This window comes from Microtus oregoni, unplaced genomic scaffold (genome assembly GCF_018167655.1).
Source record: "Microtus oregoni isolate MIOR12 unplaced genomic scaffold, Mior012 000080F_ref0000499, whole genome shotgun sequence".
NCBI classification, from domain to species: domain Eukaryota; kingdom Metazoa; phylum Chordata; class Mammalia; order Rodentia; family Cricetidae; genus Microtus; species Microtus oregoni.
In genome coordinates this window covers 3,012,988-3,085,076 of record NW_024544538.1, presented here as the reverse complement: position 1 = coordinate 3,085,076, position 72,089 = coordinate 3,012,988, and the positions used below count along the sequence as shown (strand labels likewise).

Sequence of the window (72,089 nt, the reverse complement as noted above, 5' to 3'; positions counted from 1 at the left end):
AATAAGAACACACAAACTGTATTCATTTAAACACTGCTTGGTCCATTATATCTAGCCTCTTGTCAGCTAACTCTCGAACCTGGACTAGCCCATTTCTAATAATGTGTGTAGCACCCCAAGGTGTGATTACCAGGACGATTCTAGCCTATGTCCATCCTGGGTCAGAGCTTCATTGATCGCGTCTGGCCCCGAGAGGGGAAGCATAGCGTCTGTCTGAGGCGTTTTACCTCACTTCCTCTTCTTCCCAGCGTTCTTTTCTGTTGACTCCACCCACCTATGTTTTAACCTATGAGGGCCAAGCAGTTTCTTTATTTTTTAACCAATGACCTTCCCCCATCATTTCCCCTTTTTCTGTTTAAACAAAAAAGAAGGCTTTAACTTTAACATAGCAAAATTACATATAACAAAACAGTAATCAAGCAAGAATTACAGTTACAATATTTACATCTACTTTATCTTTTATCATAACAAAGGAAAACAACTATAACTATCTATCTTTTCTTCAACTCCAAACACTCCAGAAGGATATAATATCACCTAAGTAAATGGGAAGAAAGCAACTTACAAAACTCTAGAAATCACAAAGACATCTCGCTGCCCGGACAGTCACCCATAGTTCTTCTGTACTGTTGGGGCACCCATCTTCGGCCTACAGGCCCACAGTTTCCAGCAGACATTTCAATGAAGCAGAAAATTTCAAAGGCAGTTCAGTCACTATCTGCTGTGTCCTGCAGAATGTCTCGCAGACTCTTTCATGAATCAGGAACCCGGAAAGATCATCTCACCTTTAGGTAAGTTCAGTAGTCCTCTCTCTGCGGGTTCTCTGTGTCCAGTTTATGCAATAGTCCAGGCAAGAGCAGTTTTCTTGCCCAAATGGCTATCAAACTCCATAAGGATCCTCTTCACTGCCCATCTTCTTCCTGAAGTAGATTGGTGCTGCCAGGAGCAGAATGTCTCACTGGCATGAAAAACCCTAAGTTATTAAAACATTAAATGCCATATTCTGCAGTCTTTGAAAGATATGAGAAATGCCTATCTGAAATATATCCATGCACATCTAGAAAATCTTAACTAACATGACTACAAACTTGACTATTATGGTTATCTTTTAACAACCTATATATGTTACATTTTTACATAAACTACACAATCACAATACCTTAATCAAGAGCAGAAATATGCATATACATATAACAAAATTGACCTTAAAATCCATACCAAAGCAAATTATTCATATCTATATCATATCCCCCTTTAAATGTAAAAGAACATTTATAACAATATTTGGGATCATGGGCGCAGTTTTTTCTCTCCAAACTGCTTCCTGCTGAATGGGGGCATCCTTAATTAGGTCTTTCATGTGTGCTAGTTTCATCTCAGTTGGCAGTTGAGCGAAGCAATTTTCTGAAGGTGTTCACAGCAACCCTTCAGGAGGGCATGGTCCATCATACCATATTGGGATAGAAGCAATCCACAGGGTCTCATCCTCTGTGAAAACAAAATAAGAAATTCCTTTCCAAAGCATCATGTCCTTAGATCCAAATTTCAAAGTCAAGGCATTTTCAAAATATCTATGTTGGATTAGTTCAGCAGCATTTATAAACAAATATCTTTTAGCAGCTGCTGCTCTTTTCTCAACATACAAACAATACAAACAGAGCATAATAGCATATGGTATCAAGATTATCTGTGAATTTTCCATCTTTGTGTGGCTTTATTTTAACCTCTATTTCGTTTATTTTTACTTTTATTTTATATTCTCTGTATATCTTTGTCCTGGAATAACTCTGTAGACCAGGCTGTCCTTGAACTCTCAGAGATCTGTCTGTCTCTGCCTCCCAGGCATTGGAATTAAAGGTGTTCCTACTACACCTTGAACTCACAGAGATCTGTTTGTCTCTGCCTTATAGGCACTGGGATTAAAGGTGTGTGCTTCCACACCTTGAAGTCACAGAGGTCAATCTCCATCTGCCTCCCAAGTGTTGGGATTAAAGGTGTGTACTACCACACCCAACTACTCTCTTTCTTCCTTTTTTTTTACTTTAAGAACTTTAACTTTTAGTCTGCATATATTTTCAACACACTGTAAATCATTTAAAAGTTTTCTTTGTCTTTGAATCTCTTTTTATTACTGTATCTCTCTTTTTCTGACCACATGAGCCTTTAAATTACTGAGCAAGATGGGTAGGATTAAAGCCGTGGCTTTGGCAGCTAGATCCAGCCCATTCCTTAGCTTTCCAGCCTCATGGCGGAGGTACCGGTTGTAGCCATGTTTTCCGCCACAACTCTATGGCGTTTTAAGGTCCCTGCCAGCAAGCATATTGCAGCAATCTGCTCACAGACCACATTCAGTCAGACTACCTGCTTGAATCTGAGTCAGAGTTTGCCCTGGCAAGACAGCCCAGAAAACCAGCATTTTAAAACAGCACAACTTTTTTCCTGCTAAGGCTGAAAACAAACAAGCATTCAGTCGGCTTTTATCAATACCATTTAAGTGTTTTGTGGCAGGACCTCTTAAGAGCTGCAGGGTTTTGCAGCTGAGTCAGGAAGCCTCTCTTAGATGAGAGCGCTTGCATGCCTCTGGCAAGCAGAGCAGACCCGAGAAATTGCTGCTACCAAGGAAACATGCTTTACTCTATTCTTTCCCAAGCTTTCTCAGGCTTTCTGTGGATGCAGTTGTCCACACGTTGGGGGCCATTCTGTTGAGGGAGCTGCAGGCTGTGTTCCTGCCACCCCAGCTCCTGGTCGTCTGGCTAGTTTATGCCCCGAAATAACAACACACAAACTGTATTCATTTAAACACTGCTTGGTCCATTATATCTAGCCTCTTGTCAGCTAACTCTCGCACCTGGACTAGCCCATTTCTAATAATGTGTGTAGCACTCCAAGATGCGCTTACTGGGAAGATTCTAGCCTATGTCCATCCTGGGTCGGAGCTTCATCGATCGCGTCTGGCCCTGAGAGGGGAAGCATAGCGTCTGTCTGAGGCATCTTACCTCACTTCCTCTTCCTCCCAGTGTTCTGTTCTGTTGACTCCACCCACCTATGTTTTAACCTATGATGGCCAAGCAGTTTCTTTATTTTTTAACCAATGACCTTCCTACATCAGGTATCATTGTTTACTTTTTGTGTCCTTCTGAATTTTTCAGGTATTTAAATAGATAAATGTTCTTGGTTAGATGCTTTACTTGTTCCTTATATGATAATATTAAAAGTAAATGATCATATTTTCTTTGAAAATTGTTCTTCTGAAAGGTCGAAACAGAACTTATACTGAACCTTTTTTATAGTTTTATCTGGTTCAAGAGCAATATCTGGAATGTTTGCATCAACCATCAAGGAGAACAAGTTCAAAATCAGATTTGAATACCTTCACAGGTGGAGAAAGGCTGGGCAACAATGCTTTTGGAACTCTTGGTACTGCTCACTCTGAATGCCACCCATTCCTCCCACCATCTTTTTATTCAGCTTCATTGGAGGAGGAAGAAGCTTTGGATCTTGGTTCAAGATATACTCAAAATCTATGTGGGAGAGTTTGCCTGTTATTGTTAACAGAAGGTTATCCTGGTGCAGATCTCAAACTCCAAGAATGTACATATTCACACATTAGCCAGCACAGCTTTTGACGTAAGTGTCTATGACCTTGGCACTGATGCCATTTGGTCCAGTCTCGCTTGGAGCATACTTCCTAAAAAAAGTTCTCAATGCTTCCCTCTGTGTCAAGTACTTCAGCAATAGGAACTGACTGGATGAGCTGCATGAAGCCATGTTTTATACATGTTTCATTAACACCTTATAAGGTGTCAACTTCAGATCCAGATTCTCCTTCCATGGCAGCTTGTCCATCAGGAGATGATCTGCAGAATCAGCTGGTCTTGACAAAAGTCATCGCCATGCTTGAAGATAATTGGGTATTTGCCTCCGTCTTCTGTCTTAAAGAATAGTTGTGCAGGCATAAGACCACTCTTAAACAGTGTGGCTGTCTCTAGGATGATTCATCTTATTTTCTCCTGTGTCTCTAATGGCAATGAACCTTTAAGATGAGGAGGTTGTGCATTACAGGCAGAGTGTGATTGACGAGACTGTCCATGCAACATTTGCTGCAGTGGTAGAGCAGATCCATAAGTTTGCCCAGTGGAGAAAATGAAAGTGGATTTGGTCCTTCATTATACTTGGCTCAGTAAGAAAATGTGAGAAGCCACTGCTATGTATGCTAAAGAAATCAGAGAAATGAACAAGAAAGAAACAGTCTCCAGAAGTAACCTTGTGGCCAAGTGTTATCTCCTTGGATGCCACTGCTTAAATCTTGGCATAGAGAGTTATTTAAAGTGACTGTATATAGAGCAGGCCATAGTAGCTCACATCTGTAATTCCGGAACTCCAGAGGATGAGACAGGAAGATTTGCTACAAATTTGGAGTCATCCTCAGCTACATAATGACTTCTGAGTCTGCCAAAAATCACTATATATCAGTCTTATAATGTATAAAAAAGAGAATTATGTATATGTTTTAAAATTGCTGGGGAGTTCTGTTATAAAACAGTAAAGCATTTTGCCCACGAGAAAAAAACAATGTTCTTTTCCTTCATTTATGTTTAGATTTAGCTGTAGTAGAGATCCCTCTCAAATACTATATCTATCTATCTTTATCTATATTCTTGTTACAAGGGTTCAAGTATCTAAGATTGGCCTCGAATTTGTTACCAAGCTGTGGATGACCTAGAAGTTTTTATCCTCCTATCTTCATCTCCTGAATGTTAAGATTACTTATGCATGCCCACCATATCTGGTTATGTAGTATTAGCTCTCGTACATGCTAGGCAAATACTCTACTAACTAAGCTTTACCCTCAAACTTAAAATACAATAAAAAAATTTAATAAATAATAACAGTTGATTAGTAGGCATTAATCTGGCATAAAGAGGATTGATTTACAAAACTATCTGGGACCCTGAATCCTTGCCCTTGTTCTCATATATCTACTTCACAGTCTAAGATGATTTCTGAATTGCTCTCATTTAAAAGCTAAAGAAAGGCATGCTTGCTATCTGGTCTGGATATTGTTCTGAAGTTGTGTATGGTACCACCTTCATTTCATTAGTCAGAATGTATGTTTGTAGGTGAAACTTGCTGTAAATGAATCTAAGAAATGTTTGACCAGCATAACCATGGAAACTTTATGATTATGTTATTAAAGGTAGGATAGTAAAGAATTATCCCTAGGCTAGCTATCAAACTGTAATGCCTTTTGCAAGAGGAGATGTAGATTTTTCTCAGATACAAGCTAATCTTGTGCTAATTAACCAAAAATGAGGCCACCCATTGGCGAAGTTTTCTATCAACGTTTGAAGTTTAGAGAAAAGGAGCACTGTTCTCTTAGTTTTTTTCAGAATATCACCAATTTATCCCTTCAACCGTGACTTAATTAAAATTGTCAAAAGTTAGTTCTTCTTTCCCTCTTTTATTCTCCTGGAACCAAGCTAGATCATGATTGCTCATGGCCATGCACTAGAATGTATTGCATTGACAGTTTATATTTTGACATGTTTTTATTAACTGGGATAACTTTATGCTGACTGAGAAAAGCAAGGACTACCAAGTGCATCCAGCAAAACTAAATTCTGCCCTACACAAAAAACTGATTTCTTTCTTTTTTCTTTTAGAAACTGATCTTAATTAAAAGAAAAATGAACTAGGAAATGTTCATGTTGACAAGTTTTTCTTTCTGATCACTTATTCTCTCTTCACTCATTCTATCAAGAGAGGGCATTGCAGATATATTTCATTTTTAGATTGTTTTGTGTTGCTCTATTTGTTTAAACTCTGCAATCTTTTATAGCTGGAGATGCATCATATTATTCAGTCAAGTAAACAAGTAGAATAGTTGTAAATATTCTACAGATCACTGATCTACAACACCATAATCATAAATCCCCGTATATAAATTACAATAGCAGTGTGTGTTAGAGACGCTTAAAATTAGTCATATGGAACCGGAGAGATGGCTCAGTGGTTAAAAGCCCTTGTTGCTCTTGTAATGAATCTGGGTTCAGTTCCCAAATTCCACAATCATGTAGTTTAAAGCGATCTTTAACTCCGGTTCCGGTTATCTAGTGTCTTTTTCCGACTTCCGTGGCACCTACATGCTTGTGGTGCAAATAAACTCACACAGGCATGTGCATATATACACAAATAAATAAGATGAATAATTAAAATTAGTAATTTATAAGTAAAAATTATTAGTGTTATTTTATTTTCTTTTTTTAAAAATGGGTAAAGATGTATATGATGTGAATAAGTTAAACACAACACAAATTTTTTGAGTCTCTACCAGCACCTTGATCTTGATTTTGTAATATAGTTTACTATAGGATTAATGTGAAAAGTTTCTATAAGCTAAGGAGGAGGCCTAATACAAGGAATGTTTCATTTTAAGTTATGTTGTTTTATTTTTGAGTGACATTTAAAATTCACTGTTAGTGACCTTTTGATCTGGAGCATATTAAGGCACTTGAAGAAGGAGGTTTTTTTTTTTAATAGTGTTCACTAAGGAAATGAGAAACACGTTATAACCCAATTTTAATTAGAAAATTATTTGATATTTACTTGTCTGTGTGTTGCTCTAAAAGATCTCTATAGAGATACATGAGATATTGAAAAACACTTCTAAACACACCCCAAAATAAATGTTCTGGGTACACTCTCATTATTCCACATGTACTTAATGAGCATTTACTAAATTTCTACTTTGTTCAAGTACTATGTAAGACAATATGCTTATAGCAATAAATAAAACATGCAAAAATTATCCCACTAGTAGTAGTATTCTAAAGAAAAAATATAAATTCCAAACTGGTATTTTTTATTCTATTTTTATATTCATGTGGAATATATAAGTATCTGGTAATGTCAAGAAATATGAGATTGCCTTTACTAGCAACATTTTTGGACCTTCCTCAAAGCAATGTGCCTTCCTCTCACTGAGGAATTAATGGGGGGTGGGGAGAATAGGTAGAGAGAATAGGAGGAAGGGAGGGAGAGGAAACTGGGAGTGGTATGTAAAATGAAAAAAAGATAGTTTTCTTTTTTAAAAAAAAATTAAATAAAAAAAATTTTTTTGCTATAAATCTTGTCAAATATGACACAAAGTGATAAAAAGTGTGTTTAAAATGAGAATGACATTTCAAAATAAAATATCAGTGGAAATCTCTTAAAAGACATTATTAACATAAAAATCTGACCAAATGAAATTTGTATTATTATACTATGCCATTTTTCACAAGATAATTTTTGAATTTCAACAATATTTTTGATTAACAACATAAGGCATATGTTCTTTTAAAAAATTAAGCAAATTTGGAGACATCTGCATGGACAACTGGGAACCCCTCTAGAGTCAAATCTCTTACCAACCCTAAAATGGCTCCCTTAATTAAGATATATACTTCCCTGCTTCCATTTCCACCCTTTCTCCATCCCAACTGTCCCATTCCCTCAAGCTCTCCCTATCCTCCCCTTCTCGTTTTTCTCTCCCCATCTCCCCTAACCCCAACACCACCCCCAAGTTCCCAATTTTTGCCTGGCAATCTTGCCTACTTCCAGTATCCAGGAGGATAACTATATGTTTTTCTTTGGGTTCACCTTCTTATTTAGCTTCTCTAGGATAATATATTATAGGCTCAATGTACTTTATTTATGGCTAGAATCCACTTATGTGTGAGTATATACCATATTCATCTTTTTGGGTCTGGGTTACCTCACTCAGGATAGTGTTTTCTATTTCCTTCCATTTGCATGAAAAACCAGACTCTCTCAACATGGCAGACAATGAGGGCTGACTGAGAAGCCAAGGACAATGGCACTGGGCTTTGATCCTACTGCATGTACTGGCTTTGTGGGAGCCTAGCCAGTTTGGATGCTCACCTTACTAGATATGGACGGAGGGGGAGGACCTTGGACTTCCCACAGGGCAGGGAACCCTGACTGCTCTTTGGACTGGAGGGGGGAGGGGGAGTGGGGGGAGGGGGAGGAAAATAAGAGGAGGGGAGGAGGTGGAAATTTTTAATAAAAAATAAATAAATTTTAAAAAAATTAAACAAATTTGACATTGATTTATCTTATTTTGTGTGTATCTGTGTTTTGTTTCCATGAGTGTATGTACATAACATGTGGTCCTGGTGCCTGTTGAGGTCAGAAGAAGATGTCAGAACTGCTAGATGTTTAAAGGTTTGTTGTGAGCTACTATGTGGGTATACGTGCTAAGAACCAAACCAGGGTCCTCAGCAAGACAAACAGATGTTCTTAACTGCTGGCTGCACCATCTTTCCAGCCCTAGCACATGCTTTTAAAATCCTGAGAATGAAAGCTTATATGCCTAAAACTATATCATGCATATAAAAATAATAGCCAATATCTTTAATGATGACATACCAGAGATACTATAATCAGAAATCAAAATTCATTTTCTTTCATTGTATTAGTTTAATACTGCTTGTAGCTATTACTGTGAATGCAGTAAAAATATTCACATAGAAACCATGAAAGATCAAATATTACTATCTTAGAGTCAATGAGAAAGGTTTTAATAAAGTTACAAGTACAAAAATAAAAATCTTACGTATTTGTATCTTTAATTGGCAAATATGGAAGGAAACAAAAGGCCTACTTTCAATGACAACATAACACACAAAATACTCAGAATCAAGCAATAAAAGTAAGCTGCACATGATTATAAATGGTGATGTACAGAGATAAGATTTACGTCAATTTATGTAGAAGAATAAAATGTTTCTGGATGGGAAGACTAAGAATAATAAACTTGCCAAATTTCCCCAAACTCAGAGGCAAGTTTACTGTTATTCAGATTGAAATCCCTACAGGATTTCTGAAAGTCGAGAAAAAATTTAACATTCATCTGGAAGTTTTTAAAAGTGAGAATGCCAAGAACATTTTTTTTATAGGAAAAAGAAAAGATCCTTTCTTCCAGAAAAATGTATCAAAGAAACATGTTTGAAAACACTGTGGCGTTGCTATAGGAATATGCAGGTGTGTGAGTGAAGAATATGTCACATTTTAAGCAGAACATTTGATCTCTTATTCTCTACACTTGAGCAGTTATGCATTTCATCACTGACTGCTACCCATTACAAAGAGTTTCTCTGGCTAAGGGTGAGAGCTGTTCTATATAAACATGAATATTTTGAACACAATATGACCATTTAGCAAAAGAGGATAGCAGTTTCTATGCGAGAACCAATGAATTCCACTGCCATGGGCTTTTCACCAGGATTAGAGTACTGGGCAAAAATAATTCCCCCCTATATTTCAAGCCTCAGATTCTACCAGAAATTAGTTACCCATAATATTCATGTGTTGTAGTATACAGAGTCCAGCACTGGGTAAGGTCATTGACATCTTTTCTTCCCTAGTAGCCTGCATAGCACTTTCTGGAAATATAAAATCTAGGCATCAGGGAAGAAGAAAAACACATTCATTCTGAGATGTTTTAAGTATTATTTATATGTATTGATGTTTTGCCTGCTTCTATGTTTGTACACCACTTACATGCTTCATACTCACAGAGGCCAGAAGAAGCAATCATATTCCCTAGAACTGGAGTTACAGATGGTTGTGAACCACCATGTAAATGCTGGGACTTAAGTCCTCTAGCATTTGCCACCTCTAGAAGAGGAACAAATGCTCTTAACCACTACGACATCTTGCCAGCCCTTTGAGGTTTTTTTAGTTTTTTTTCTTTCTGTTTTTGTTTTTTCAAGACAGGGTTTCTCTGTAGCTGTGTGGCCTATCTTGGAACTAGCTCTTGTAGACCAGGCTGACTCAAACTTACAGAGATCCACCTGGCTCTGTATCCTGAGCGCTGGGATTAAAGGCCAGCACTGTCCGGCTGAGTTTTTTTTTTTTTAAATTAATGAAATTCTCTGTAATAGTTTTATGTTTTATGTGATATGAACTGTGAAAACTATCTCACATTTGTCATGCTTTCTGACATTTGCAGATCATCTTAACATGAGAGAAATATGAGATCATCACTAAATTCTTTCTTAAGGAATAGGTGTTTGGGAAACCACACATTCCATGGAGTTATAAAGTTGAACTCACATTGTTAGAAACTTAGAGAAGGGTCACCAAAGTAGAACAGTGAAATGCACCATTAATTCTTTTTGGTCATGCAAGATAATTATCTGTGCGTAGAAATGGGAAAAGTCACTATCAGGCAAAGGAAAATATTTTAGTAAAGTTGAGAGCACTTGAAATTATCAAGCCTGAGAAGTAATTTTTTTTTTCAAAAACCACACACAGAACCTAATATATTTGTGATACACCCTCAAGGGAGTCAAAATAAGACAGGAACACAAGGAAAAAAAAAGATGATTTCAAGAAACTTCCGAGGTCTAAGAAAATATATAAATTCACAAGTCCCAAACTTGAATTGCTATCAAGTAGAACAAACTAAAATACACACACCAAAATATATTATAAAAACATTTCTGGAAACAAAATACAGAGAATTGTATAAGTAGCAAGCATCACATGAAAATACCCCAGTAAGTTTTTAGTGGACTTCTGACGTTGTATCTCAAGAATAGAAGATACTGAGATATTATATTTACAGTGGCAAAAGACGATGTCCACTGAAAATTGGGCACTCAGAAAAAAATAGTATTATGATTAAGGAATACCAAACCTGGTGGCACATGCCTTTAATCCCAGCACCTGGGAAACCGAGGCAAACTAGTTTTCAGTAGGTTCAAGGTCAGTCGGGTCTACATAGTAAGTTCCAGACTAACTAGAGATACATATTAAGACTTAATCTCAAAAACAAAATGAAATTTTAAAAAATTGAAAAGAATATAAAACATTTTCAGACTTTTTTTTTAAAAAAAAAAGGCAAAAGATTTCATTACCAACAGACTTGTCCCACATGATCTACTCTGAGTTGAAAGGAAAGGCCATTAGATAGCAGTTTATAGCATGAAAACAATAAAGTACTTTGATAAAGGTAAATTGATGAACAAGTGTAAAAAATATACAAATTTTGTTTGTACCTCTTTTATTTTCTTAGTACCACAGTATTTTTATTTTTTATTAGATTTTTTTTTTAAAAAAAATACCAATCCAAATTCCCACTCCCTCCTCTTTTCCCATTCCCTCCACACCCTTCCACCCCACCCCCCCTCAAATCCTAGGAAAGGGTAAGGCACTTTGCTTTGTGAAAAGTGTAAGGCCATCCCTTCTACATCTAGGCAGAGCAAGGTGTACATACAAAGAGAATAGAATCCAAAAAGCCAGTACATCCAGTAGAGATAAATCCCAGAGAAACAACACCTTTCATAATAGCCAAAAATAGCATAAAATATTTTGGGCTAACATTAACCAAAGAAGTGAAAGACCTATTTGACAAGAACTTTAAGTCTTTGAAGAAAGAAACTGACAAATATACAAGAAATGGAAAGATCTCCCATGCTCTTGAATAGGTACAATCAACATAGCAAAAATGGAAACCCTACCAAAAGCAATCTATAGATTCAATGCAATCCCCATCAAAATCCCAGCACAATTCTTCACAGACCTTGAAAGAACAATAATCAACTTCATATGAAAAAACAAAATCCCAGGATAGCCAAAACAATCCTGTACAATAAAGGAACTTCTGAAAACATAACCATCCCTGAAATTAAGCTCTATTAGAGAGCTACAGTAATGAAAATGGCTTGGCACTGGCATAAAAACAGAGAGGTTGCCAAATGGAATCGAATTGAAGATTCAGATATTAATACACACACCCTATGAACACCTGATTTTTGACAAAGAAGCTAAAATTATACAATTGAAAAAAGAAAGTATCTTCAACAAATGGTGCAACAATAACTGCATGTCAACATGTAGAAGAATGAAAATAGATCCATATCTATCACCATGCTTAAAACTCAAGTCCAAATGCAATAAAGACCTCAATATAAATCTGACCACACTGAACCTGATAGAGGAGAAAGTGGGAAGTAGCCTTCAATGCATGGGCACATGAGACCACATCCTAAATATAACCCCAGTAGCATAGACACTGAGAACAACAAAAAATAAATGAGACCTCCTGAAACTGAGAAGGTTCAGTAAAACAAAAAATACAGTCAATCAGACAACAAGGCAGCCTAATGAATGGGGAAAGATCTTCACCATTCCCACATCAGACAAAGGACTGATCTCCAAAATATATAAAGAACTCAAGAAATTAGTCATTAAAATTCTAAATAACCCAATTTAAAAAATGGAGTACTGAACTAAGCAGAGAATTTTCAACAGAAAAATTTCAAATGGCCAAAAGATACTGAAGGAAACATTCAGTTTCCTTAGCTATCAGGGAAATGCAAATCAAAACAACTCTGAGATACCATCTTACACCTGTCAGAATGGCTAAGTTCATAAACACTAATGATAGCTTATGCTGGATAGGATTTGGAGTAAGGGGAACCCTCATCCATTGCTGGTGGGAATACAAACTTGTGCCACAATATTTTTGAAAGACAAGTACAAACGATATTTATGTTAAATATTAGTTTAAATGCAATCGACCCCCATAATCTCATATGGAGTGGGACTATTAGCAAGTGTGGCATTGTTGGAGTAGGCATGGCCTTGTTGGAGGAAGTGTGTCACTGTGGGGGTGGGCTTTCAGGTTTCCTGTGCTCAGGAAACCATACAGTGTCTCAGTCAATTTCCTGTTTCCTGTAAATTGCAGGACTCTCAACTACTACTCCAGCACCATATCTGCCCTCATTCCACCATGCTCCATGTGTGTGTGTGCATATTATATATGCATGTATTAAAGGCATTAACAACATAAAATGAGGTCAAATAATTTCTAAAGTAATCAATTTATGTAATAAGATATACTGAAGTTGGAGATATTGCTTAGTGTTTGCTCATTCCTCATCTAAGAGAACAGAGTTTGGTTCCTAGCAACCACATCTGGCAGTTCACTATCACTTTGAACTCCAGGAGATCCAGTGTCCTCCTCTGGCCTCTGTGGGCATACATACACACACACACACACACACACACACACACACACACACACACACACACAAACACACACACACAGAGAAAGAAGGAGAGAGAGAGAGAGAGAGAGAGAGAGAGAGAGAGAGAGAGAGAGAGAGAGAGAGAGAGAGAGAAAGATTTGGGGGAGAGAGATCTAGAAGTTGGAAATATGGCTTGTGAGTTAGGAGCATTGATTTCACTTATAAAGGGTCTAGTATCAATTCACAGCACCCATATGGAAACTAACAACAGGCTATAACTAGAGTTCCAAGGGTTCTGGCCCTTTTTGATTCTTAAAGGACTAAGCATGCACGTGTTACACATACATATGTGTAGACAATCAGTCATGTGTGTGTATGCATATATATTATGTATAAAATAAAAAGCAGTGGAAGCATGAGAGATTTTCATATTCATATTTTCATGTTCATGAATGGATAACAAAGTATTTGTACTATACATAACCAGATTTTATTCAGCTATAATTAAAAGTGAAATTATGAAATGGGTGAAACTGAGAGAAAAAAATGCTGAGCAAAGTAACCCATGCCTAAAGACAAATGCTATATGTTCCATCTGAGATGACAATCCTAGCTTTGATCCTTTGATTCTGGATGTTTAATACCAAGTAGATATTTAAAAAATAGGAAAGTCATATGAGGAGATTGCCTTAAGGAAAGGGTTATAATAGAACAAAGGGAAAAAGAAAGAAAGGAGGTAGAATAGTGTGGGCAGTAAGGTTTAAGCAGAAAGATGAAATAGGGTTGAGAAGAAAAGTGTATGCAATGGGAGGGTAGATTAATATAGATGAAGGGAGTATAAAGAAGCCAAGAGGACGCCTACTGTCTTGTAACCCAGATAAAAAAAATAAAAAAGGAAATGAAGATAGTTATCCAGCATTACTTTATGACAATGCTCCTAGATAATACAGATTACTGAACATAGTTCCCAGTCCCAGATATCAGATACCTCCACAGGATTGTCAATGAAGCCACAGAAACTGCCTCAAGCAATACATGCTCTTGTCAATCCTCTTGGCTGTCCACCAGCACTAAAGGATAAGATCACTTTATGGAAGAGACCACATATCTTGGTTGTAAGATATAGAGAAAACACACTGGCATTGAGCTCTAAACTTCCTCCATGTTGGCTAGCAGTCAAACCACCTGAGGGTACTGAGTGGGCAGGTGGGGGAAAAAGACACCCTAGGGCTTGCTGAGCCATGAACCCTTTGAACCAGAATTCCAACCTGTTCAGCAAAATATGCTCCCCTGCATGAAAGGCTTGACTGTGGTGGGTGTAACTAACTGCTCTCCGATTGGCTTTGAGGCCTACTCTGTAGGACAGCAGGATAGGCATTACATGTCTGGTACTGTGAGCCCTGGTAATAATCCAAACCTGGGATGGTCTTAGTCCCAAGAAGGAAACTTATGACTGATGCTTAACAAAATTAACAAAAAAAAATATCCTGCTTTTTCTTTTTATTCTTCTCTCATACAATTTGACCACTGGCTCTTCTTCCTCCATTCCTATAAGAGAAGGGCCTGCTTGTTTGTCCGGCCTCCTTAGCCCCAAAATAATGACACGGAAACTATATTCACATGGCAGTGGCTTACTGGCAAAGCATGTCTGTCTCTTGTTGCAGCTCCATGGAGTCTCCTGACTCTGCTTTCTTCCTCCCAAAATTCAGTTCTGTCTTTTCTGCCTACCTAAGTTCTGCCCTATCAGGCCAAGGCAGTTTCTTTATTCATTAGCCAATACAAGCAACACACAGAGGGACCTCCCACATCACATCCCCCCACTCCTTTGAACATCCCTCTCTCCCAGATCCACTGCTTCTCCATTTCCTTTCAGAAAAGATCAGGCCTCCCATTGATGCCGACCAAGTACATCATAAGAATATAAATAAGACTAGGCATAAACCCTTACATTAAGGCTGGGTAAGGCAACCCAGCAAGAGGTAAAATGTCCTGAGAGCAGGCAAACGTGTCAGAGACACCCCATTCCCACTGTTAGGAGTCCCACAAAACCTCCAAGCTAAATATTCACAGCATGTGTGCAGAGGACCCATGTGTGCATAGATTAATGCAGTCCCTGTGACTACTGCTTCAGTCTGTACATGCCTATGAGTCCTACTAAGCTGATTCTGGGGACAGTGTTCTCCTGGTGTCCTCTACGCCTCTGGCTCCTACAATCCTTCCTCCCCCTCTTCTGTGGGGTTCTCTGAGATCCACCTAATATTTGGGTGTGAGACTTTTCATCTGGTTCCATCTGCTGCTGGAGAAGCCTCTCTGATATGACTGGAATAGGCCCTGAGCTATGAGTATAGAGCAATATTATTAAGAATCATTTTATTGATTTTTTTGGCCAGTCATGTTTGGTTCTTCTATCCCAGGTCTCTGGGACATCCAGCTTCTGGTTCCTAGCCATTCAGGCAGAGTCGGACATGACCTCCCTCTCATGACAGGGGCCTCAAGTGAGACAAAGCATTGGTTCCACTTCCAGAAGCTCTGAGTCACCATTGGGACCCACCCATTGATCTGCCTGGAAGGGTTAAATAGAATAGATTTTACTAGCAGACTGGGACAAGATGGAGACAGGATGGGGGATCAGATAATGGGTAGCCGGAGTGAGAGAGTGCGTGAAGAGAGGACTGGAATTGGTGGAGTATTTGCGGGGGTGGAAACCTCATACAGTGGAAACTTCCTTGAATCTATGAGGTGTTAATAAGTTGATATTCTATATCCCCCATTATCCCTAGTAGTAATGGGGGATATAGAGTATCAACTGGCCTTCTCTTGTAGCTAGGCAAGGCTTCCAGTGGCCAGTCTGGATTGTGTTCAATTGAGTTGTTGTCTGAGGGGATCCTATGAAAATTACCAATATAACCCAGGCTGTTGCTAAATCAGTGTGATGCTCTCTACAAATTGACAGCAGGGACCCCATTGCCGAGGGCAACATCCATACAGCTCATTGAACATTGAGTGTATCTGAAAAAAAAAAAAACTTGTTCAAGTGAATGATGGAGGTTACAGTTGCAGCAAAGGCAAGCATCTTTAAACAACAAAGGAAGAATGAATGTTTTTGGTTTCAGTCATTTAATGGATCTGTCTGTAATCTGTGCTTTTCTTGGCATCTTTCTAATGAAATTCCACCCCCATTTTCTCTTTCTAATGACCTGGTCCTACACCCAGTCAGGCAGTGCTCAGGGACCACCCCCTTCCTGCTGTCCTGGATGGTTCTGCTGGGGGTGGGATTATGAGGTCACAATGAGGAGTGCTGACCTCATCTGCACTATATAAAATGGTGAAGCAGGCTCCTCAAGTCAGTTATCACCAGGAGGTAAAATAAAGCTCTAGATACCACCCACCACCTTGCCTGCCTAATTCAGCTGCCACTACACCCTTGCCTGGTGGCAGGCACCAAGGAGCAACAATGAATATCACACGCATTATTGTGGTCAGTGTTTTCATCGCTCTTGTTCTTTCTGTATTGAAATTACTATATAAGGTAAGCCATCTAAGATTAGACTCTCCTATGATTAAACTAGCTGAATATGTGAGTGGGCATATGACTGCAAGATCACGGTAAAAGGAAAGGAACCAAGGGAAGGACATCAGTTGCCACTTGCCGTCTCTACAGAGCCCTGGCGTTTGTTGTCTCTCTCATATGAGCTTCCCAAGCTTTTACTGCTGTGTTCGATAGTTGTGGTGAGTTGGGAGATGGACATAGATCACTAGCAACTTGTTCAACTTTCCAGGGATCCTCTAACTGTGAGAGAACAGGAAATTTGTAAGCGCTGGTTCCCCACCATCAATGTCTCATTTTAAAAATTGGCCCCTTTTCTTCTATAACTTCTCCCAATTCACCCTACACTATCCCATTGTGAGCTTTATGGGTACTGAGAATTATTTTTTCGCTAAACTTTAGTGTCCTGGTGTTTAAAGTCATAAGCACTTTTACATAGGATTTGTGACAGGTATACCACCACACTTTCCAAGGCAAAAACAAGGCACTTTGGCTTTCCAAGGGGGCCTCCATATTTTTCCTTGAATACATACCTGCACAAAACACTTGTGAATCAGTTTTCTTTCAACATTTTTAATCTAATATATTTATTTTACACCTGACCACAGTTTCTCCTACCTCCTCTGCTCTCATTCCCTCCCTCCACCTCTCCTCTGCCCCCACCGCCATCAATCCACTACTCTGTTTCTGTTCAGAAAGGGACAGGCCTCTCATGGGTATCAGTAAAGCATACCATAACAAGTTGTGGTAAGACTAAGCACCTCCCCTTGTATTCAGATTGGGAAAGGAAATCTAGCATGAGGAATAGGTTCCCAAGATTCAGCTTAATTAAGAACTGGGCACAGCCCCTGCTCCCATTGCCAGGAGTCCCACACATAGACCAGATGTCACAATGGCACATATATGCAAAGGACCTAGATAGGTCTAGGGTCACGTGCCTGTGGCATTCATCCTCTGTAGCCACAGCCTGAGTGGAGCCTGTGCAGGTGGCTGGAAGCCATGGGCACCTGTCAATCACTGTCAGACAGACAAGTAGACCCCTAGAGGCCCAAGACAAGAATGAAGAGACAAACGTGTACATTCCCAAGCAGATTCCCTGGTTGTTGGTTCAGACTCTTTGAGTTCCTTTGAGTCAGGTTGTTTCTGTTGGTTTCCTTGTCATGCCCTTGACAAATCTGGCTCCTATACAGTCTTTTCTCTTTCTCTTAGCAGGATTCCCTGAGCTGGTCTAATATTTGGCTATGGGTCTCTGCATCTGTTACTGGGGGAAGGCTCTTTGATGACAATTTGGGGTAGTCACTAATCTAATAACAGGCGATGACCAGTTCAGGCAGCCTCTCCATTATTGCTGAGAGTGTTAGCTGTAGTCATCCTAACTGATTTCTAATCTCTTGGTGTTAGCGGGAATCAGTGAATTTGTCTAACTAGATTGTCATAAGGTAGGATTTGGAACTTGCCTGACTGCAGTAAACTACTTAAGTATAATAAATAAATGACTTATCTGTAATAGATAACCATATACAAGCTACCACAAACCCATTTATTTTATTTTTTATATCAGCACACAAAATTTGGATATCATTATGGCATTTTCCAACAAAGCATGTTACAGTTAGTTGGTTCTCTTTGTTTCTCCTTTCTCTTCATCACCCTCATCTCCCTTCCCTGCCTGCCTACCTCCTTGTATTCCCTGCCCCCTTTTAGCTTTACTGTCATATGTATTTTCTTATTCCCCTCTACTTTCATGCAGAAACACTTTCTTCCGATTGGTTCTTCTTAATAGATGTTTTGACTTTATCTCTGTTTATACCCATTTATAGGTATATATGTACAGATTCATACTAAAGTCTGCTTGTAAGAAAGAACATGCCATTTTTGTCTCTCATAATTTGGGTCATTTTAGTTATTATTAAATCTTCTTTTTCATTTTTTATTAAATAGTAAGTCTTCTAAATACATATATTTCCATGCAAATTTTATTTTTCCTTATATCTGAGTGAAATTTCATTTTATATATTCATTAAATTTTCACTATTTATTTCTTTGTACACATTTATGCTGGTTGCATTTCTTAGCTATTATAGATAGAGTTAGCAAACCTCATGGATGTGCAGTGATCTTTTGGGTAAGATACAGAGTTCCTTTGGAAGTATGCTAAAGAATGGCACACCTAGGTCACATGGCATTTTAATTTTTAGAGAACTCTTAATATTGATTAATGAAATTAATTTACTAGCTTGCTTGCCCACCAGCAGTGAATATGGGTTACTCTTTCTCTACATCTTTGGTAATTCTGTTCTCATTTGTTTTCTTGATGGCCATCTTTTTAACTGGCATGAGATGGAATCTCAAAGTTGTTTTAACTTGCAATTCCCTAGTGGTTAGGGAAATGAACTACCTTTTAAAAGTGTTTCCTGGTCGTTTGTATTCCTTCTTTTGAAAACTATTCATTTTAGTAGCCCATTTATTGATCCACAGAAGACGTTAGCAGTTTAAATTTAGTAGTTCTTTGCAAAATCTGGGTATTAGTTTCCTCTTTGACATACAGCTGTCAAAGATTTTCTCCCAGTCTGAAGCTATTTACTCCACTGATATTTACTCTCTGCAAAACCATTATAGTTCTACTTGTTAATGATTGGAGCTCTTCCCTGTGTTATAGCAGTCTCGTTTCAGATGTTTGCTGCCTCTACCTACATCTTGAAGCGTATTTCATATCTTTTACCATGCACCAAAATCAATCCAAAGTGGGCCAAACATCTTAATTTAAAATCACAATTCATTTTAGGAATCAATTCCTCCTCTTATCTCATTTTTTTCGTTCCACTCTAAGCCACCTATCCATAGCCAAGTTCCTATTTGTCCTGTTTTGTTTTTCTTCTGCCAGGGCTCCATTAAACTGCATAAGTGTAATTACCTTTCCAGGCAACTGTATGAATGGCTATCACGATCACTTTTATTTTATTAGCATGCTAAGTGGGCACTTTATGTATATTCAGTTATTTCAGGTCTGAATGTGAATCTTTTGGTGGTTCAAATTTCAAATGAAGTACTTTAACATAAAAATCAAGGTCATGGGTAGAGGCCACTAATGGACTTTCCAGAAAATTGATAAATACAGCACATCAGTATTATAAGACAACTTCTGTGGCTTTTTTTTTCTCTCAGTTTATACGTAAGCAAAACATACTTGTGAATCAGGGTCACCCTTCCAAACTAATCTCTAGTTCTTAGGATGAATCAGTTGGCTTTTATAATTAAATTGGTATGAGGTGAGGTCCAGAAATTACCAGGCTGTGATAAACCATAATGTTATAATTTCTTTTGCAGATGATCTCATATAAGAGGCCATCCAAACGAAGACGAGGCAAAAAACGGTCTTCTCGTAAAAAAGCAAACATTCACGCTCATGCTTTGAATTATAAAATGTTAACTGCACCAACTTACAGATTCTCCAATTACCCGAGAACATCGTTCAATATGAAAACATTGCAATACAAGATTGATAAACCAGAATATTTCATGCGTTTCAAGGGCTTATATGCCTATATGAAAACCAAGAATCCCCCTTTGCCAGTGGAGAATGATTATAGCGACAACAGTACATAAAATGTGATGGGATTCAATTGATTGTGTTTCTTAAAGGTGTGGAGGTGTCCAATACAGATTCCAGACACTTACTGTTTGCTTGCATTTTGTTTTAAAAATTACTTACATGCATTGACTAATATTGTTATATTATAAGATTGTTATATTATTGGGGAAGGGTGTAGAAGCACACAGAACAAAAAAGGAAAGACAGTTCAAAACTTCATAGCTGACAAAAAAAATGATAACTTCATTTAAGCCTGAATATCTTCATCTAATGGATTGCAGTCTATTACTCCATTTGTCCAAAGTTTTAATTAGCATGAGAAGAATTACATGGAACTATTTTGTCCATTATGCACATGACCACTTGTTATTATCATCAAATCTTTATAATGAAAAGAAGAGAAGCAATATATGCTTGGCATAAATTAAGATGATTATTAAGATCTATTTCTTCACACCTGAAGGTAGTGATACAAGGCTTTAAACTACTCCTTTTGGTTAGGATTTAGAAAACATTTGATTCCATTACATTCTCTCTCTGCCCAAATTTTCCCTAGAAAATCCAAATGTCACCTCTAAAGTTTGCATGCACATATTTAATTACTGCAAACCCCAACCTTAAAATAGCACCAAAATACAATTTTAATACAATTTGAACAGCATGAATAAAAAATTTTCTAAGCTTTGGTTAGTCATCTATCTCACATAATATTCTATAAAATAAAGTGTTACTGGGACTAAATTTCTTTATGCTTGTTCACGAAATTGGGTCTGTCCACAAAGAAAGCCTTCCAAATATCAAGGTAAGTTGATCTTATATGTGAATTATTGAGATTTATTATTTATAGGTCTATTGCTATGCCTGCATGCCACCTCTTTTCAGAATCATTTACTTATGCTTATTAAGAGACACCTAAATCAGTTTACTGCTTTGATCTTTAATCAAAAGAAGAAAGGAGGAGATAAGATGCATGAGAAAATTGTTCCCTCTTGGTACTCAGTTGCCAAGTACAAATTAGCTAGCAGTATGTGGTTCTTAAAAGTTTGTTTGTTTGCTTGTTTTTGTTTTTTTTGTCACAGTTTCCTTTGCTTTTATCTTGAAAGCAGTGGACTCACTCTCTCACCAAATGCAAATCCACTTCCCCAGAAAATAATGCCTAAAGTTTTAGTCCTATTATCTCCTAAAGCTTAGCGTAACTTTTAAAATTTTCCCTATCTATTTAGGTAGATTTTAATATCCTGAGCTGTGAATTTTAAATCATATGTCAAAAATACATAATAACGCACAAGGTATCATTTGTGAGTAAACCAGAGTACAAAAATTTTATTGGTGACAACTAATTAGAAATTAACAATTAATATATGAATACTTTATTTAAATTTTTATTATGACAACTAGTTAACAATTGGCATCAATTAATATATGAATACTTTATTACTCTTAGACAAAAACAAAAGCATAAAAGACAAGATTATTGCCCTTCATCTGTTAGATATATATCATTATAAAAATGCCAGATCAGTAACAATTTAATACAAATTCTATCTGCAGTTAAATTTAGAATTCAGAGAATGTAATGAACTACTTATTACATTATTATAAGCCATGAGCTGGCTTTTTAAAGCCCATTCCCTGTGGTGGAATGCCTTGCTCAGCCTTGAAGCAGGGAAGGAAGAGGCTTGGTCCTGCCTCCACTGAATGTGCCAGGCTTTGTTGACTCTCCATGGGAAGCCTTACCCTTTCTGTGGAGTGGATCAGAGTGGATATGCGTAAGGAAGTGCAAGGGAAGGAGGGGAAGGAGGGGTATCTCTGGTTGGTGTGTGAAATGAATAAAAAATAAAATATAAAGAAAGAAATTAAATGAGTCATGGTTTTATTCCAAATACAACCTGAAGAAGAAAGATACTATGAATAGTAAGATATACTCAATATTTTAATATTACATTTTCTAGACTTCTCCTTTTCTGACCACCTGTTCCTCATTTTTGTCTCATTTCACTCTCAAAATAACTTCAAAGTTTACATAGAGAATGTGAACCATAATAAATGTATGACATGTTTGGACATATTTGGATCATAGGTATTAAATAGTCCGTATCATATATAGTTCTCTCCCTACATACTTGTGACATTCCTTTTTAAATGAGATTTATTTGCTTGTATTTTTGTGTGGGCATGTTTTGCCTGCATGTATGCACACCATATGTGTGCAGTGTCATGGAAGTCAGAAGAAGACTCCTGTAACTCCTGGGACTGGAGTTACAGACAGTATTTGTTATCATGTGGATGCTGAGATTTGAACCTACATCTTCTGCCATAGCCATTGCTCTTAACCACTGAGGGATCTCTCCAGGCCCCATTTGTGACTTGTACATGAGATGACTTTGTGTAACACTTGCTTTTAACTACACTGACTTATTGTTTCCCCATTCTATGAATAATAAAAGTGAATATTAAGTCTGCAGAAACAAATAATGTCTTTAAAATCACCAAATACAAAGTGTGACTACTTCCTAAGTAATCATCTCACAGAAAACCTTCAGTATACTAAAAAAAGAGAAAGAAATATTACAATAATATTTACAAAATGTCATTGTAAAACAACTGGGTTTACAAAATGTCATTATAAAATAGACCTGGATATATGTATTAACAAATAACTAATCCTAAAGTGAAACAAGCACATCAGTCAACATTCATAGATTCACATTTTATATTTCATTCTTGATTAGGTGATAAAAGTACTTACAACTCTGTACTGAGCATGGCATGTACATTTCTCTGCTTGATTGATGCACAAATAAATTAAAACATTTCCCTAGAAAATCACATTATATAACAATCAGATATTTTTCAAAAGGCACATCTTATTCTGGCTTTCTACTGTCACTAATTGTGGGGATTTCGTGGTCAGTCTCCTTTGAAGGTTCAGCCATGTCTTTATATCTCTCCCCACGATGTTTTTCCAGATATGGGCCCCAGTTAGAAGCTGGTCTACAGCAGCTTATGATACGCTGAAAAGCAATAACAAAATCTCTCTATTAGAATTTAAGCGCTATCATCTTTTTTAAAAAGCAAGTATTAAACTACACGTTTATTGTAAGTACCTTTGCTAGCACCAATGATATAGCAATCAAAGAAATGTGACAGCCTAGATTCTTAAAACACCACCAAACAAGAAATTGTAGACAAAAATATTGTTCCTAATAGTTAATAGAATTATTCTACTAAACCAAAACGTAATGATTTAAGAAAAAAGGTAGATGAACCAATTAGAATAACAGTGGCATTCTAGGCAGCTTTCCTAAATTCATTTCAGTCCTTGTCACAGAAGGTCAGATGTGCAACTGGAATATGCTTCAAAAACTGAGATAAGGTCTACTTATTTGGATCTGTTCTTGGATATGCATAGGAATTTATTGAAATTAAGTATCTTAAGCTTATCTTGTCATTGTTCTAGTATGAGACTTAACTCTATCACCCTAAGCCTCTGTGGAAGAAAGATGATTCAAGGTCTATAAAAAATGCAAGACAATTTAAGCTCATTCAGTTTAAATACACTATTAGGATTCGTATTATAGCCAGATGAAGATTCAAAAGAGATTATATATAGAAGAAACAACTGAGTCACATGCTTTTTGACATCTACAGGATGATTGGACAAATAAATAGATCACAGTTGTTACATGCTGAAGAGTGTAATAGGGCCTGAGGAAACAGTAACAAATGTCTACAAAAAAACTGATAGTAAAATACAAGTAGATATACAAATTATATTACCATATGTATTATTTATTACAATATATTTTTAATAACATATATAATATAATCTCAAGCATGATGATACAAGATGTAGAAGTAATCAGAGGGAAGGAAGGGTGATTATTTTCAACCCATGTACTCTGTTATATCTTCTACATAATTAATCTGCCTTTATCACAAATGCTTATATAAAATAAGAATTCAATGTGCTTACTTGAATAATGTTTCCTTCAGCCTTGATTATTTTTATGATTGCCATAATTGGTATCCAAATAATGCAGAAAATAATCATACACCAGCCTAGGGCAACTCCCCAGTCAGGATATGGAATATCACCATAATCAGGTCTATGAAATTTCACCAGTGACCAAACTAGAATGGCCTAAGAAAGTAAAGCATTAAAAAGACAAAGTTAAAGACTAGACTTGGTGCTATTAATGAGTCACAATTTGAAGTTTATCAAACAATAAAATGAGGCTATAATTAAGGAACTAAGACAAATGGATAACAAGTCAGAAGATACGAATATGAAATGAACCAAATTTTTAGTTTTGCTTAGAGAAATTTTGAAAATTTAAAGCCACCACTTATCCACAGAAGATCTATTTACTCAATATCAAGACCCTTGATTATATATAAAATAAATCTGAAATTTATTTTACTAAATAAAGCCTTTAATGCCTTTTCTTTTACATTATTTCTTGTGTGTGTGGATATTTTGCCTGCATGTCTGTTTGTGGATCATATGCCTTCCTGGTGCCGAAGGATGCCAGAAGAAGACAACAGATGCCTTCAAACTTAAATTACAGTTGTAAACTGCTATGCAGATGCTGGGAATGAAACCTAGTTCTTTTGGAAGAGCAACTAGTGCTCTTACCCAGTGAGTCGTCTCTCTAGCTTAATTTTTTTTTATTTTTGGAAATAGGTTCCCCCTATTTATTCCTGGATGGCCTGGGTGTAGAATAGGTTGGCCTTGAACTCAGAATCATATTCCTGCTTTCTGGCACTTGAGTACTGGGATTAAGCACGTCTATCTCTGTGCCAAATCATTTCCTTTTTAAGAGGTAAAAGTATAAAAATTGACATAACTTGAGTGCCATATTATGTTTTCATATATGAGTACACTGTGTAATGTGTATATCAGGCTAAATACATACCGCTTAAAATGTTACCCTTTATGGCAATTGTTTACATAATTCTTTCTCCTATTATAAATTTTATAATTACATAGAATACTATCATCCATTGTTTTCCTCCTATGCAATTATATAGCAGAATTTCTTGCTCCAACTAAACTCCAACTTAGTGTCTACGCATCAGCCCCACCTCTACTGTCCTTGACCTCTGACTATTGCCATTTTAGTCTCACCTCAGCTATATATTTATTTAAGTTGCTCATCTGTGTGAGTTTCTACTGCACTTCTGTTACTTTCACTGGCTTATTCTACTTAACATTGTTTGTTTCCATTCATGCCAAAATTGTAAAGATTTGTTTATTATCTGGCTTAATAGAGTTCTCTACCCCCCACTCCATAACTCACATTTAAAAACATGGTACTGGCACATGTTTAGCAAAACACAATTCCCGCCTAGGCTCTTGACCACAGAAGTTTGATGTAAGTTCAAGTAGTGTGGCAAACAAATGTAAGACTCATCTGAATTCTCAACATTCAAAGGATTAGGAGTTCAAGGTAATGCTCAGCTACATACTAATTTCAAGGCCACCCTGAAATACAGAAGACCCTCCCTCATAAAAAGGGGATAAAATTCAATAAACACTTCTCAACCTGTGGGTCTCGACCCTTAGGAGTCCATGAACCTTTTCAGAGGGGTTACCTAGGACCATTGGAAAACACAATTATTTTTATCACAATTTTAACAGTAGCAAAATTACAGTTATGAAGTAATAATAAAAATAATTTTATAGTTGGCTGGTCACCACAACATGAGGAACATTATTAAATAAGCAAAGCATTTGGAAGGTTGAAAGCCACTTTTTAAAATGACTTTTAGATATTTCTCAAAATTTAATAGAAATAAGTAACACATTTTGGGGAAGTTCTGGAAGCTATTCTCTGACTTAAATTATTCTTTTGCAAAAATAAAGGTATATATTATTGTTTAACTGATACACATACTTACACATGCATATGTAACACATATTTACATATGTGAAGAGAACCAGATGGGCCAGTGAGGGAATTATTGAGAACAAAGTTAAAGCATACCTGTATACATACATATGAAGGTTCATGTATTTACTAACTTAAACTTAAGTTTTCAAAAGCTACCAATCAGTCCTTATATGGGAAAAAGTCTTTAATCCATGTCTTTAGGAGGTAATCACAGGCAGATCCTTGGGAGTTCAAGGTCAGCCTGTCTACATAAGTAATGACAGACTAGTTAGGGCTACATAATAACACTCTGTCTCAAAAAAATAAAGCCTGTTACCAATCAGTACTCAAGGAATACTAGGAATTTATTTTCTTTCTTTGCTTTAATCTATTTCAAGTCTCATCCAAGGAGATACAGTCTGCCAAAAGTGCTCAATGCTGTAAATACTGAGTTCTTGAACTTTCAGAGACACCTCCATTGTGAATACTCCCCAAGAGATTGAAGTCTAACTTTTATGAGTTTGAAGTACATGTGCAGCTTTTGGAGATCACTTGGGAAGTTAAGCAAAATCTCTATTGCAAGATTTTTCAGTATCCTATAAGGTGGTGGATTAGAATAGTAATTAAAGAGTAGATTAGAAATGAGTGTACTCTGCTCCAAGGGATATTGGAGTGTTATCAGAAAATTTAAAAAGAAAGAAATGACTCCAACCAAGGTGTCTTAGTATGCAAATCAGACTGCAATCAAGATGGAGGACTGGAGTTCAATCCCTGGAAACTACATGGTGAAAAAAGAGACTTGACTCCCACAGGTTGTCCTCTGACAAAGAGCACTCCTTCCCTCTATCCTCTCTTTGTAGGTTGAAAAATAAATGAAAGAACAGCTGAAAATATAGAAAAGCAGAGGATGACATGGTGAAATGGAATGGCCCATGCATAGCTACCCAGTGTGGGGAAGAGAAAGTCTAAGTGACAAACCACAAACCTCTGATAAAAGAGCCTGACAATCCTAATCATATCACAAGCCAATAGTTATCACAAATCTTGAATGTGTTTATAGCATTTGGTGAAACAGTGACTCATTCTGTGTCACACCACTGGAGAGGAAATCTATTTTGCTATTCCTCAAGTCTTATAGTGAGTATGACTGGGGCCCAACTAGACTCAATAGCCCTCTCCAATGTCATGCAATAGACCCCATCCACTTAATAATTGCTGACACTTGCAGCCCCAAGCCAAGTTCAGTGGACAACCTAATGTCTGTAGGTCTCATGTGTCACTGCAGGCAAGGCTGAAAGCTTCCTGAAACTCTGTCCAAGCTGAATTTTCATCTTCCACCCCTTTCTGATAATCCCCTAAGGTGTTTGAGATTTAGCAGGATTTCAAAACACTGAGGTTAGTCTTCAGTACATATCTCAGTGACAAGCTTACAAGTGACATTAGCCACCTTGCATATAAAAACTAAAGATTTTGATCCATGGATGAATCTGCCCATGGGTTTCAAAGCTAAGTGTAGGTAAAAGACATTCCTGGTATACACAAAAAGGAAACTCCTGAAAAGAAATAAGTATTACTGGATGTTTGATGCTGAACTGGCTCAGGATAAGTCTACAAGGTAAGAAAGAGAGGAGACTCCATTGAATCCACACCTCTAGATAGCAGACTATAGATGAAAGAAAACCAGAAAGAAATGGTGTTCTAATACATTGTAATGTTTTTTTGAAAATATAAATAATGGAAATTTATTGTCATAATGAAGAATGAAAATACAATATTTGCAGAAAGTAAGTAGAATTGAAGATCATTATGCTAAGCAAAATAAGTTGGACTCAGGTAAAAATCATCATATATTTTTCATTATGCAGAATGGGATACCACTCAGTGATAGACTGCTTCCTGAGATAACAAATGGTCTAGATGCAATCACCAGTAGGACTAGAAAAGAAAGGGTTAAGAAGTCTTATTTTATTGAAAAGACTTTTTCAAATAAGGGTAATGATATTTAGCAAGAGCTTTAAAGACATTTAGTGAGGCTAGATACATATAAATGTTTAGATTTTTTTAATATAGTCCTACTCACTATTTAAAAGTGATATCAAATATTAAAACACAAAATCTGATACATCCATCAACAATGAAATATTATGCCATGGAAGTGATTCAAATGTAACTATTCCATGACATTCTCTAGGAAATTCTTTGAAAGTCGTGAGAGCAACAACACATCTTTAAAACTATGCTACTCTCCACTTGTGTGATTAACTCTGAGCAGCAAAAATCCTCTTGAGAACTGTTCAATTTTAGCACTCAGGAACCTAATCTACTGCACCATTCTTTGATGATCTTGTATCTATAGCTGAAAAATAATCAAGAAACTATCATTTACTTTTCCTCAGCTCCTAAGTAGTGTCTATCATTAAATTTATCATATAAACCATTGTATGTATTGACACAAGTGAGTTTATTTTTAGCAATTTAAGATAATAAATACCTCATCCATCAACTAAAAATGTATACTGAATGTTATTAATATCTTAATTTTATTTTTTAAAAAATTATTTAAAGACATCATCTAGCTGTGCAGTGGTGGACTATGCCTTTAATTTCAGTACTCGGGAGGCAGAGGCAGGCAGATATGTATGGGTTTGAGGCCAGTCTTGTCTGCAGAGTAAGTTTCAGGACAGTTAGGACTAAAAAGACATGTCTCAAAAGACCAAAACAATAAAAAAATTAAAAAAAATGAAGATAGCATCTGGTTCTCATAAGGCTTTGAGTTTTCTGGAAGAGAAGTTAAGAAATGGCTCACCATATCTTTCAGAGAATGAGTAAATTTATGATTTACTTTTGTTTATCCTACTGATGATTGCATCCTATTGGTCATTTTAAGTTGTTGATACCTTTAATTCTATAGAGAGCTATTTTTGTCTCAAATGTGCAATGTTCAAACCCATGGCATCAAAAATAATATTGCAAAGGACATTTTAGTTCAGACAATGTGAAGGCACCGGTAGTAAAAACTACAAACCTGAAAAATATTCACCTGATGGAGGAAGGTCATTGGCTAATAAAGAAACTGCCTTGGCCCATTTGACAGGCCAGCCTTTAGGTGGGTGGAGTAAACAGAACAGAATGCTGGGGGGAAGAGGAAGTGAGCTCATATGCTTTAGCTCTGCTCTCCGGGGCAGATGCGATGAAGCTCCGAACCAGGATGGACGTAGGCTAGAATCTTCCCAGTAAGCGCACCTCGGTGCTACACACGTTAATAGAAATGGGCCAGGCAGTGTTTAAATGAACACAGTTTGTGTGTTGTTATTTCGGGGTATAAGCTAGCCAGCCAGCCAGGAGCCAGGCTGTGGGAAGAGGCCCGCAGCTCTTACTACAGAATGGCGCCCGACGTGGTAGCAGCAATTTCTCATGTCTGCTCTGCTTGCTAGAGGCAAGCAAGTGCTCTCATCTAAGAGAGGCTTCCTGACTCAGCTTTTGCTGCAAAACCCTGTAGCTCTTAAGAGGTCCTGCCACAAAACACTTAAATGGTGTTGATAAAAGCCAACTGAATGCTTATTTGTTTTCAGCTGTAGCAGGAAAAAAAAGTTGTGCTGTTTTAAAAGGCCGGTTTTCTGGGTCGTCCTGCCAGGGCAAACTCTAACTCAGACTCAAGCAGGTAGTCTGACTGAATGTGGTCTGTGAGCAGAATGCTGCAGTTTGCTTGCTGGCAGGGACCGTAAAATGCCATAGAGTTGTGGCGATAAACATGGCTACAGCCGCCCGTACCTCAGCCATGAGGCTGGAAATCTAAAGAATGGGCTGGATCCAGCCGGCAAAGCCACTGCTTTAGTCCTACTGAGATTGCTTGGTAAATTAAAGACTCATGTGGTCAAAAAACAGATAAAAATACAGTAAAGAGAGTGTCAAAAGAAAAGAAAACTTCTAAATGATTTACAGTATGATGAAAATATATGCAGACTAAAAGTTAAAGTTCTTAAAGTAAAAAAAAAAGGAAGAAGGGGAGTAGTTGGGTGTGGTAGTACACACCTTTAATCCCAACACTTGGGAGGCAGAGGGAGATTGACCTCTGTGACTTCAAGGTGTGGTAGCACACACCTTTACTCCAAGTGCCTATAAGGCAGAGACAAACAGATCTCTGTGAGTTCAAGGTGTAGTAGGTACACCTTTAATCCCAATGCCTGGGAGGCAGAGACAGGCAGATCTCTGAGAGTTCAAGGACATCCTGGTCTACAGAGTTATTCTAGGGCAAAGATATACATAGAAGGCGTCTCAAAAAATAAAAGTAAAAATAAACAAAATAGAGGTTAAAATAAAGCTGCAAAAAGATGGAAAATTCACAGATAATCTTGATACTGTAAGCTATTATGCTCTCTTTGATTGTTTGAATGCTGAGGAAAGAGCACCAGCTGCTAAAAGATATTTGTTTATAAATGCTGCTGAACTAATCCGAGATAGATATTTTGAAAATACCTTGACTTTAAAATTTGGATCTAAGGACATGATGCTTTGGAAAGGAGTTTCTTCTTTTGTTTTCACAGAGGATGAAACTCTGTGGATTGCGTCTATCCCAATATGGTGTGATAGACCACGCCCTCCTGAAAGGTTGCTGTGAACACCTTCAAAAAATTACTACACTCAACTGCTGACTGAGATGAATCTAGCACACAGGTTATACCATGAAAGACCTAAATAACAGCGTCCCCATTCAGCACGAAGCAGTTTGGAGAGAAATAACTACACCCATATTCCCAAATACTGTTTATAAATGTTCTTTTACATTTAAAGGGGATATGATATAGATATGAATCATTTGTATTGGTATGGATTTTAAGGTCAATTTTGTTATATGTATATGTATTTCTGCTCTTGATTAAGGTATTTTGATTGTGTAGTTCATTTAAAAATGTAATGTATATATTGTTAATGGATAATCATCTATAATAGTCAAGCTTGTAGTCATGTTAGTTAGATTTTTCTAGATGTATAGCGATATATTTAAGTTAGATAGGCATTCTTTATATCTTTCAAAGACTGCAGAATATGGCATTTAATGTTTTAATAACTTAGGGCTTTTCGTGACAATGAGACACATCTGCTCCTGGCAGAACCAATCTACTTCAAGAGGAAGATGGGCATCAAAGAGGTTTCTTATGGAGTTGGTTAGCCATTTGGGCAAGAAACTGCTCTTGCCTGGACTGATGCATAAACTGGACACAAAGAACCTGCAGAGAGAGGACTGCTGAACTTGCCTAAACGTGAGACGGTCTTTCGGGGTTCCTGACTCATGAAAGAGTCTGCAAGACATTTTACAGGACACAGCAGATAGTGACTGACTGTCTTTGAAATTTCCTGCTTTACAGAAATGTCTGCTGGAAACTATGGGCCTGTAGGCTGAAGATGAATGCCCCAATGGTACAGAGGAACTATGGGTGACTATCCAGGCAGTGAGATGTCTCTGTCATTTCTAGAGTTTTATTATTTCTTGTTTGCTTAGGTAATACTGTGTCCTTCTGGAGTCTTTGATGGAGTTCAAGAATAGTTAGTTATAGTTATAGTTTTCCTTAGTTATGATAAAGATAAAATAGATGTAAATATTGTAATTTTTACTTGATAACTGTTTTGTTATATGTAATTTTACTATGTTAAAGTTAAAGCCTTTCCTTTTTCTTTAAAGAGAAAAAGGGGAAATGATGGAGGAAGGTCATAGGCTAATAAATAATCTGCCTTGGCCCATTTGATAGGCCAGCCTTTAGGTGGGTGGAGTAAACAGAACAGAATGCTGGGCGGAAGAGGAAGTGAGCTCATATGCCTTAGCTCTGCTCTCTGGGGCAGACTTGATAAAGCTCCGACCCAGGATGGACGTAGGCTAGAATCTTCCCTGTAATTGTACCTCAGTGCTATACACATTAATAGAAATGGGCCAGGCAGTGTTTAAATGAATACAGTTTGTGTGTTGTTATTTCAGGGTATAAGCTAGCCAGGCGGCCAGGAGCCAGGCTGTGGGAAGAGTCCCACAGCTCTTACTACTTTCACCCCCCCCCCATATTCTTTACTTATTTTCCCTAATGGAAATCGTTCATCAAGTTCCTTACTAACTTCAAAGGTATGAGTTATTTTATTGACACCAAATTCATTGTATATTGTTACTTACAGACAATAGGATAGGCGTGATGACAAACCAGCAAGCTCTCCACCAGAGCCAAAATATCCATCTCTTTGCTCCAATCATCATTTCTATGTCTTCAATGAATCTATTCCCTCCTAGAGATAACAATTACACACGATGAGCCCTTTCTTACACGGTTCCTTGGAGATTGACATACATATCCTTTTTCATTTAAGCATGTTCCTAAAAGTCATCAGTGAAGCACACACCTGGAATTCCATATCATTCATAACGTATTTTGCTCAACAGATCACATTTTACTATTATATGTGCTATTAAAATTGGATGATTACATATTCTTTTTTGTATTTTAATGTTGTTTTATTTTTATTTTATTGATTTTATTGAGCTCTACATTTTTCTCTGGTCCCCTCCCTGCCTCTCCCATACCCTTTTACCCTCCCCATGGTCCCTAATGAAAAGGAATCAAATGATGTTGTATAAGACTTATAAACAAATCGGCGATCACCATTTACCATAAATCCAAATGATTCCTAAAATTTCCAAGATAGCTGCAATCAAAATGCCCCATCCAGCACAGAAGTGATCAATCAAATGAACCCAGTAAATTCCAGCCTACAGAAAACAAAACAAAAACAGAAAAACAAGCTCACACCAGTTATTTACCACAATATTTTCACTACTTTTTGTAAAGTATCCAAATAGAATACATTTTCAAACAATATATTAAAGTATGTTTCCTGTATAAACTCAAATATGTGTTTAATTGCTTAAAATTCCAAACAGGTATTTTCTTATAATATACTATGACACTGACAAAATGCAAGCATTTAAAACACATGATTATATACATGGAATATAGTATCTATGAGCTCTGTAATAGCCAAGAAAAATAAAATCTTGTTACTTAGAAAATTGTTATTATTGGGCTTCCTCCTCTGAAAAAAAATATATACTAGCGAAGTTACAAAGAAGAAATTGTTGAAATGCGGAAGGCATCATAAATAGAAATTGGACCTGGCGTGAAACACCCCCTTGAGTCTTAGCATATTTGTTTAGATTTAAAAGTATAGTCCAACTAATACTTGTCTACAGAAGTTAAAGGCTAAACTGTACCTGAGTCACACAGACGAGACCAAGGAGAAACAGAACCAAGCAGCAACCCAATGTTATAGGAACTCTCATGCGTTTCATTGCTTTGGGAAACAAATCTTGAATTGTTGTTGTAATTGTTTCTAGAGAAGGGAAAATGGGTTATTACATTTCAACTGAGTAAGACTAATACAGAATTCAATATCTATTAATCAAATTCATACATATAAACTGGGAGTATTCTCTGGACATTGCTCTTTTCTAAGTCAAGAAGGTTCTCTTTCACATTGTTTTGTAGTTTGTTTTTCAAGACAGACTGTCCTATAACTTCGAAGACCAGCTGACCTCAAACTCAGAGATTTACCTACCTCTGCTTCCTGAGTGCTAGGATTTAAAAGTCCTGTGCCACCACTTCCAGGCAAGATCTTTTCTCTTAGTCCCTGGATTTAGCTCCCAGCAGACAGAAGAAGGAAGGAAGAGAGATAAGTGAGTGCAGCACAAGGAAGAGGAGGGGGAGGCAGGGGAGAGAGGAGGTGGAAGTGGACTATGGCAGTTAGGAAGGCAGGCCAGGGAGTTAGAAGGGCAGAGATGAAGAGATGGAAGAAAAAGATGTGGGAGAAGGAGGAAGGAAGGGAGGAATAGTGTCTTCTAAACAGAAACTTCTCTAAAAGTAGAAAAATATATAAGCCAAAAGATCACAAGAGATATATTTAACATTTTTGAAGGCTTTGGAAATCAACCCGACCAACTTGAGTTTTTCCTATAATAAACGAAGAAAATGTGTTATGTAAGACAATGTTATAAAATTGTTTCAAAATATTTAGTTGTATGCCTTAGAGAAATTACTTCTGTGTATATAGAATCATATGTATGAAGTGTTATCTGATCAGTGTGTGTGTGTGTGTGTGTGTGTGCATGTGTGTATGTGTCCCATTTGTGGCTATATATATATATATATATATATATATATATATATATATATATAGAGAGAGAGAGAGAGAGAGAGAGAGAGAGAGAGACATGTGTATACATATGTGCATGCAGACACAAATGAACCAATTCATTGCCTATCCAAAAAGCTGAGAAATTGTTAATGAGAGTTTTGTTAAAACTCTCTCAAGCAAGAACCAAGTTTTTAGGGAGAAATAAAGTTGTCACGGGAACTGTCCCCAGGTACAGAGGGCAGGAAAGAGAAAATGGTAGCTATTTTTTTCATTGCTTTATAAAGTATACATTGAATTAAGAAACAAATACAAAATTCTGACTAAAGGGACCAAAAAAATGACTCCTTGTAAAATATTTATCTAGAGAAAATATAATAAAGCATTAATATTTGAGGTTTTTAATGTCAAGTATGTATATTGTGTTTTTGTGAATTTAATTTTTAAATTGAAATAACTCATAAACATTCTTCTCTTAATAGCACCTGAAAGAGATACTAGAATAAAAACAGGATGTTTTCAAATAAAGGAATCAGGAATAAAATATCAGAGTTATTTAACACAAAAGGTATTACTTACCAATAGAAGCAAATTGAGAATCCAGACCCAGTGTTAAAAGCATGAAAAAAAATAATATGGACCAAAATGGACCAGCTGGGAGTTGGGCTAGAGCTTCTGGATAGGCAATGAATGCCAAATCAAAACCTAAGATAAATGTGGAATATTTTAAATTAATTGCCAAGTAATTCTACACATTTGAACATTTTCAAAGTAATGTACTTTTAAAATCCCATCATGATTTGACAATGCAATTCATGAACGTACACTCTTTACCAAATTAAATTCTTTAAATGTTTTATTTGGAGGCCAGAGAGATGGCTTATTGAGTAAAAACACTTGTCATTCAAACTTGATGACCTGAGATCGATCTCTAGAATCTACAGTGAAGAAGAAAGCAGATTTCTGAAACTTGTCCTCTTTTGTCCACACAAACACTGTGACCTGCACGTGTCTTCACTCACTCCCTTCCTTTTTCTCCCCCCTCAATATCCCTCCCTCCACCCATCCCTGCCTTTCTCTAATATACAGTAATAATAAATATACAAAATGTTTGAATTGTTAAGCTAATGTGAATGTGTGACATGAATTAAGCTAAGACAATTTTGTTCAGGAAAGTTGTTTTAGAATATTATCACATGTACTCACTCATATGTGGCTTTTAAACATAAAGCAAAGAAAACCAGCCCACAAATCACAGTCCCAGAGAACCTAGGCCACAATGAAGACCCTAAGAGAGGCAGACATAGATCTAATCTACATGGAAAGTAGAAAAAGACAAGATCTCCTGAATAAATTGGGAGCATTAGGATCATGGGAGAGGGTTGAAGGGGAGGGAAGAGGCAGGGAGGGAAGAAGAGGAAAATGTATAGCTCAATAAAAATCATTTAAAAATTTTAAATCTTTAATATTTCAGATATTCCTAGGTGCTGGCCTGTGATCAAGGATTCTCTCATCTTTGCCTCTTATCTCTCCGTTGGAGTTCTGGTATTGCAGATTTTCACACTATATAGAGGCACACTACACATACATGGATTTGGGAGATTTGAACTCAAATCCCCATTCTTAGATAGCAACTGATTTTATCCATTCCCTAATCAAGTGATTGATAGAAGGTGTGGTGGTACACACCTGTTATCCCAGCACTTGGGGTGTGGGGTAAGGGAGGATCAGGAGTTCAAGGTCATTCTCTACCCCACTCAGAGTTTGACACCAGGCTGGGCTGCATGAGACCATATCTCAAAAAACAGTACCAAAAATATCAGTGAAGGAGAAGAACATATTTCTTAAATGACAAAATCTTAAGTTCACCTTATTCTAAAATTTATAAAAAGTAAAATGAAATGAAGTTGAACTATCTAGAAAAATAAATATATAGAATAAATTTTGTGGTTGTTGTTACTTTTTGAGACAGGGGCTAAGTAGCCCTGGTTGTTCTGGAATTTATTATGTAGACCAGATTGGCCTTAAATTCACAGAAATCTGCAATCCTCTACCTTCCTGGTGCTAGTATTGAAGGCATGCACCACCATGTCTAGCTGGAATGAATCTAAGTCTTCTGCCATCTTATCAAATGTTTATCCAGAATTATTATGAGTAATACAATTTCAGTTTAATTATTATGAGTAATAGCATCTCAGTTTACACATACATGCAAAATTGAATATAATAAAGTTCTAGATGGAATCTCATTTTCAAGTTGATATTACTGTTTTAAAAAACACTGTAGTTTGTTCAATTTTTTCTATGTGACCCTCGGTTTTAGGTATTTTCAGTTTCTCTGAGTTCCCAAAGGAAGGAAATAGAACATATAGTTATCCTACTGGATATTGGAAGTAGACAAGATTGCCGGACAAAAATTGGGAACTTGGAGGTGGGGTGGGATGGGGGTAAGGGGAAATGGGGAGATAAAAGTGAAAAGGGGAGGATGGGGAGAACTAGGGGGAATGGGATGCTTGGGATAAAGGAAGGGTGGATTGGGAGCAGGGAAGTATATATCTTAATTAAGGGAGCCATTTTAGGGTTGGCAAGAGACTTGACTCTAGAGGGGTTCCAAGGTGTCCAGGGAGATGTCCCCAGCTAGTTCCTTAGGCAGCTGAGGAGAGGGAACCTGAAATGGCCCTATCCTATAGCAATACTGATGAATATCTTGCATATCACCATAGAACCTTCATCTGGCAATGGATGGAGATAGAGACAGAGACCCACATTGGAGCACCGGACTGAGCTCCCAGGGTCCAAATGAGGAGCAGAAGGAAGGAGAACATGAGCAAGGAAGTCAGGAGCAGGAGGGGGGGGGTGCACCCACCCACTGAGACAGTGGGGCTTATCTAATGGGAGCTCACCAAGGCCAGCTGGACTGGGACTTAAAAAGCATGGGACTCTCTGAACGTGGCAGACAATAAGGGCTGATGAGAAGCCAGGGACAATGGCACTGGGTTTTGATCCTACTGCATGTACTGGCTTTGTGGGAGCCTAGCCTGTTTGGATTCTCACCTTCCTAGACCTGGATGGAGGGAGGAGGACCTTGGACTTCCCACAGGAACCCTGACTGCTCTTTGGACTGGAGAGGGAGAGGGAGAGGAATGGGGGGGGGGAATGGGAGGCGGGGAGGAGGCAGAATTTTTTTCAAAAAATAAGAATTCATAGCATTGGCTTTTAAAGTAGGCTCTATCACTTTCTAAATATTTGCACTTGTGCAAGACATAGTGTTTGTGTGTACCACTATAATATAAGGAAAGGGACACAAAATGATCTCCAAAATCCTTTCTAATACAGGGCTTCTACTATCATCCATACCAAATAAAGATAATAAAAGTTCCCAAGAGGTTCCTGCTTAAGAATCCTAGGACTCCTTTTCCACCAGACTTTAGCTGGATAGTAAGCATCCCTTAACTATTGTCTGCAAGGTTAGAAAACTCATCAATCAGATTCCTTGAAAGCTGGACTCAATTATGCACTGAGTCACTTTAATATTCCTATTACATGGACAAGGTTAAAAGTTCAAACCCAATACTGTATTTTCACATGGGAAAATTGTTTCTTTCAAGAAGCATAGAATTGTGCTGAGTGGTTCATTTTAAGGATAAATAAAAATAAAGAAAAAATATCTTTATTTCATTTTTTTAGGTACTCTCATGCAGCCTCAGCTGGCCTCAATTTCTCTCAGTAGATGAGGTTAGTCTTCAACTTCTATTTCTCCTACCTCGACTTCCTAAGTGCTGTGATTACATGCATATGACACAACACAGGGTTTTTGAAGTACTAGGTATAAAAACCAGGGCATGGTACTTGCTTGACGAGCACTCTCCCAAATTGAACTGTGTTCCCAACATTATGTCTTCTTGAATCACTGCTCCCTAAAATGCTTTTGTGTTTCCAGATCTTTTAGGAACTATTACATTAAAATGTATTGTGTTAGATGGACCAGTAAATAAATAACTCTAATCATAAGTATAGATGCCTGTAAATTAGACCAGAATTTCACAAGTGAGCTATATTCAGTTAAATTTCAGGAGCATCCAGAATTGTATACCTGATTTTACAACTTGAGAGACTTCCTTTCCAGATATATGAGCCATATGTCCCAATATAGAAAAAATCGCAAACCCAGCAAACACACTAGTCAGGCAGTTTGTCAAGCAAACTACAATGGCATCAGAGTAACAGTTGTTGTTAAACTTGTTGTAAGATGATAAAGCGACTAGGCCACCCCAAGCGACAGAAAGGGAATAAAATATCTGTGTAGCAGCATCTTTCCAAACCTGTAAGAGAAATTTTAAAAACTTTTAAACATGTACTGTTAAATTTAACTCATAGAAAAGAGTATGCAAGTAAATATAAATGCACATTAAAAAATAATGAAATGAATGCCTAAATGTCAACCATCAAGAGGAAGAAAATAATGGTATGAGCTTTTACGATTTTTTGTGTTTTTTATACTTCAGTAGTAACTGTGGGCTGCAGCCCTTGCATATCAGATATTTACATTATGATTCATAACAGTAGCAAAATTACAGATCTGAAGTAGCAATAAAAATAATTTTATGATCACCACAACATAAGGAACTGTATTAAAAGGAAAGTTGAGAACCATTGCTCTATAGCATTGGCAACATTTCGTCAACTTTTTTCTTGTTTGACCTAATCTAAAGGCTTTAAATCAAGAGTTCTGATTAGACTCATTACTTACCAAAATTAGCATTTTCCACAGTGTAATGATTGTTCTGTCTTTTTAAGAGACATGCCACGCCCACTCCCTTCCCCATCTGCTGAGACAGGCTGATCTGCAGCTTCCAGCCTGAGTTCTCTCTCTTTCCCTTCTCCCTCTTGGAGAGGCAGCTTCTCTCTCTCTCTCTCTCTCTCTCTCTCTCTCTCTCTCTCTCTCTCTCCCCCCCCCCCCCCCGGTGTTTGTGTAGACCACACTGTTCTGAAACACCATACATAGAGCTCACAGAGATCTGTCTGCTTCTGCTTCTAAAATTATGTGGTGGAATTTAAGTTACACATACCACACTACAAACTAGAAACTGAATTCTGGTCTTTTGTGTGCTGTATTTCTCGAGGGCCTTTTCCCCTCTCAATGTGCTGCTTGTTTTTTATCCTCTTTACTTTGTGTCCTTCAATGAGCCAAAGTATTTTTGCGATTGCTACTTAATGTAGCTGAAATTATTCAGATGTGCTTACCTGTACATTTCTTCATCTGTGTTGTCTGCTAACAAAGCTTAGTTTAAGATTATAAGGATGTTATTCTGTATTCTCTACATGAAACAGTTTTGTTTTCAAATTCCCTCCAATTTATTTTACACATATTAATTACACATCTGTTACACATAATTTATTCTACACATATTTCCACTTCACATTATTTTTAAATTTTAAGGATAACTGATGCTACAAATTACATCAATGACATCTATTGGATCATCCATCCTTTTCAGATTGAACTGAATTATTACCTCTGCTAAATACCAAACTTTGTTTCTTGATAAATACATTTTTGAGATTACTATTCTGTACCATCTCTCTGTATATCTGTTCCTATGCCAAAACCTCATGATTTGTGGGGTTTTTTTTAATACTGTCTTTTGTCTGACATGAGAATTTCTCTATACTTATCTGTGCTGGGAATTAGATTGGAATTTCATTAATTCTCTATGTCAATGTGATATTAAAACCACATTAATTCTTAACAAAGATGTTACTAGACAGCCCAACCTGGCTCTGTGTCTTTGTCTAATTCCAGTCCTTTATCATTACTGACATCAGAATTTATCCCTCCTTCCTCTTTGTGAAAGGCCAACAGTTAAGTCAGAGATTTATTCAAGTTCATTTATTTTGAAATTGGAATTCTTTGAATATAATATCAACCAAAAGGAAAAAATGACTTGTGTAGATTTTAAACAACAGGACTAATTTATATTTGGCCAAAAGTGTCTTTTCACTCCTCATAGCCTCACAGAGGTCAGTGGGAAGGTAGACTGAATAATGTGACCATATATGACTAACAATTCTGGTTCTAGAATTAAAAGGAATACATTTACACCCAAACCATTCATGCGTCTAACTTTAATTTAACCTTTTTAATTCATTGGTAGGTACAAGCAATAATAATGATGATTAAAAAATACTCCATGGTAATTATAATTGTTATTATGAGAAACAACCATAAAGTAATTTTAATATATTGTAACGATCTTAAAAACATTAATTTTTTCACTTGAAAATAATTTAATAGAAGCAAGTTTCCTAGAGAATAAAATTTCACTGGGTCTATATAGTATGCTTTTCATGCTAGATTACAGAAAATCTGTATGAAGAAAGATAGATAGGTGGGTAAATACATAAATACATACAGAGAGATACACATAGACCAAGATATTTTCATTTAGATATTAATAAATCAAGTTGGAAATAAAATATCCTTATTTATTTGGTTGCTGTCCATCTTAGGAGATGAACTTCATGCTTATGTTGATCTCTGAGTCTCTGTACTTGATATGTTATGCATGCATACATGATTTAAGAGGACCTGAGGTGGATGAGTCAGATCAGTGTTGAGAGAGAATGCTAATCTGAGGGAAGCTATTATCACTAACAAACCCAAAACACATGGAATGTGGTCATTTGATATGGGGAGTGGAGGACTAAATTGCATGTTTCACAAGGAACTTTAAATGCAGGTCTGATTCTTTTTTAATAATAGAGACACAGAAACAGAGACAAAATCCATATGAAAACTACAAGATAGTTTCAAGGGAGTATAAAACTCAAGGATCTGAGACATATAAAAAGCCACATAAATGTATCAAAGCGGCTTTTCATCTGTGACCAAAACTTTGAAGCTTAAGTAAAATGCACACTTCTTAGGGAAAATGAAGTAACAAAACTATAATGCACCATCAATAGTTAAAATAATTGTACTCTAGTTCACATTTTCATGAGTTTTCTAATTCCACAGTTTATTAACTTATCTTATCATGTTTAATAACCTAATGAAAATTTTTCACCTAGTTGGGAATGGATTAGTAAACAAGGTTAAAAAGAGTAAGGACTAAGACTAATTAAGAAATGCCTTAAGGTGCCCTGAGGACACATCAAAGAACTTTAATCTCCAAGTCTATAATAATAAAGTGCCATGGCTCTAAAATAATTAAAACTGCTGTGGTTAATCATTGAGGGAAAATTATTGGGCACAGCAAAAGAAACCAAAGATCAGAAATTTGCATTTCAACTTTTCAAGTTCCGTGATAGATTTCCATGACAGAAACTGATCAACTTGACCTTGGTTGCAGAAATACTCTACAATTAAATACATATCTGATTCTTAAGTATTTAAAAAAGAAAACGTCAATGACTGGAAGTCAGCATGTTTTTAATGTAATAGACAATAGAAACCTAAAACTATCTATTTTGAATAGCACTACTAATGTGGCAGATAATATTAGCATAGGTTTCCCCCCTCTACTTAATATAAGATTAAGAGTAAGATTAATATGTGACAAGAATTTTATGTAACTTCTAAAAACATGTAAGCCTCCTTGGGCAATATCAACAGAAGTATGGTAGCTGTATATAAGCTTATCGTTAATGCTTTTGCACAGTTAAAATGGTAAAACATCTTATGTGTCCATGATACATAGCCCTTATCTGGAAATAGACTACATTTAGAAGAGAATAATTTAGGGCTCGAGAAATAACTCTGTGAATAAAAACACTCGGGGCTAAGCCTGATCACCCAAGTTCCTTGGAACTGACCTAATGGAAGGACAGAACTGATTCTCCAAAAACTGCCCTCTGACTTTCATGTGTACACCATGTCATATGTGTACCATGTCATGTGCACACCCCAACACACAATAAATAATTTAAAGGATTATTTCAAATTTATATTTAATATATGTGTTTCCATTTCTAGTAGAAGTAATAGGGTTTTTTTTCTGAAATACTTAACCCATGTCAAGCCTGTGTTCTAATTCTATAATCAACTGAAAAAAATTTAATCTTATCTTTGACACAATAGCGTTTCAAGACAACCAAATTGTATATATTAGAAAATCAAACTTTTTCTGGCATTCTTCCCATAATCATAGCTCTTAATTTATAGGTGTTAATGTATGAAATATTCGTTTATTCAAAACAGTAAAGCCCCAAATCTGTGGTCAAATAGAATAAGTTACAGTAGTACAGTGAGTTCTAAGACTATTGCTAAAATTGATCTTACTTCCAATGAGAGTTTTAATGCTGTTACATGCCTTAGTCAGATATCCTACTGGATAAAAACTAATTCTTTAACTGCATATGCTCTTGGAAAATACCATAGTATAATACATACATACACACACACACACACACACACACACACACACACACACACACACACACACACATATATATATATGTATATGGAACAAAATTTCTTATATTTAGCTTTAAGTTTTATCTTCTCAGGTAATTTTAAATGTTCTTAAGTCTTACCTCAGCTTCTCTGAGTTTTGTAAAGTTTGACTGTGCTCCAATGTAATATGAAATGCCTTTTGATGCACCCTCCAAAGTTGCACCTCGTATTAACAGAATTAGGAGAACCACATACGGGAAAAGAGCTGTAAAATATACCACCTAACAAACAGAACAACTAAAAGTTAATGCCACTTTAAAATCATGGCATATAATTTTCTTTGAGCAAAATTAACAACCAGTCGCAATTTGTGAAATAATTACCTCAGGTTTCAAAAAGTAGGTAAGTCCAATGATACCAGTACCAATTTTAGGATAATTTCCTTTCTATATTCTCACCACTCTAAAAATAGATCCATGTTTGAAAGTACTTTGATGTAGGGAGCAGTATTTCTAAGGTTCCTACTTAGAACCTTAGAGTGATCACTTGAGATCTAAATGGAATGCTTTCCTATGTGGATCCTTATAAATGTCTCAGGGGACTGAATGCCTCTTTTCAGTAAACTGGGATGAGAAATGTAAAATTGGTAATGATAAGTACATTCAGTCCCCAAGGACAAGGAAAATATCTTCTAGTACATGTCCAGAGCTCACAAAAGCTACACTAGTGTAAATACAGAGCACATTGAATGCTTGTTACTTAAAGCTACTTTTAAGAGAAGCTGATAAGATACACATAGGCACACGACTCTTGTCTTAGATACCACAGGGGTTCAGATGAATGGATTGCCCTTGAGGCTGTCTATAATAACGTGTAACTTTTTGATCCTTAGATATCTTATGTTTGATAATATTCCCAATAAGTTGATTTAAATAACTCACCCAAGACACCAATAAATTCCAACGCTTAATTAAATTGCCTTTAATGGACTTTTTGCAAGAAAACTACTGCATCATAAAGGAACCAAGGGTTTAAAATGTGCAAATGAAGTGTATAGGAAAGTTGCCACTGAATTTTTACAAAGTATTTGTAGCATTTTTTTCAAGAAATCACATGCGTCATTGTATTCACATTAATTCAACATGCTGGCTATTGTACTAGGAAGATGACAATAAGTGTGTGCAATTATTCCTACCCATGAACTCCTCAGCAGCATCACACTGATCAGCTAAAATCATGTAAAAATACACTTTTCTGGGTAGTATGCAATTCTTTTTTAATTTTTATTTTTTCATTCACTTATTTACACTTCCTACCCTCCTCCCAATCCCCTCCTGCTCCCCCACATCTCCTCCTCCATCTCCCACCCTGCTTGAGAGAGGGCTGGGAATCCTGCCCTGTGGGAAGTTCAAGGCCGTCCCCCCTACATCCAGGCCTAGGGAGCTGTGCATCCATATAGACTAGGGTCCCAAAAAGTCTTCACAGAAAAACGTTTCAGTTCTTCTTTTAAGTTGCACCTAAGCTTTCTGAAGTTTTGTTTTGTTTTGTTTGTTGTTGTTGTTGTTTTTGTTTGGTGGGTTTTTTTTAAGTATGAAGGGGGAAAACACAAATGTTGTGCAGAAGAGGCCCATTCAACGACAAAGAAGAGTCTTGCTCCATTAGAAATGATTAATTTAAAGGAATGGTTGCATATTATTTTCTCTGTGTCTTCAACTGATACTGTTATCCTAGAAAACATTCTACAATTCTCCAATTCAAGCTGCTTACTGTGGGACAGAAGCGTTTAAAACATACTTTCAAGCCCCAGAATGCTGTATTCGCTAGTAGAGTCTGAGGTTTAAACAATTGCACAAGGATTGTATTCATTTTGCTTTGCTTTTAACAATAGCATTTATCCTATGCTTATGCATAAAACAAGAATGTCTTATGTAGAAAGACTTTCAAGGATTCGAATGTTCCTATTATACAAAACTCTATTAATAATTTTATATTTGATGAAACTACAATGAAGTTGAGTCACTAATGTGACTTCCAACTTACCTTACCAGAGGACTTTATTCCTTTAAACAATGCTGCTCCAACTATGAGCCAAGCTAGAAGAAGACAAAGTGCTAAATACCACACAATTACTCCAGTTTCTTCCATTCCACTTGACCGCTGTAGAGCCACTTTGCTGAAATACAGAAGACCTTTTATAAGCACAAAATCAATTGTATTTGTTTAAAAAAAAAATCAAAGGACTTTGTAATGTGTTTCATCCCAATGGAAACTTCAGTATTGTAGCTTAGTTTTGCAACCTTTTTATTGATAGATAATGTGTGAGGGGACAAATATTATTCCTTCGAAAGTCAATCTTTGAACTTCAAGGGTCCAAAAGGCAGTCTTAATTTCAAGCACCTAGAAAAAAATCATTACTCATGATTTTCTCCCAATGTTTTAATTTCCTTTATGTAAAGAAATTAAACTTCTATCTGGTACCTTCATGCGACTCATTATGGGGTTTTCTCAAAATAAATGTCATAAATAAGACATTTAACTTTGTATTATTTAATGACTTATTCAAAACCTGTATATATAATCAGACTGAAATAGTCTGATTTTTCATATCTTCAAAGAGTTTCTGTGCAATTCCATTATTTCCAAGTTCTGTAACTAGAGAGATGAATCAAAGTTAAGAGTACTTTCTACTCTTCCAGCGGACCTGTATTTGCTTCCCAGCACTCTCATCAGGTGGCTCACAACCACCTATAACTCCGGATCCTGGGAGATCTGATTCCTCTTGCCTTTTCAGGCATACACACACACACACACACACACACACACACACACACACACACACACAGACACACACACTAAAAAATAACTAGCATGATATTTGGAAAACTTCTAAGATTGAAAATGTTAAAGCACCATGCTGGAGAAAACATTATTTAGCTCTCTCAAAAAAATTACAAATATATCCACCATATCATCTGATAGTCCTACTATTTACTGTGTATTTAAAAGAAATAAGATCAGGTTGTCCAAAAGACATTTACTCTGCCAAGTTATTCATTCATATTCATAGCTATTCATAAAAGTCAATACAAATAAACAACTTAAGTGTTCATCAAATGATGAATGGATAAAGGAAATATATTACATAACTCACTAGAATACTATTCATCATGTATATTTATTTTTATAAATATATCATATAAATATAATATATAACATACACATATAACATGTAACGTGTATATTATATATTATATATCTATAATTATAAGTAGCATATTTGTATGTTTTATGTTATAATTACATTTTACATTATATATAATATTTATGTGTGTTATATTGCTATAATATAATGTATTATATATTCCAAAAATATATCCTGTTCAGTCCGCATAAGACTACGCGCATGGATATTTTGAGAACTGAGTATTTGGCACTGAACAACCAATGGTGTTCTCATAGGGGAAGACTAGATTTTCTGCTCCCAGCTTTACTTTGTTTCTTATCATTCTTTGTGCTAGGCTGAGGCCATGTGGGGTTTTCCCCATCCAACTGGACATGTAGATTGGTGTCATCCTTGTTCAGCTCATGTTTTGGCAATCATGTCATTGAGGATTCATATGCTTCTGACTTTATTAGGAGATATAATCTCATAGAAAGTTACCTGATCCTCTTGCTTTTTATAGTCCTTTGGCCCTTCTGAAATATTCCCTGAGCCTTGAGTTTGGGAGTCGTGGCTGATATTTTTATGATTTGTTTATTTTATTTTATGTGCATGAGTGTTTTGTTTGCATATGTGTATATGAGAATATGCATGCCTCGTGCCCTTGGAGGCTAAAAAAATGACACTGGACCCCCTAGAATTAAAATTACAAACAGTTATGAGCCACAATGTGAGTGTTAGAACCAAAATTTGGTCCTCTGCAAGAACAGTGAATACTCCTAACCTCTTAGTCATCTCTCCAGAGCCTAATTGTTTATTTGAATTTTCTTATTATATTCAATTTTTATTTATTTATTTTTTGTGTGTGTGCACATTCCACTGTATATAAATGTTTTCAGTGGACACTTTCAGGTGTCAGTTTTTTCCTTCTACCACATAGGTTACAGGAGTTGAACTCAGATTGCCAAGCTTGGCAGCTGGCACTTCCATGTGCTGAAACATCTCCCAAACTCTATAATTCTCTAACATTAACTTTTAACTAGCAATTATTATTAAACTATTATTTAAATGTTATTGCACTGAACGACTGACTTGTAAAAGATACATGTTAAAAATGAGCCTCTTCAGGTAGTTCAATTCACCTACAATAGGTAAACATTTGAATCAAAATATTTATCTGTCACGGTTCTCTTTTCTATTTATGGGAGTGAAAATGAGGGAAGGTATACAGGTAAAGAGAAAGGTGCTCAACTCACAACATATACTTATAATAAAATTAAAAAAATAAAATGGGAAATAAAAGGAGCTGACCAATATTTCACTGTGGTTCAAAAAGCCTTTCAACAACACTTGTTTAAAAAGTCAGTCAGTACTTACTCCCAATACTGTTCACTGGGAAGTTGTCCTGGCTGAAAAACTTCACTACCATTCAAGCAGGTCAGGTTGTTGTGAGTTACCCAGCTTATATTCATAAACATCTCTCCTGTTACTGTACTCACATTACAGCCGGTAACTAAAAAAAAAATGATAGATACATAAATAAATCAGTAGATAGATGATAGATAGAAAGATGATAGATAGATAGATAGATAGATAGATAGATAGATAGATAGATAGATAGATAGATAGATAGATAGATAGACTTATATGTAGAAGAATATTTTCATGGGGAGAAAAAGAGGATTTTAATGGGAAATACTTAAGTTACTACTTACATTGTTACTTGGTAAAAGTAGAATAAATAAATTACAAATAGAATAGAGCATGTAACATTCAATATATCAAATCTTCTCCACCACCAATTGGTAAAGCCCATAATTCTAATTATCCATTTAAACTGTGGTCGTTTTTACAGAAATAACTGCTACAGAATAAAAGGTATTGCAGTTGACACTTAGCATTTAGCAGAATTTTCAGCAGGGAGTTTCAGCTAGCCTGTATAGATATGCTACCCCTTTAAACCCTTCCAAAACATTAAAGCTTCATCTTATGGGTATGGATAATTTCAACTGCAATATCCTCCAGTATTAATATTAAGTATCTCATATTGATATTGGCAGCACCCAGTCTTTACTACTACCATTTAAGGATGTTAATGATGGCACTTAAAAAAACATTCTTTTTTTCTTACTATCTTCTGCTTAGAACATAGAGTTGCAAGATTTACTTCTACGTATGGCTTGGCTTTCCATAAAAGTGTACTTAAATTTGTTAGAAAATTATTTAATCATTTCAACTTATTTAGTAATTATGACAAAATTATAAAGCTAGTAATATTTTAAAAGTTGACAATGGAGTTTACCTATTGGTGATCTGCTACAGTTATCGTCTGCCCAAGAAGAACAATTGGCCCATGGTAGTACACTTTGAAAAGAAGCAAACAAGTAGTAAAGGCTGTAGGCGATTATGACATTGTAATAGATTGTCACAAAAATGGATATCAGGACCATTGTGATTCCAACACCTGGAAAACAAAACCGTTAAAAGGTGAAGTTTAATTTGCTGATCCATAAGAAGAGCTGAGTTCAATTTCCACAAAAGCTAAAATAAAAGACTCTTTCACATAAGTCTATGTTGTAATTCAGAAAAAATGTGTCTGAGATGGAGAGGTGTTACCCTGTCACAATGTTTCTTCCAATATTTAAAAGACTCGATTTTTATTATTTTTAACTGTGTCTGTGCACTGCACACCTGTGAGTGTGCACACTTGAGTGCAGGTGCCTACAGATGACAGAGGCATTGGATGCCCTGAAACTGGAGTTACAGGAGACTCTGAAATGCCCAGTGTAGGTGCTGGTAATCAAACTTGTACTCTCTGGAAAAGCAGTGAGTGCTCTTAACTGCTGAGCAATCTCTTCAGATCCCTCTTCCCAAATGCAAACCAATTTTGATGACTGGATTTTGGAGAATTTTTCAATTTTTTAAGAAAAGGCTATTATGGCTAAAGGGGAAAGATATAGAATTAGCCACAAAATTCACAAAACTCTATTCAATTATTCTTTATTAAGTCTTCAAATCCTTCTGAGAGCAGGAAATACAGGTACTAAAAACCTTCAATATTCATACCCTCTGGACAAATCCACCAAAATTCACATGTTTATCTGTAAAACAATTGTCAGATAGTAAAGGAAGATTCTGATGTAACATTTTTAAAGGACACAATCCAGTATTTCTCCGAAAAAGTACAAATTCAGAAACAATCTGAATTTAACATCCAAAAGTTCTGTTACTCAGTAGGTTCACAATGCAGTTTAGCATAATGATAATAACTTCTAATATTAAGACTAGTATTTGAAATAGCTTCTCCCATCATCCAGTAAAGCATTCTATTTACCTCCTTATTATATATTTCTAATGTTGCAAACAAATGGTTTGCAGTAACTAGTAAATGCTAAAATTATATTTAGTCTTTAAAGATAAAAATCAAGGCATTTGTTTTTTATCTAGACTCTTCTCCTATTAGGAATATCCAAGAGAAAATAGTGGTCTGCCATCCAACTTTTCTCAGTGATGCTTTATAAAAGATATAAAAGACAGTAAAACAAATCTGAACAAGAAATAACTTAAAAGAAAGAGCCTTGGGGCTGGAGAGATTACTCAGTGGTTAAGATCACTTGGTGCTCATCCAGAGGACCAGAGGACAATGATAGTTCAGCATCCATATTGGGTGTGTCACAACTTCCTGTAACTCCAGCTTCCAGGTGATCAAATGCCCTCTTCTGGCCTCTACAGGCACTCACACACTTGTGGCATACACTCATGTGCACATATACATAAATTAAAATAAAAATGGTACATTGTTAAAGCTGTTGTCTTGAAGCTAATGCACAACAGGACTATGAAAAAATAATTCAAAAGGTGAAAATTGTCAAATAATTACACCATGACAATCATCTTTTAGTGTCATTTCTATATGTGCATCCAGGTAAAAGTAAAAGTTAACATTTGAAGACTGGAAAGATGGCTCTGTAGGTAAACAGTTTGCTATAGATATATAGGAATAAGTACCTGAACTTAGCACCTGTGGTTAAAAAAAACTGTTGTAATAGAGTGCACTTAAATCCCACCACTGAGGAAGTAGAGATAACATCTCTCCAGTGCTTGCTGTCCATTCAGTCTAGCCTAACAATGAGCTCCATGTTTAATGAGAGACCATTTCAAAGGAATTAAGAAAGATACATGACATTGACTTTCATGCTCTATATCCAGGTGCACATGTGTATGCGAATGCATATGTGTATGTGTATGCACAATATATATACAAAAAAAGCAATGCCATCTTTGCCCTAGCATGTCCTTTTTCCTTTTTCTGTACTTTTAGTTGAAAGAGAAAACCATATTTTTCATATATTGTGTGATGCTTGAATTGCATATATATTGTGAAATGAATTAATCTTCTGATTGGCAAGCATATTACCTCCAGGTGACTATCACTTCATGGGTAAGAATACTTGATGAACACTATCTTTATTTATGAGATTAAAATATATGAATATAATATATTGTCTGTTCTCAACTATGGAAACCATACTGTGATTTTTATTTTTTTCAGTTCTCCAATTTATAGACCTATAGATTGTAACTTTCTTGGATTTGTTTCTTTTTCTGAGACAGGGCTTCTCTGTGTAGCCCTGGCTGCCCTGGAAGTTACTCTGTAGTTTAGGATGGCCTCCAACTCAAAGATCTGCCTGCTTCTGCCTCTGACTCCTGAGTGCTGGAATTAAAGGCATAATCCACCACACCCAGCAAATTTATTTCTCTAACTATAACCATATCTTTTTTGACCTACATGGCTTCTTCCTTCCTGTCCATCTCTGCCTCTGTGAGCATTTTCTGCTCAACTTCTATGGAATCAAATGTGTCAGGCTTTAAATTCTCTTTTTTTTCACCAAGTGAAAACAGTGTAGGTAGACCAACAATCATGATACTGAAAAGTCTTAAATACCAACCTTGAAACAATGGCAGAATCCTCCAAACTGAAACTGGACCTAAGCTAGCAAATTGTCCCAGGGAACATTCCAGGAAGAACAAAGGTAAGCCAGCCAATGCTAGCATAATTGCATATGGTATCAAGAAAGCACCTGAAAAGCAAAGAGATAAATTTATTATTACATTTTAAAGTCTTCTTGGCACTTTGACAAGGAACATAGCATTTTAAAGCATACTAATACAGTGGAAATGGAGGGATTTGGCTTGAGGTCCAAGATTCATTACTTTTTGTGAGAACGTAACTTAAATGCATTAACTGAGTTTCCCATTAATCAAATGGGAATGGGAATGTTTCCTAGTGAAGTTACTACAATTACTAAAAATAATAGCTAATAAAAAGTCTGTCAGTGAAGTTGAGAGATCAGAGACTATAGAGCTAAATAGATATACATTAAAATGCTGGCTCTGTCATCTATCAACTATTTAGCCTAAAATGTTTTACTAGCCTGTGAACTTTTCCTTCTTATAAAAGGGGGACCTAGTACTAACTCATATACTTCCTGTCTCGAGTTCAAATGATGGGCCACCAACAATTATCAAATTTACTAATTTACTGATCAAACAGTGGCAACACTGCAAGCATATGACATGTGTTCAATGTTACTTCCCTTCCCTCTGTTCCTTCCTTCTTTCCTTCCTCCTTCCCTTCCTCCTCTCTCTCTCAACAATACATGGATTACTTTTAAAATTTAGAATGTAGATGGTAAGTAGAGTTGAGAATGCAAATTACTGCAATTAAGTTCATAATTCTTTTATCAGTCACAAGGTTCCTTAGTCAATGTTAATAAGAAATGGTTTTGTTAAGGACTGACCATCTGAGACTCAGTTAACTTCCACTATCATGGGAACTAATCTCCCATATAAGAATATCCAACTCCTCCCCTCCTTTTAAACATTTTGTTTTACTTTTTCTGCCCATATTTGGTTTATGATACTTCTCACTGGAATGTTTACCAGACTACAAGTTGAAACAAAGACATAACGTTCAATATCCCAGCCAAACAATCTAGAAGTCTTGGCAACAGTTATTGAAAGCAAGATAGAGTTCGACAAATGAAAACAGGATTTCCGATATGTATACCTCATTTATTCTGTCGCAATTATCCTTAATTATTTTCCTTGCTACTCATGAATTCAAAAAGCACTTAGAGAATGGAGATTATCTATTACTCAAATGATGTGACCTTAAAAATTTGAGTACCAGTGTGTCATATTAACTTTTAGAAGATACATAAAAAGAGGCATAAAAAATTATTTAATTTGCATTATCTTTTAAATTTTTCTATTAAAATTAGTTTTATTCATTTCCTGGAAGGTTATGCTGATTATTCGGTGAATTATGATATCAAGTTACAGGGTATATCTTATGGTAAACACAATTGTAAGAATCTCAAAAGAGCCTTAGGACATAGACACCAAAAAGATTGTGATTATTGACTCATTTTCCTGCTAATACTTACATCAAAACCACTATTGGATGACCTAAGTCCTAGATGAGGAAATTTAAGCTACTCACACTTAAAGTGTTTAATAAACAGAGCTCAGAGCTCCTTTTTTGAGTCTCTGATGGCCAGTGTGAATGTTTTAAATACTCAATTAACAAGAAATGTAGGTTGACACATCACCACACACAATCCTATTGTGCCAAGAGAAAAATAATTATACTGGCAAAATTCCAAAGGTGTCCAATTATGAAATACAGGCACATGTCATCTCTGTACTTCTAACATAGCCTATAAGCACAAGTAAGTTAAAATGCTGTAATTGAAAAGTTATTTCCACATTACTAGAATATTGCACAACTCATTTCTTTCCCTTTGTGTGTCATCTTAGTTATTTTTGTGTTCTGATTAGGTCTACCTAATGATCTACAAGATATAAAAAGTATTCTTTTTGCAACAATAAAACCACAGAGCCTTGAACTAAATTCTATTCTATTTTATTTATATTCTATATGGTTGGTGGCATTTGAAATATATACATTAATAGTATAACAAAATATTAATTAATAACCATTTTTGTTCACACTTAAATTATAAAAATGTCTTACTCTAGCTAAGCAGTTTCCTTGAGCTTTTAAAAAGATTTAGATGTCTCTCCTTTTACATACTTCAACTTCAAGCTCAACTTGAGTATGAATATACTTTTAAAAGTCCTAGTTGAAGATTATATGGCCTCTCAAATCAACTCAGAAGTACTGCATGTAACACTCTTATCAAGTTTATATCAGAGTTTTCTGAAGCAGTTTTCAAACTTGAGCTAATATTTTACAGTTCATTAGTAAATGTTTTGCTTGTTTCTCATCCTCTTTACTAACTGAAAATATCATATACCTCTCTTTAGTTCATATTTCATTATATGCATATATAAGTATTATATATGTGTATATTGTATATACTTATATGTGTTGTATTACATAAGTATTTAGAATTTTCTATATGTGGATACAAACAGCATCCCATTAGAGGAAAAAGAATGGAAGAAAAAGCCTACCTCCACCATTGGTGTAAGTCAGATATGGGAATCGCCACACATTTCCCAATCCCACTGCATATCCAACCATAGACAGAAGATAATCCGATTTTTTGGACCAGTTACCACGGTCTGTATTTTCATCATTTTCACCAACATGGAAGTTCTCAGATGAAGCTGTCACTTTCTAAAAAAGGAAAAAATTATCAGTTTCTACCCTTTCTGTTACGAATTCCACAGAAGCATAATTTCATAAATTCACAGTGTTATAGAAAAGAAGGGTGAAAACTCATAGGGAATTCTTCTCAAAATCCAGAAGATTTTCTCCATCCAAGTATTAACCAGGCCCAACTCTGCTTAACCTCTAGGTCAGATTTGGAACACTCAGACTGGTACAGCAGTAGACAAAACTAAGAAGATTTCTGCTGGTAGCTGCATTTATTTAGCATTTGCTTGTTCAAATTAAAGAAAGAAGTTTCTAAGATGTTTTTACTGCCCTTTCAGCTAACATCATCTGAAGTTTAATGTCACACCAAATGAAGTGCAAATGACAGTAGACAAGTCAAGTGTCAAATACAAAACAATTTAGTATAAATTAGGAAGAGTCAACATTCCTAAGGTTCTAGCAGGTTATTAAGAAGTATTAAATGTAGCTTCTAATTAAATGAAAATCAGTCCATACACTTTCTATGCTCTGATTAGAGCACATAATCCGTGTTTTCCCAAAATCACGAAATAATATGCAGAGACAAATTTTCCTGTCCCACCAGGTGGAGCAACTCTCTCTCTCTCTCTCTCTCTCTCTCTCTCTCTCTCTCTCTCTCTCTCTCTCTCTCTCTCTCTCTCTCTCTCTCTCCCTCTCTCCCACACACACACACTTAGGGAGGGGTTCTCTTCCAACCTGTTAGCTGCTTGAGTATGAAATGCTCCTAAGGTCAGATAAGGACAGTCCATTTTTGCATTCCCCTGCAGCATATGAGCACAGTGTAGAGAAAGACAAAGAACAACATTCTGTAGGGTTCCCAAGGTACAGGGTGAGGTGCTCCTAAGTCTAACTACCAGCATAAAAGTTGTTTTTCACATCGTTTGTGGGACGTGGAAAGTTTGTGGGAACATAGCAGGCATACTTGAAAAGAGTTGAAAAGAAAGAAATATGCGAAAAGGAACAGCTACAGAAAGCAAAACTTGAGACTCCCCCGCCCCTTGTTTTCCCTCTCTGTCCCTCTACACCTCCAGAGGCTTCCAGACCCATACCTGCTTCTCTCTGCACTTGAAGAAGCTCGGGCACTTCAATCTGTCCATGGTTCACTCACTCCCTTGGCTTGCTCCGCCTCGCCTCTTCTCACAGTCTGGCTGAGCTCAACTGGTGGCAGGTGCACACTCCCCCGTTGCTACCTGCCAAAGTGAGCCACCTTGCCCAGGGGTGGGACCATTTATGGAGGGAAGCTCTCTCCTCCCCCTTCCTGACGCTCAGTCCTTTCAATTACTGGAAGGGACCAAAGTGAGCCTTTGGTGTTTCCCCCAGGTAATCCTGCATGTAGCAATTCCCTGTCCCAGCCCTAGGAGAGGGCTGGGCTGTGAGCGAGTGAGCTGTGCAGCCAGAGTCAAAGAAGACTGACAACTTTTGACTCAGAGCAGTGCAGGTGCCTTAGCAGTCTTGCTTGCTTTCCTGGATACCTGGCTTCCTACTAACCTTGCTTCTCAGTCAGGCTTCTGTCCTGGGGCCAAATGCTGATCGCCCCTGGTGCTGGAGGTGGGAGAGACCCAACCTGTGGGGCTCATTTTGTTTGCTATGAATTTTTTTTTTGTGAACAGAAGACCTCTGGGCTTCCGATTTCTCCAAGTTTTACCCCTCATTAGAAAGCTCTTCATCACGTGGGGGCAAACACTGCTCCCAGAGGGGAAAGCCCCTTAATTGGGCACCTTGAAATGTAGCCAGTTAAGATAAGATTACCCAGCTGCCTCTACCTGAAAAGAGCGACTTTGTTTTTTTTTTTTTTTTTTTTTTTTAAATTTATTTATTTATTAAGGATTTCTGCCTCGTCCCCACAACCGCTTCCCATTTCCCTCCCCCTCCCCCGATCAATTCCCCCTCCCTCATCTGCTCGAAGAGCAATCAGGGTTCCCTGACCTGTGGGAAGCCCAAGGACTGCCCACCTCTCTCGAGCTCCTTTCTCAGTCTTCGGGAGTGTTTTGCCTTTTACAAGGATTGCTTTGTGTGGTATTGCAAAGAAGCCAAACACAAACAAATTATTGAGCAGGTTTATGGGAAATTTGAACCTTAACAAAGGACTTCACTCAGCCGAGAAAGGTGAGGCCTAGAAAGTAAACTATAAGGAAACTTCCCCGCTTACCACAGAGAAAAGCCTTACTGCAATTCTGATCACGGGTCCAGCATCTCTTCATCAAAAACTCAAAGAATCTGGACTCAACCTGTCCATTCAGAGAGGGTGGTAGTTCCACCTAATGGCAAAAATTCATGCAATCTGAGGAACCAGCAGGGACTCAAATTTTCATTTATGTATAGTTCCTTTGTTCCACACTGGCTGACAAGAATTTTCCATTTGCAGTAGAAATATGCCCTCAGGAGTCCAGGTGGGTAGAGTTGAGTGGGATATCTAGAGGTTGTGAACAGAATGTATGAATGCCTTGACTTTGGTGGTGACTATAACACAGGCTGGTTTGGGATTTTATATGCGCACATATTTATATCACATACACATAAGTGTACGTGGAGAAATAGAAAAAAAACAGTATTCTAGACTACTGGTATGACCTAATACCGGAGATATTAGCCTATCTTAACCATAGCAGAAAAGGTCTTTATAAAAGAGCTGAAAAACAAATCAAACAGTGTTCAAGGAACTAGCAAAGTCTCATAGGAAGGAAAGTAACCCAGCATAGGCCAGTGTAAACAGCTGGTAACTAAGGAAAGAGAAGAAGAAAGATCCTACTAACAGGCAAATTGTAGGGAGCAAAATGTATGTAGAACAGGCAACAATACACAGTAGAGAAGTTTTAGTCACTCCTGAGATTAAAGCAACTAAGACACAAATTTATGGTAAAAGGTCTGCTAGTGAATATATACATTTTGTGGTTTATTGCGAAGGAACATTTTTCCCATTAGTAGACACGGCACTTCATGACCCAGCTAATGTCTACATATTTGCATGATATTATCTCTTGCCATTCTTTGTCACTAACTCTTAAGCTTAGGTGTCTTATTCTGTACATGGTGTTTCTCACCTATGTGAATTTACTCGTGGTTTTTTTTTTCCTTCTGGAAATTCCCACCCTCCTCCATACTTGTTGAACTACTACTCAGTCATCCTTTAAACTCGTACTTAGCTGTCATCTTCTCTGGACCTTTCCACAGAGTTTCCCTCTGTATTACAACACACTATATTTGCATGTTTCTCTCTGTATTCCTATGCTACTCTACATTCATGGGAAATTGTGGCCTTTGAGTGCAAGATGCATGTCTTAAACCTCCTTGTATTTTAAGCACTAGTACCCAGTGCAATTTAACAAATGTATATCATTTGCCTAAGAGCTGTGTGTGACAGTATGGGACCTGTAATCCTAGTACTTGAGAAATTGAGTCAGGAGTCATCCTTGGCTTTACAATGAGTTCGAGACCTGTCTGGGTTACAGGGCACTCTATTTAAAAACAAACAAAAATGTGACTCGGGCATACTGTTTAATGATTTTACTACCAAAGCAAAGGAAAGCAAAACTGGTGTTAAGACTTCACTCTCCAGTACTAGAAAGATGGCTTGGCAGTTAAGAGGACTTGTTCCGACAGATGTCACAGATTCAGGTCTCCCCACCCACACTAGGCAGCTCACAGCTCCCTGTAACTTCAACTCCAGAAGATCCAATGCCTTATTCTCATCTCCTAGGGTACATGCACATACAAGGTACATATTCAGACAAGCAGGCAATACACACACATAAAATAAAAATAATTTTTAAAGAGTTCACTTCCAAGACATTATGTAATGGCAGAGGAATATTTTGTCTCCTTTTGGGTCTAGCATATCAATTGATGAACAAGTCACATTTTAAAATTAGAAGGAAGATATAAGTAGAGCTGGTGAAATGTCTTAGAGGGCAAAGGTGATTCTTAACAAACCTGACATCCTGAATACAATCCCCAGGATCTACATCATGGTAAAGAAAGAACATTCTCCTGAAAGCTGTTTTCTAACTTCCACATGTGCATTTGATCTCTCTCACACACACACACGTGCATGAACACACACACACACACACACACACACACACACACACACACACGCAAATATATGTTAAGTATGCAAAATGAGTGAACCAAAAAGTCATAGAACCATAGAATCTCATTCACAGGAATTTGAACGAGCAGTTGTGGGAGCTCTTAACAGTATTATGTTGACAGTTGAAGTAACAAGAAATAAGGTTGAGGAAAGATTAGATGTGCGTGGTCTGTGTAATGAAAGCATAAGCGATGGTCCAATAGACAATAATAAAGTGGGAATGGCACATGAAAAACTCTGCTTTAGCTGTGAATAAAAACCCCAAATGAAAAGTAATGACCCCTATTCAATGGTTTATGCAGTGTTGAACTTTCAACTAGCGACTTTCGCTTTCTTAACACCTACATACCACAGACGAGAATATAATTGGCTTTCTAAAAGTCTTATTGTCAGAAATAGGAAGATTGACTTAGAAGTAAGTAATCATCAGCAAGTAAAGATCAGTTTCTAATTGCAATTTTGTTCAGGGAGCAAAGACAGAGAATTCACCCAATGTTCTCCTGCAGAATATGAAAGCTAGCATGCCAGAGAAAGCTTGAAACAAAACAGTAGCTAGTGATGTCTAATTCCATAATTGTTCTTTCTAAATTCATAAAGTAAATCCATAAATGATCGTGATGTTTATTTTTACTTTGGCTATAGCATACCACAATCCTTTCTTAAAGTTCAAACTAACTTTCAATTGAAGTGCACATATATAGAAAAAGTCCACAAGCTATGATTACAGCTTGATGCATTCTCACAAATCTCACACTATCACCCAACTGGCAACATATTCATGAAGAGTAATACCAGCACATTAGAAGAATATACATTAGTTTTGCAAGTTTAATCACTATCTTGCCTTTTAAAACTATAAATTGATCTTGACAAATTGTGAGCCTTAAAATGGAAAATGATAATATATAGACTTCTTGAAAGATTTATCTTTTATTTTTGTTTTATTAGAACATATTTTATTTGATTTATCCTTTATGTACATTGGTGGTTTGCCTGCAGGTATGTTTGTATGAGAGCATCAGATCCCCTGAAACAGGAGTTACAGACAATTGTGAGATGTCATGTGGGTGCTGGAAAATAAACCTGAGTCCTCTATAAGAGGAACAGTGCTTTTAACCACTAAGCCATCTCTCCAGTCCTCTGCCTTTTACTCTTAATTATATGTATGTGCACAGAGGGAGGTATGTGAATGTGTGTGTAGGTACCTACAGTATCTATAAACATTCAATCCCCCAGAGCTGGGGTTTCAGATCAGTTAGCGTAGTAACTGTTCTACATAAATAAGAAGCTAAAGAGAACAAAATCTTAGAAGTTTTCTGGGCATCCCTGAGGCATTGAGCTTGCTATTTTATTGGTGTTATTGATAACATGAAATAATCAAGCATCATTTGATTTTTCATATCAAAAAGATTATACATGAGTGAAATTATATTTAGCTTCTTTCTCAGTAAGACTTAATATTCTTCTCTGTGTGTAGTCACTGAAGAAGATAGAGCTTAGTCCACACTTGTGCCTCCATCCAATGTGTGTGACACTTTGAGAATTTACAGGGAACCAACTGTGAGAAATTGAGATTCAGCTGAGGCGTATGAGGACAGGCAGTGCTGAGTGCCACAGGACAGCTAGATTTCACCAGCTATAGCCTAGTTTCAAATACAGACAAATTTTCTCTAAAGTATTGCAGACACACAGAGTCGGTACCTAAAGAAACACATAGATGTGCAGATAACACTCAGGCATAAAGCACCATTTTCCTAAATCCCTTTCAACAAACTAAATTCTTAATATGGCATATTTAAATTAATTGGACAATGGAGAAGATGCAGCTTTGGGAGTAATCTTCAGAAAACTCCTTTGTCAACACAACAATATTCATTCTTTCATTCACATTGAAAATGAATATCAGTAGACACCAGACTCACTCTTTAAGTTGTTAGTAACCAGTGAATATTTTGCCTTGACCTGGTTGCTTCTTACTATTGTAATGGGTCATTTAATGCACCCCAGAAACATGGATGTTTTCCCTTTTAAATGTGTTGCTGTAAGGGATGCTTGTTTTTGGTTTGCATACACAGTAGTTAACTTTGACAGAAATGTGTGCTGTGACTTTAAATCTAGGCTCCTAAGAAAGTAGGAGACTGACATTCTTGATTTCCCACCTAAGAAAAATCATTCACTTCTTACGTTCGAAAAAAATGATGGCTCTTGTGATCTACTTGAAAAATAAACATGAAAATTTCAGTATGGAACTCAATTGTAATCTTTCTACTACTAAATTAATATGAAGAGATGAAAATAAATCAAAGAATATGAATTGCTAATACTGTGTTCATGCACAGTTGTTTTCGATATCTTTCTGTCCGTTTAGGGCTAAACTGTATCACTACAAATTCGAAAGCGTTGTAAAAGGAAGTGTTACAAGGCAATCATGTGGAGCTTTAATTTTTCTCGCTTCGCTGAAGCTCTCTAATGTGAGAATGACATGCAGTAGAATGTGAATGTGTGAGCAATATAACATGGCTGTATTTCTTGTTTGCCATGGCCCCCAAACATCCAAACTTCTTTTGCTAAAATTGACACCCAGAAGTCTATCTGAGGCACTCTTCATTAATGTGCCTTATGTTCTTAATTAAAGTTATGGCAATTGATTTGTTTGTGCATTATCACAGTCAGACAACATTGCACCTGACAGTAACAATGTGACAATCTGTCACAATAATAACTAGCAATAACCACTACCATAATATGAGCCTTTTCTGAATACCTACCATATACCACACCCTATATAAGTGTTATTTTCAATCATTGGACCAACTAACCTCCCCCAACATAGTTCTTATTTTTACAGATGAACAAAACTGTCACAGAAAGTGAGGTAACTGTCTAATATAGTGAAAGCTGGAAAATGTTAGGCTGGCATCCAGATCAGGTAGCAAACCCTTACCTGTTCCCAAATAATTATACTGTGGTGAGCGAATGTGTTTCCTTTCAATTTTGGCATTTTTAAATTATTCTCTGGCTTCTTTCCTGCTGCTAAACATTCCTCCCTCCTGTTTACTTCTTCATGTACTACTGAGACTTGCCTCACCCAGTCCTTGTTCCAGACTATTTTCCCTTTCCAAGTAGGCTCTGTCTTCTACGCCTCCCCTTTCAGTCTCCCCTTAAAACCCAAATGGCAATTAGCATGCGCTACCAGACTGAAGAGATAACCCCTGAACAGCTGCCGATGCCTCACTGCTAAAGTCAGGGCATCCTTCATGGGAAACTGCTGAGGGGCAGAAGGATGATCCCACACATAAGCCCTTTGGGTCCATTTCCTAGGTTTTGCTCCCTACAGTCAGAGATAAATTTATTAAAATAGCACCACGACCTCTACCGATACCCATGAGAGATGTTACAAATGAAGTAAAGCTCTGTAACTGGCATTTGTGCATTTCTTAGTAACAGTGAAGTGCACCAATCATTTACCTGGGCTCTGGGTGCCCATGACCCTGTGTTACTTGAATATTGTTGTTTTTTGGCCTAAGAGCTGTGATACACCTGCCCTATAATTACACAACACCAGCTAATGCCTTGGTGTGGGTTACAGCGTGACTCACTTGTTTAGAGCTTTTGTGTCTAGAAATGAAGGAAGCTGTGTGATTACAACTTACAGGAAAATATTACTTGAAAATACAGAAAATTAAGTGACAGCCACCTTCTTAATACTTTGCTAGTCAACTGGAGTCACTCGTTCCAATGATGTGTACTGAGTGAAATAAGTACCATGTGTACTAGGTCTATCTGTCTAAATTGTTAAGAAATAACCACTCATATTGCTATTATGTAACTTCCTTATGAAGAGAAAGCTAGAGATCGGTAAAATGCATTTTCTGACACATAGCTTATTCTAACTAGATAGCCTCTTGGAAACAGGAAACTGCCCATACCAAAATCCAGTTCATTGAGCAGCAGGAGGCACAAATATGTGCTTTTATTCTAAAAACTTCCTTGACCAGAATATATTCAATTTCCATTTTTCCCATGAGACAAGGTTTTATGTAACCCAACTGTCCAGGTAGGCGAGGACTACCTTGAGTTTCTGATCCCCTATCTCCACTTCCAAAGTATAGGATAACAGCTATTAAACCTTATTTATTCAGTGCTACAGTTTTGTGCATGTGAGGCAATCACACTCTGAATTGAGCTGCATCGTCAGCATCAAACCTCATCTCTAATATCTAAAAACTCTTTCTCATCTTCTCCCTTTTATATATTGAAAAATCCAGCCCAACCTTCCTAACCTTTTGTGTCTCCACTCCTTCCTGCTTATGCCAGTCCCTATTGGCCACTATTCTACTCTTCTTCATGAGATTTCCAGATCTGGCTCTCAACAACAGAATAAGGTAACTACTGTCTCCAATATGCATGCATGTGGATTGTGTAGAATTACTTGAGTTCATAGGGTTTGAAACCAAGCAGAGGCTTAAACATACAGGGAATGCACTGCTGAGCTAAACCCTCAACTCTTTTTATTACTTTAGTTTGAGACAAGGTCTCACTATGTTGCCCAGAATGGCCTCAAGTTTGTTATATAGCCCAAACTGGACTTGCACTTGCAACCCTTTCAGTTTCCTTAGTAGCTGAGACAGTGTGTCAACAACAAAAAAAGGTTTAAGAAAAAAAAAAAACAGAAAAAGTTTAGTCTATTATTTTTAAAATAACTTATTTTAAAATATATATTCAGGCCATAGGATAGAGGCACCTGCTACTCAAGTTTGAGGGGACTAAGTTCAATCCCTGGTCAATGGTGGAAATAGAGAACTAACTCCCAGAGACTGTCATTTCATCTAAACACATATACTAACATTACACACACACACACATAATGATGATGATGATGATGATGATGATGATGATGATGATGATGATGATGGTGGTGGTGGTGATGTTAATTTTAATGTAAAATAGTCTAATGCAAAGCTAAATTTTAAATGGATGTGGTTCACTGTTTGTCTTACTATGCTTCTGGTACTACCACACTTCACTTCAAGGAGCTCAGCAAAGTTAAGGAATACAAATTACTCTTTGATTTCTTGCTTATCTTTTGAGAGTCCCTTTCTCCTCTGAAGAGTTATTGGTACAACCCGCGCTCAACTGTCACCAAATCAGTGGCTACGATTGGCTGGTCATTAATGTCTACTACATGAAAAATATTCAAACCATTGTTGCAGGCAAGTTTTTGGAGCTGTGTAAGCATGTAACTTCTGCTGCATTATACTAGGACATCAAATTTCAACCTATTGGGCTAGAGATACACCTCAAAACAAACTTGTGTTTGAAAATTTTGTGGACTCTTTGAAGTTTCTTTCAGTTTCCTCTTCTTATAGCCTTCCAAAGACCCTCTGGCTGCTGAGAACACTTTCATCAATTGGCAAACCTCTTGGTTTCCATTATTTGTCAGAAGACTCAGAATTCTCTGGCTCCCTTTGGTAATCCATGTGCATGCTTTTGATGCCAAACTCGAGTTCTGGCCGTTCTACCAACACCTCCATTCTATATTCTCTCATCATAATTTCCTTTGGTTTTTTTTATTAGCCATAGATGAGAACAAAAAGGTTCACCAAGATAAGCAGTAGTTAAAACCACGTTACTATCTCCTTTTATCCAGGAAACAGTTATCTTGCAGCCCCCTTTGCCCTTGCTTGGCTTGAAATTCTTTAAGAAGCAAGGGGGGAACTATAACACATTTTACCATATAAATTCTCACATGATCTTCCTAATAACCCCATGAAATAGTAAAGTGGTCAGTGTCTCCGTTCAGCATAGAGAGAATCTAAAGCCCAAAGAGTCTAGCATTCTACGAGGTATTGTGATTTCAAAAGTCCTCTCTCAAGTGCTAGATGGATTACTTAATAGTTGAGATTACTTGCTGTTTTTCCTGAGGACCAGAGTTTGGTCCCTTGCCCCCAAGTGAGGTTGCACAACTCCAGCCTCAAGGGAATCCAGCAGTCTCTTTTGCATTCCTAGAACACCTTCACTCACACGTACACATACCTACACTCAGACACACATATACACGTCATTTAAAATAAAATAAATATTTTAAGTCCCTTCTACCGAGTAGCAATGCCAAAAATTAACACAGGTTTCTTGTCTCTGTGGGACTTTTTGCCTCCAGGAATTCTCTCTTACTCTTGTAAATGGACTACCATGAAGGCTTTCTGAACTTTTGTGGTAAGGTCTCCTAGGACAGGGTTCATCAAAACAGGAAGATAAAAACTTCACACAGAATTTCATTATGTACTAATGCAAGGTTCTGAGATACTCATTATATCAGGTGCTTTATCTATAAGGAACTTGTAGTCCTTCCAGGGAAATATGAAGATATCAAGTAAGACACTGAATAATCATACATATTTAAATGTTCAAATGAATAAAATACTTAGAACTTCACAGGAGACTTAGAAAAAGCTCGGACAGAAAACACTGGAGACATCACTATAATCAGGCATGGATTTTTATGAAATAACACAATGTCAGTCAAAAGAGACCTAAAATTTTTTGGATAGGGTTAGAGATAACAGAAATGGTTCTGATACTGTCATAGAGTTAGTCTGACTAGGGACTTTGTTTTATTGGCTGATGTACCCCCCATTGCCTTGAAGAAAATCTCAGAAAATTTGTATTTTGCTGAACTTGAGAATAGATGATTAAATTCATATTTTACCCTGTGGCTAAAAAGTGACCTTTAAAATTCTTATCTAGAAAAAGAATCTGCTGCAAATTTTCTAAGTTACCATCTCTGTTCATTTTCTTCAACTAAAACAGAATATCACAAACTAGATCAACTGTAGTCCAAATAGTATTTTGTTTAGCTTGTGAGTTCTGGTGGTTGAGAAGTTCAGAAGTATGGCCCTGGAATTTGCTTCATCCCAAAACGGCTGGAAGACAAGAAAGTCTATATAAGACAGAGAGGAAATCAGGCAGAACTAATCTTTTTAATCAGTACTCTGCTCCCAATAATAACAATATTAATCTATTCATGAGAGCGGAACATTCCAGAGCTAGTCATCCTCGCCCCCAATAACATTACAATGGCAAGGAAATTTCAAAATGAATTTTGAACGGGACATCAAAACCTTAACACTAACCATCCAGCACTATTGCAAACTCAACTTTGTATGCAGTGTTCATTCTATACCTTACTCTGTCTGAGAATATCTCAAAGTAAAGAGAAACTGTAGGACTAGAGAGATGGCTCAGCAGTTAAGCACTTGTTGCTCTGCTGAAGGACCTGGGTTAGATTCCCAGGACGCACGTGGCAGTTCATCACCATCTGTAACTCCAGTTAAAACACCCACTTCTGGCTTCCTTTGGCACCATACTAGTGTGTGGTGCACAGACATACATACAGACAAAACACATATAAAAGTTAAACATATAAAATTAAATACTATTTAAAAATTAAAGAAGAGAAACTTTATAACCTACTGGGTTATATTTCAATCCCCCTTTATTTTTTGAAACAGACATAGAGGTGGAGGCAGTAGGACAGAAGTTTGGGGTCATCCTCAGCTATATACCAAGTTATAGGCCTATATAGATACAACAGATTATGTCAAAAATGACATTAAATAAAGGAAAAGAAAATTAGGAACATGTACAAGAGATACATTACAAAAAATCCTAGAAGCTATTATGGCAAAATTGCAAAGAATGAATTTTCTCCAGGTGATTAGATTATCAATTTTACATATGTTTGAAATGTAAAGCTTTACTGTATAACTTAATTTTGAACCTGTATTTTATCTTACATTCTTGTTTGTTCTGGAAAAGCACAATGTGAGAGATAACATAGAAATAATCAATAATGATATGCAATGGAAGGATATACAAGTAGGCACCTATGATCTAGTCATAGATATTCTTAAGCCTATTCCTGGGATAGTCTTGCAATTCTTTATATATTCAATGTTTTTGTCCCTGTAGAGTTATCTATGCAAGTAAACACAGGGGAGAAGAAAAGGCAACAATTAGAAACAAAAGTTCAAATTCTCTGATGTCCCTAGGAAGAATGAGGGTGATGTGTGCAGTTCTAAGCAACAGAATACCCTAAAATCTACCCAGTCTATCTTCTAATTCCTCACCATAACGTTGATTGGAAACTTACTATTGTATTATAATTTGATTTCATATCATATATTTTGATCATACAGCTGCTACCACAGCTCCTCCCGGGTCCTCCTTACATTCCTAACCACCCAACTAATAGTCTTTCCCTCTCTCAAAGAACCAAAAACAGAAACAAAAAAAAAATAATGAAAAAATAACAAAGCAAAACAAAAATTACACACACACACACACACACACACACACAGGTATGTGCACACACACACATATGCACACACACACATGCTTGCTTAAGACCCAAAACACAGAGTCTCTTTTGTGTTGGTCAGCTACTCCTGAGCTTGGAGCCTGCTCTGGAATGTGGATAAACACCCAGTGACACTCCACTGGAAAAAAGAAAACTGATTTTCCCTTTCACTGCAGATACCAATTGCAAATAGCTTCTTGGTTGTGGGGAGGGACTTTATGTCTACTTTCTCTTCTTAGTGCTTGGATTTTTCCTGTTTTGAACCTATGCAGGACATATGCAGACTGTCACAGTCTCTCCTTCAGGTCATAAGTTGAATCAGTCCTGCTGTGTCTAGAAGGTACTGTTTCCTTGGAGTCATTCACCACCTCTGCTGTTCTTTCTCTTTCTTCTTCCCCATAGAGTCCTGAGTCTTTTTTTAAATTTATTTCTTTATTAAGGATTTCTGCCTCGTCCCCGCAAATGCTTCCCATTTCCCTCCCCCTCCCCAGATCAAGTCCCCCTCCCTCATCTGCTCGAAGAGCAATCAGGGTTCCCTGACCTGTGGGAAGGCCAAGAGTCCTGAGTCTTGAAGGGAGGGGCTTGAGGAAAACAGCCCATTTAGGACTGAGTCCTCTGAAGTCTCTTGTACACTCTATGCTTTGTCCAGTTGAGGTTCTGTATTCAAGGAATTGGTATCCAGGGGTGTTGAGTATTTGCTGTAGTTTCTCTCAACTTGGTGATTATTATTATTAGGAGATGGGGGATCATCCTCAAAGGATCACTTCTCTGCTGGCTAACTTTCTGTGGACATCATGCCTGATAATGACTGGAAAGTTGAAGGGAGAGTGGTTCTTTAGTGAACCGTGGGCACTATGGACTGTGCCCTTTCTTTCACCCTTGCTTCCCTCTCCTGTACTATGCTCACACATAGTATCAGCTAGTTGGAGCATGAAGCTACTATAGTGTAGCAAGTTCAGGAGATAAAATATATGTTTATTAGATAAATTGATACTATACACACTTATTATTTAATTGAGTGAGACACCGCTTGCTTGTTAATTTGTCCTTTCAAGAAGCTGTTCTTTAGATTTTTCTCCAAGGCTAGACAGTACACACTTTTACCTTCTTCTTTTTCTATTGACCAACAATTCTATCCATCTGTACTAAAGATAAACTTGGTTTTACTAAATACTTCAAGGCCGATATGATAGCTCGTGCCTGGAATCCTAGATAAGGCAGAAGATTTCTATGAGTCTGATGCCACAGTTGACCAACCTAGGCTAAAGACCGAGACTCTGTTCTCAAAAGTAGTCCAAAACTTCATAGGCTATAGTATGCATATTAGCTACTACTATTAAAGTTTATATATAATGGTTTTTCAAGACAGGGTTTTGCTGTAGTTTTAGAGCCTGTTCTGGAACTAACTCTTGTAGTTGTTTTTTTTTTTTTATTATTTTAATAAAATAAAAATTCAGAGTAAAATAAAACCTTCTGTAACTTCTTCACCCATATATACCCACTAGTGTTTAGTATATACGTGCATATTTATAACAAAATTTATAATTGCAAAAATATCCTAGTAATCATTTTTATACTTAGTATCTGTGGGGGAAGCCCAGCCCAAGGGGGAGTGTTCACCTCGGGCTAATGTTTACTTATAAATCTGGCGGGCATAAGCCCCACTGGTTTGTTTTGTTTTTTTTGTTTTTTTTTGTTTGTTTGTTTGTTTGTACTTCTGGTTTCATCGCTGGATCCCTGGTGTTGTAAGCTATTTTCTTCATTAAAGTTTACTATTTCATATTAAGCTAGCCTGGTTATTATGCTTCATCAAGTATCATTCTTTGAGCCTTTTTTGTAGTTGTTAGAATAGAATTTATAACCTTGTATATGTTAGACAAGAACTCTACCACTGTTTTATAGCCCCGAGAGTTTCATTTTACCTATTCTTTTGAAAAAGATCTTTCTAAGTTGCCCAGGCTAACCTTGAACTTGTGATTCTCTTGCTTCAGCCTTTTTAGTATCTTAGATTACAGATCTAGACTGATTGAGAGTCCTAGTTTGAAGCTTTTGATATGTTAATTTATTTAAAGTGGGTGTGAAGAATTTAATTATATGTGTATGACATAATTCATTTGACTTATTTTTACTAATCTAGAATTCTTTCATTTTCTCATTGATATATAGATCAGTATCTTTTCTATAAATTAGTATTGGTTATTTTTTTCACGATGCATTCTTAGAAATGTAACTAATTATCAAAGTACATGATTATTTTAAGGTTTTAAACATGAAGGTCAATTACCATCCCAAGTTTTGGAAATTCCCACTATCAGAAAAGCAAATATTTTCTATTCATCACATATGGGCCAAAGCTATGAAACAATATTTTCAATACAGTTTGACTAAATCTTGACCATATCTCAAATTTATAAGTTTTAACAAATTATATCAATTTGTTGATATCCTATACTTAATGCAATTTACTACTCAGGACCATAAAGATTTTCTGCAGCTCTCTCTATATGTTTTTACAAAATAAGCTTTTGCTGTGGTCATAAACTCTAATTAGTAGATTTTTACCTTAGGCCTCTTAGTTACCATACTGGACAACTCCACCCACACAATAAATTCTAGGAAAAGGCATTAACAATTACAGCCCAAATTTTCCTATTTAAATCTTTACAAATGGCTATTGTGATCACAAGAATGAGAGACAGACTGCCAAAAAATATGAAAAGTTTAATGGCCTAAGTTCTGTGTATTAGGTTTGGCAAATTAAGTGAATTTGCTTGAGTAGTAAGAAATACTAATGAGCAGGGCTTCTCAATTCACATGCATAATCCTATTTAATCTCCCCAAGGATTCTCAGTATACTCATTAGTTGATGGGGCAACAGATTCTTATAGAAGCCAAGTAACTCTACTCCAATAAAAATTGCAGAGCCCCTGCTAAGATTCAGGTAAGACAAGCCATACCAAAAACAAAAAACAAAAAAACTCTTTTGACTGCTGTATAGAAAAGGTAAGTTAAAGCAGAAAGAAGGGCATGGTGAAGATCCCTTTGATCCTAGCACTAAGAAGGCACAGAAAGGTGGATCTTTGTGAATTCAAGGTCAGCCTGGTCTACAGAGTGAGTTTCAGGACAGTCAGATCTATTTTATAATAAAAGAAGTAAAACAGATATTATATCCTATGATCGAAAATTTGCACTTCTCTTCCAACATATCATAGTATGTTTTGTTTGATATTCAGTCAAAACCTTTCCCCCCTGAACCAGTAATACTCTAGAAATAGTCTAAAGATGAACTAAGCACATTGGCAGTCTAGACACCTAATGACCCAGTCCACATATTCAAAACACGTTAAAGCTGTTCTAGAAAGGATAGGATGACTTGTATCCAGTGGCTCCAACATCCATGTTTTATATTAGGTCTATCATTAGATATACACTTTCTTATTTTATAGCATTAAATAAGAATATTTCTCCAAATATCTTTGCTGCAAATCACTGATATCTAAAGAGTTCTTGTATGCTGTGGGATGATGCTCTTGTACACTGTAAAGATTTGTCATCCGTTTTAGTTTAATAAAACAGTGATTGGCCAGTAGCCAGTCAGGAAGTATAGGCAGGGCTACCAGACTAAGAGAATTCTGGGAAGAGGAAAGGCAGAGTGAGTCACCAGCCAGATGTAGAGGAAGCAAGATGAGAATATCATGCTGAGAAAAGGTACCAAGACATATGGCTAAACAGACAAGAAGTATGGGTTAATTTAAGCTATAAGGGCTGGTTAGTAATAAGCTAATAGTACAAACAGTTTATAATTAAGATAAGCCTCTGTGTACTTCTTTGGGACTGAATGGCTGCAGGACTGGGTGGGAGAGAAACTTCCATCTACACTCATAAGTATCTGTAGGAAGAATTTGTCTATCTGTATGTCAGGGCACAGTGTAGTAAAGTTGAGGTCACAACTAATGTAATACATGATTCACCTCCTTACAGAGTATCTCCATTCCTCCTCCCCCTTCCTTGTAAGGAGTGGTTTGCTCTTCAGCTGTTTGCTTCTTGTTTATTTGAATAAATTATTACTAACTACTTGTCTGAGAACCCTATAAATGCTTGTGAAACAGTCTTTGAGACAGCTCTTTTTGTTCACAGGAGGCATCTTAGGTGCACTAATGCTTTTGGAATGTACAAGATAGCAGCCTAGTTACAGAACTGATGTTGTCCCAGAGAAGTTCATATAAAACTATTGTCATGTAATTCATAATTATCCCTCCAAGAACTATTTCAATACTGACATTATTGATATTTGGGTCCTTTTCCTTTCAATTAATTGCTTAAAATAATTTTCAGTTTTATTGAGATATGATGAAAAAAAGGCACACAATTTGAAGTGTATAACACTGTAAAATGATTACTTCACAAGTTAACAAATTCAGCACCTCACATAATGCTACTTTTAATATGCCCTTCAAAATTCATGCATTAGAAACTTAATCCCCTTACTATTGATGTTAACAGATTAAAATTAAAGTGGTCATTAGGTCAGGATAATTCCATTCAAAAAATTCTCTCAGGATTTTTTTTTCAGTGAATTGACCTTTGGATAAGAACTGCAGGTGACAGAGATCCAGCAGTAGAATGTCATGGTTGAATACAATGGTTTCAATATGGCTTCCAAAGTTTACATGTAGGGAACATAATCTCCAACGCAATTAAGTGAGACCTTTAAGAAGAAGTTGAATCAGGAAGTCACAGACCTCATAAATTAATTAATGACATTCTTGTGGGACTAAATTCTTCAAAAGATTAATTTAGTCCTCTGTCCTCTTCTTCCAACATGTCTGATCCATCAATAAGACTCTCACAAGATTTTGACACCCCTTAATCTTGGATGTTACAACCTCCATAGCAGTGAACTAACAAATTACAGATTTCTGTTCATTATGGAATACCTGATCCAAATAATTATAATAAAAATTAAATAAAGCAAAATTACACCATCTGTGGTATTTTATTACTCCACAGGAAAACTAACACATCTCTCTCTCTCTCTCTCAGTGTGTGTGTGTGTGTGTGTGTGTGTGTGTTTCACTTTCAGCAAAGTTCCAGTATGCAATATAGAACCTTATTAATGATGCTGTATTTTAGTCCCTCAGAATGTTTTAACACCACCCCTGGTTATTCTATGATAGGGATTCATAGGATATTCAGCTACATTTCTGGTTCCTTCTCAAAAGATACCAATCATACAATATTACCATCAAGTTGTAAGCATTGAAATTTTTTCTATACATTTGCAAACATGTCCAGAGGAAGGAGACAATGGACTTTAAAATTTCCCGGAGTCTTGATGGAGGAGGTTCATCTGTCTATGTGTTACTTTCATTGGTTAATAAAGAAACTGCCTTGGCCCTTTGATAGGACAGAAAATTAGGTAGGCAGAGTAGACAGAACAGAATTCTGGGAAGAAGGCAATGAGGCAGACGCTATAGCTCTCCTCTCTGAGATGGATGCAGATCTTTCCGGGTATGTCACCAAGTGGTGATACACAGATTACTAAATATGGGTTAAAGCAAGATGTGAGAATTAGCCAATAAGAGGCTGAAACTAATGGGCCAGGCAGTGTTTAAAAGAATACAATTCTTTTAAATTCTTTTAAATACTTCCATGTAATTATTTTGGGTATAAAGCTAACCATGTGGGAGCCAGATGGGAATGCAGCCCACTGCTCCTACTACAGAGTCTTCAATGTTTATGATGAGGTATTGCCCTGGATTTCCTTGAAATTGGGCATGAGGGCAGAAGTAAGGGTAAAGAAGAAAATTAATGACTTGAGAAGAAAAGGTTAAGAGGCTAGGGTGGAGCAGCATCTGCTCTTCATTTAAAGTTTGAGACTGGGGTTAAAGAGAGAGAAAGTAGCCTGTCATGATGGCACACACTTTTAATCCCAGCACTGGAGAGTCAAAAGCAGGCAGATCTCTGTGAGTTCAAGGTCCACCTGGTCTAGACAGTGAGTTCAAGGAAAGCCAGAATTCTATAGTGAGACCCTGTCGAACAAAAGAGGAGAATAGGAAGAGAAAAAAATGACAGCAAAGAATGAAATCCATAATTCAAGCAGAAGGGTTCAAGTGGGTAGGGTAAAGAAAGAAGGGTTGCATCTTACAAACTAAAGTGAGATATTTAACTCTAGTGCATACTGATATGACTGACTTG

At 36.7% G+C, this 72,089-nt stretch overlaps 1 protein-coding gene across 2 annotated transcripts; it reads right to left on the bottom strand.

Moving 5' to 3' along the window:
- Positions 1-21,480: 21,480 nt before the first annotated feature.
- Slc6a14 (solute carrier family 6 member 14) lies at positions 21,481-54,628 on the bottom strand. 2 transcript variants are annotated; one of them, XM_041642887.1, is made up of 14 exons: positions 54,492-54,628; positions 53,259-53,424; positions 50,726-50,857; positions 48,079-48,240; positions 47,154-47,289; positions 44,657-44,789; positions 42,757-42,897; positions 38,315-38,543; positions 34,801-34,926; positions 33,305-33,423; positions 32,704-32,803; positions 32,213-32,322; positions 24,156-24,323; positions 21,481-23,193 (listed from the first exon to the last, which is right to left on the bottom strand). In XM_041642887.1, exons 1-14 carry the CDS (start codon positions 54,537-54,539, stop codon positions 23,047-23,049), a joined length of 1,917 nt encoding a protein of 638 aa, XP_041498821.1. In that variant the 5' UTR covers positions 54,540-54,628; the 3' UTR covers positions 21,481-23,046. The 2 variants fall into 2 exon arrangements, with proteins under 2 accessions (XP_041498821.1, XP_041498822.1); XM_041642888.1 differs by lacking the exon at positions 24,156-24,323.
- Between the last annotated feature and the right edge of the window lie 17,461 nt (positions 54,629-72,089).

What these genes read in the sequence shown, in the direction of transcription:
- Slc6a14 (XM_041642887.1), bottom strand. Translation starts at nt 54,539, where the DNA reads ATGGACAGATTGAAGTGCCCGAGCTTCTTCAAGTGCAGAGAGAAGCAG. An exon ending in GTCTCGTCTGTGTGACTCAG is followed by an intron (nt 32,804 to 33,304) that starts GTACAGTTTAGC and finishes TGTTTTCTGTAG; the next exon opens with GCTGGAATTTACTGGGTTCA. An exon ending in TCACGCCTATCCTATTGTCT is followed by an intron (nt 24,324 to 32,212) that starts GTAAGTAACAAT and finishes TTACTTTCTTAG; the next exon opens with GCCATTCTAGTTTGGTCACT.